Source organism: Mus musculus, chromosome 8 (genome assembly GCF_000001635.26).
Source record: "Mus musculus strain C57BL/6J chromosome 8, GRCm38.p6 C57BL/6J".
Lineage (NCBI taxonomy): Eukaryota > Metazoa > Chordata > Mammalia > Rodentia > Muridae > Mus > Mus musculus.
Window position 1 is genome coordinate 47,653,658 of NC_000074.6, and position 67,061 is coordinate 47,720,718.

The 67,061-nt window shown below is 44.0% G+C and overlaps 2 protein-coding genes and 3 long non-coding RNA genes across 6 annotated transcripts; 2 read left to right on the plus strand and 3 right to left on the minus strand.

Moving 5' to 3' along the window:
• Positions 1 to 13,520: 13,520 nt before the first annotated feature.
• Positions 13,521 to 21,502, minus strand: Ing2 (inhibitor of growth family, member 2). Its single transcript, NM_023503.3, has 2 exons — positions 20,849 to 21,502; positions 13,521 to 15,679 (listed from the first exon to the last, which is right to left on the minus strand). The coding sequence occupies exons 1-2, from the start codon at positions 21,021 to 21,023 to the stop codon at positions 15,009 to 15,011; spliced, it is 846 nt and encodes a 281-aa protein (NP_075992.2). The 5' UTR covers positions 21,024 to 21,502; the 3' UTR covers positions 13,521 to 15,008.
• Positions 21,503 to 21,733: 231 nt separating this feature from the next.
• AA386476 (expressed sequence AA386476) lies at positions 21,734 to 29,782 on the plus strand. Its single transcript, NR_166692.1, has one exon. It is a non-coding gene; the product is annotated as an expressed sequence AA386476 (long non-coding RNA).
• Positions 27,624 to 41,739, minus strand: Gm31692. Its single transcript, XR_003947547.1, has 6 exons — positions 41,411 to 41,739; positions 34,843 to 36,522; positions 31,973 to 32,045; positions 30,863 to 30,965; positions 28,460 to 28,571; positions 27,624 to 28,337 (listed from the first exon to the last, which is right to left on the minus strand). It is a non-coding gene; the product is annotated as a predicted gene, 31692 (long non-coding RNA).
• Gm31638 lies at positions 30,961 to 46,741 on the plus strand. Its single transcript, XR_378945.3, has 3 exons — positions 30,961 to 32,070; positions 37,083 to 37,176; positions 45,596 to 46,741. It is a non-coding gene; the product is annotated as a predicted gene, 31638 (long non-coding RNA).
• An 8,945-nt stretch (positions 46,742 to 55,686) lies between these two features.
• On the minus strand, positions 55,687 to 60,274 carry Cdkn2aip (CDKN2A interacting protein). 2 transcript variants are annotated; one of them, NM_001359133.1, is made up of 3 exons: positions 59,863 to 60,274; positions 59,262 to 59,361; positions 55,687 to 58,637 (listed from the first exon to the last, which is right to left on the minus strand). In NM_001359133.1, exons 1-3 carry the CDS (start codon positions 60,111 to 60,113, stop codon positions 58,629 to 58,631), a joined length of 360 nt encoding a protein of 119 aa, NP_001346062.1. In that variant the 5' UTR covers positions 60,114 to 60,274; the 3' UTR covers positions 55,687 to 58,628. The 2 variants fall into 2 exon arrangements, with proteins under 2 accessions (NP_001346062.1, NP_765995.1); NM_172407.3 differs by having other exon boundaries at positions 59,231 to 59,361.
• Between the last annotated feature and the right edge of the window lie 6,787 nt (positions 60,275 to 67,061).

Below are 67,061 nucleotides of genomic sequence, written 5' to 3' on the forward strand. Positions count from 1 at the left end.
GCCAGAGGAGAGAAAAGGGGGCCTGTCTTTTTTTTTTTTTTTTTTTTTTTTTGGTTTTTGGAGACAGGGTTTCTCTCATAGCCCCAGCTGCCCTGGAACTCACTCTGTAGACCAGGCTGGCCTCGAACTCAGAAATCCACCTGCCTCTGCCTCCCGAGTGCTGGGATTAAAGGCATTCACCACCACACCCAGCTCAAGGGTGTCCTTTCAACCAAAGCAATCAGGCAGTTTAGGGAAATGACAACACAGTCAGGCCTCACAAAACCCAAGAGGAACAAGAAAGCCTTTTGGAAGTTAATAAGATGCTGTCCAGCCACCACACCAGGCTCTCAGACACCAGCTTTTGATGAGAGCAAATAGGACCTAGAGATAGCTTGGACTTCTCTCCTGCTGCTGTTTGCCCGTCAACAATGTTTGTTGCACATATATTCTGTACGCTCTACTTTCCCAACTCAAAATAACTGCAAGGACTTCATTATAGACAAAGAAAGAAAACAAACAAACAAACAAATCTAGCACTGAAACCCAATAAGCAAAAAAGCAAACGTGGTAAATTCTCGTTGCAGATCCTGTCCGACCCAGCTGAGTGACCAACGATAATTTGTTTTACATTTGTCAAATGTATGTTCATAGAATCACACTCAGAGAGCAGGACTATGGCCAGTAGAGAAAAATATCTAACCTTCACTGATTTATCTTGTGTGTGTTTGTGCTGGGGTGTTGGTGTGTCTGTCTGTCTGTCTGTCTGTGTCTGTGTCTGTGTCTGTGCATGCATGTGTCTGTGTACAGAGGCTGGAGATAAGCCTTAGGTGTTGTTCCTTAAGAGAAATTCACCTCGGTTGTTTGAATCAGTCTCCCACTGGCCTGGGCTTTGTCCCGCAGGCTAGGCCGGCTGACCAGTGAGCTCCAGGTCTCACTGTAGGTCTTATCTCCCAGCCCTGGGATTACAAACTTGTGTCACCACATCTAGCTCCTCCCACAGTGCAGGGGATCAACCTCAGGTGCTCATGCCTGTCACATTACTGACTGAGTATAGCTCTTCTGCTACTTTGGGAATTCTTTTTTCTTTAGCCTCCTCTACTCTTCTCTATCCTTTCAACTCCCTAACACCAAAGAGGAGAAAAGAAAGAAGAGGAAGGACAGGAGGTGATGGTGTTGTTAAATTACTTCCTGCTGGTTAGGGGTACCGAGTTCTGTGAGGCAAGTTTGATCTTTGCCATCAGGATATCTAATTTCTTCTTTGTGCATACCTACTTAACAAACCCTGACCAACAAGCACCAACAGCAACCAATCAACAACCAACAACCCACCCTGACTCTCTCGGAGCCCTAGCACTTATACATCCTCTGAAAGATCCCCAGAATCCCCAGTGTCACATCATCACAGAAACTATCTGCTGGTGGCAAAATCATGCCTCTGCTACGCCCTGAGGCAAAATCTTAGTCAGCTGCTCTGGACAGTCTGAAGGATTAAAATGAAAACATATTCTTATTTCTGTGTTTTTTAAAAGAAATTTTAAAGAAAATCATCACTATAACTGAGCTCCTGTAAAGAATTTGTAATGTATTTTTAAAATTTAATTTGTATATTTAATTTTATTAAATGTGTTTATTTTATTTTATTTTGGTGTATTTTTTTTAATTTAATTTTTAGTGGTACTGGGGATTTAAACCCCGAGCCTCGTGCATGCGAGGCAAACATACTACCATTGGCCACACCCCCAAGGATCTTCCAAGCTCCATTAGAATAGCAACAGGAAGAGATTTTGATGTTCAGTGTTAAAGCTAACCAACCAATAATGGCTAAAGGCATGTGCTGACGAAGACCATTTGAGGCTATTGAAGGTTACCAGCACAGACTGCTTTGATGAAAATTCACTTCATCTGGCATGGGTACCCAGCTAGCAACACTTAGCTATTTTTACATCTCCCTTTCCCTGAATCATACCAGGCTGTGGCCCATCCTTATCTTTGGGGGATGCAGTATTTTCAGTGCTTCTTTGAAGCCATCTTTGCTTGGGTATCCTCAGCCTCTTTGGATGGAAAACAACACTCTGAGACAGCATCTGTCCCTTGGTGGAGACAGTACTGGGAAATACCCTCTTAAAGCTGTGCTGTCTTAATTTCGGAAGAGGAGATAATCGTTGTCTACAATTTAACACAGAAACAGTAGCAAATCGGTCCTTCATCTTGCCATCTGTTAGTGACAATCCCTAGATATATGGTGGCCAGTGTTATAGCATGTGACAATTTTGTTTTTAGGTCAAGGGTTCACGTAGAATTTCAGAGAGCCCTGTCTTCCTGCATTTTAACTGAGCTGTCCACTAAGCAGTTTGGTATTTTGTGATGGTTTATCATCCTTCTAGTGCATTCATCATGGGATGTTTACATAATCTTCCTTTAACATTAATTTCTCATTTCCTTGACTTAGCAACAAAGCTCTTTGTTTTGGAACCAAATTAATGAATCACTTTTTAAAAAATTAATATTTCTTTTTATTTCTGTCCATGAGTGTGTATAGTATGTATGTGTACCGCACACATGTCTGGTGCTTGTGGAGGCCAGAAGAGAGCATTGGATTCCCTGGAGATACAAACCAGTTATGAGCTGCCATGTGGGCACTGGTAATTGAGCCTGAGTCTTCTTTAAGAACAGCCTGTGCTCTTAACCACTGCACCATCTCTCCTTTTAAAGAGGGAACATCATATGGAGTAGCCTAAGTGTCCATTAACAGACGAATACATAAGGAGACTGTGACACACATGCACAATAAAATGTTATGCAGTAAAGTGACTAGAACTGTCAATTATGTTGTAAAATATCCCAGACTAAGAAAGACAAATATGTTTTCTCTCCTATGCAGATCCTAGATCTAATTAATATATATATGTATATGTGTGTAGGAGAGTGTATGTCATGAGTCAGAAATGGGACCGTAAGAAAGGGAAAGAGGTCTTAAGGGTGGGTGTATCAGAGTACACATGACAGGAAAGCAGAAGTGGAGGAGAGAGGAAGGGGACACAGAGAGGTGGGAAATGGGGGAGAGAAAGAGGAAAGAAGATCAATAGAAAGTATGCACAAAAGGCTGCATGAGACTCATTAAGTTGAAGAAGAAAAAAAAAGGAGTGTAGCTAATGTGCACTTGGGGGTGGGGGGGTTGTCAGCGTGATGGTCTAAAATCATCTGGGAATGGAGGTTCCATGAGGACTTGTCTAGATTAGGCTGGTCTGTGGTGATGCCTGTGGGGAATCTTGGTTGGACTGAGGGAAAACATCAGGACATTCCCTGGACCACGGCAGAGGGAGCTCCTTCACTGTGTGAGTGGGGAGAGAGCTGGACACTGGCATGCAGACATTACTTCATGGCTCTCTGCTCTTGACTGTGGTTGCATTGTGACTCCCGCTTCAAGTCCCTGCTGCCCTGACTTCCCTGCAATGATGGACTGTACCTGGAATCGTGAGCCAAGCCAACCCTTTCTCCTCTCTGTTGCCTTTGTCAGGATACTTTATCACAGCAACAGGAAACAAACTAAGCCAAGCGTCACAGCTAATTGCTCCCAGGATGCCCTGACAGGTGGCTCTCCTATCTGAAGCATTCAGTTCTACTGAGTAGTATGTACAAGGACATGGGCCAGCTAGCTTCTCTAGCCTAAGGAACCAGACACTGGACTCGATTAATAAATGTATCATGACACTTATTTAAAAAAATATTTATTAGGAACAGACCGTGTGTCACTGAAAGTACAGCTGTTGGGGGGGGCACACACGGTTCCTGCTCTCAAGGAGCTTACATCTTAGTGGGAGGAGACATTCAAATAACTTACCTGAGACGTGAGGAAGAGGCGGAGACAGATAGAGTGGATAACACATCTTAGGGACGCTTCCTCTCATTCTGGCGCTTTCTCTTAAGTCTTTATACACGCTATCAAACTTACAGAAACTAAAGACGCGTCCTTTTAGCTCAACTGAAAACATGACATTCTCTGAGCAGGTAAACTTCAAATAGCCGTCCTCTGATTAGAGGATGTTACAATCTTTCTTCAATCACAAGCGAGGCTGGCTAAGGTTTTGTGGGTAGGAGAAGAGGGTATTTAGAGCCTGAATGTTTGTTGGGTGGCCTCAGAAAAAGAAAAAAGCAAAATAGAAATCAAAGATAATGGGCTTGAAGCATAGGGAAGTACACACCGGTGGCTGGAGAACCCTGGAAATGCACAGGGTGGGGCACAGGTTGGCCAGTGTGGCTGGAATCGAGTGGGGAAAGGAGAGTACTCGAAGTTGAGGCTTGAGGCCTAACTAAGAGAGTCCTGTTTAGGCCATCACAAGACCTGTAGGTTTTACATAAGAAGCCACTGCAGGAAATTAAAAAGAGGAAAGACTGATTTGGCTGAATCTGTTTAGCCAGTTTGGAGGCAATAATCATACAAAATTAAGTGAACGTAGAAAAGATTGGTCAGCAGGCTCTTTTGACAGTCGTCCCAGAGGTGGCTGGTGGTGGCCTTGATGAGGGGAGGAGAGAATGGCAGGCTGCTGGATATATTTTGATGAGCTCACAGAGCAAGATGGTTTGGGACCCTAAAAGGGAAGAGTCGAAGATGACGTCATAAATTTTAGCCTGAGAAACAAAAGGTGGAATTGTCATTCTCCATAAAGGAGAAGACAGGAAAAGCGCAGGGGTCTGACTAAGGAGGGTATAAAAACCTGTGTTAGGTGTGAAATGTCCCGTTGCCATAAGGAAGGACCAAGGCGGGAAGGCAGCTGACCGTGTGAACCTAGATGTGAGAGCTAGGCTGCTGCTAGGCCTCTGGCAGTCATCAGAGCCATCAGAAAGTGTGTCATTTCCTAGGATCCTAGACTGTTCTGAAGGCTTAGCCTAGTACACCTCAGTCCTTGGGACAGAAGGAAGACTTGGCAGAGCAGGAGGACAGAGCCATGTGACGAACACGGGTATTCCAACTCTGGAGACGGAGAAAGCATCTTTGGAAGAGGGGACTCCTCTAAAGGCAAGTGCCAGCAGGGAAAGATCATGGCAGGCCAGTCAAAGCTGACCGTGGGAATCGCTTCATGTGGCACACCAAAGTCACTCGAGAGAGGGAGAGAGGAAAACAAAACTCAAAAAAAAGGGTTTTGTTTGCATATATATATATATATATATATATATATATATGCATTTAAGGCTGTGTGAGTGTTGGCATCAGATGCCCTGGAACTGGAATTACAGACAGCTGTGAGCAGCCATGTTGGTACTGGGAATAAACCCAGAGCCTCTGGAAGACCATCAAAGGCTGCTCTTAACCCCCTGAATATCTCTTGAGCTACCTCAGATTTAAGGAACACACACACATACACACGCACACACATACACACGAATAGTAGTTAGCATGACATGTGGTCTATTATCTTCGCTATTTTGTTCTTTCTGGTTTTTAAAATTAGAAACATAGCAATACAAAGGAAAAATCCAATAGGAGTGGAAACCTAGAAAATGTAGAAAGGAACTATTTTTAGGAACAAAGTTCCTGTGCATAAGTAGAGTCTGGTAGAGTCTGAACCTGAGAACAGCCACCATCCCAGGGAAGAGAGGTGGGTAGCTCTGCTGGATGCCGCAGGTGTGGGGGGCCAAGTGGCTAAATGGTTTGCTGTGCATGAGGGTCAGAATAAGTACTCCCAGCACCCACATAAAAACCAGGCAGCTCTGCAGCCCATCTATGTAATCCCAGCACTCTGGAGGTAGAGACAAGGGACCCGGGACAAGCTAGCTAACTGGATTAGGCAAAAATGGCAGGTTACAGGTTCAGTGAGAGACCCTGCCTCAATAAACAAAATAGAGAGCAAAAGAAGACATGACATCAACTTCAGGCTTCCACAAGTACTCACACACACACACACACATACACGGAGGGGTGGGGGGGAGGGGAAGGAGAGAGGGAGTGGGGAGCAATAGAGAACTCTGATGAACTTTGTTCTTGTTTGAGTCAAATAGTTGAGTTAATCATCTTCTGGAAGAACTGGAGGTCTGAAGAGAGGCAGGAGTACCACCGTGGCCACAGACACTGGCCGCTGTACTGTCAACACCATGGAAGAGGGTGGTGGCAGTGGAAAGGCAGTGTAAGGCAAGCAAGTAAAGGCCAAGAGCGATGGGTGGACTGTTCATGTCAACAGTTTCTAATAAAAATTTGCTCTCGTATCCTCTAAGATGAAAAGAAAAACAAAAGACAAAAACAAAACTATAGACCTTCTCACACATATAAATTGACTTCTAAAACGGTTAATTATAAGTTTATATGACTGTAAAGATGTAATTTCTGATGTTTTATAGTATTATTTTAAAATAAAGCAAACCACTTAAAATTGCGTGAGTCGGTGAGATAGAAATGCTATACCATAGATCTTTAATGTACCTGTAAATTAACCTTTAATATTGCTTCCTCCTGATACTTTCCCCAACTCCTCTCAATTTCCTAATGATGCATTTCTATTCTTGAGTCCGACTATACCACTCTGTAACCAAACTATAGTTTCCTCTGAAGTGAGCTAATATTAGTATCATTAGTTAGCAGTTAAAAGACATCATAAATATTGCTAATTATTTCTTTAACTCATTCTGTTGAACCATTATAAGAAGAATTCAGGGTGAATTCTGAAGTTCCTTGAGAAAATAGCTTTCACTCTCTTTCCATTGTTCCCTAAGATTTTTAAAGCTTAAAGCAAGAGCAAAGGGCACAGAATACACGATGGCGATGGCATGTATTCTGTTCCCAGAACCCTGTAAACGCCATCCCTCCGGGAAAAGAGCTAGGGTTGTAAGGAGGGTGCTCTAGAATCTAGCACGGCATTGAAGGCTATCATGAAGCAACGACAGTACAAAGCTGGCTTCCCCAGCCCAGCAGACTGCAAGTCTTGAGCTGACACACCAGGGAGAGCGGGGTGGAAGCTTCGTCATCTTCTTTCTTTAAAAAGATGATTCTGAAAAGGGAAGGCCTCCCTTTGCATATCATCTCTGTTCCCATTTGACACTCAGCCTCTTCTGAATAAGCACTAGCTATTTTCAAAAGCGGCTTTAACAAGCTATCTATGGGATGGACAGAGAAGCTTGCTGCTTCTAGAATCTAGCATGGTACTTAAGGCTATAACAAAGCAATAACTGCCCTAAGTTAAACTTAGATCCCACCGCTGGAAAGATGGCTAATCTGCCAAAAAAGCATGGGCCACACTTCCAGAGAACTTAGGTTTAGTTCCCAGCAGCTACATGGTGGCTAACAACCATTTGTAACTCCAGTTCCAGAGGATCTGACTCCCTCATCTGACCTCACTGGTCTCTGCCTTCCACAGGCATATACATTGTGTATATCTGACTGTGCCATTGGCTTAGCCATCCAGACATTCCATTACATTCAGGTAACACCCCCCCCCGACACACCCCTACAATCTTTAACAATCAGTATATAAAGCCTGGTGGTAGTAAAAGTAGTACACACCTTTCATTAATCCCAGGCCTCACGAAGCATTAGCAGGCCTTCTTTGAGTCGCAGACCAGCCTGGTCTACAGAGTGAGTTCTAAGTCATCCAAGGGCTACACAGAGAAACCTTGTCTCGAAATGCAAAAGACAAAAACAAAAAACCCCACCCAACACATACATACGTTCCAGGAAATTTTTGATTATTTTCCTGAAATACCAACTAAAGAGGTGAAAAAAACCTAAAAGACAAATGTTCCACTCTCTCAGTAACCAGTGACCTGTATTAGAAATGGCGTATTTGGAACTCTGACAGTCACTCCAGGAATTAAATCCCAGGCGACCAGCTAGCCCCTGTCTCTGCAGATTGGTAAAAATGTGGGCTAAATTAAGATTCTCATTATCACCCATCTCTTGTCATGCTTATTTTCCTAGAAATGAGTTCAAGGCTAGCAGGAGTCCCTTTTGGAGTTTGTCCGATCAGAAATGAAGGCTACCATCCTCAATTTAAGGTTATAAAATCTAGGCCTCTTTAACTCATCAAGAAGCTAAGCTAATTCAATTGGTTGTAAAGTGAGAAGGTCGCTTATACCCTCTTACTGAACATTATGACCATCAGCTGTATCCAATCTGTTCAGGGAGGCTTCAAACACAGACATTCCCATTAACATCCACATACAGTTATGATTAATCAGAAAGACTGAAGTCTTAAGCAACAGTTCAAATGACATCAAGACTCCAATATGAGGATACAGGAAAAGGTGAGTTGGTGGATGGGTCAAAAATCGGGCTCACCCAATCCAGGCAGTGGTGATGCATGCCTTTAATCCTAGGACTCAGGAGGCAGAGGCAGGCAGACCTCTGAGTTCAAGGCCAGCCTGGTCTACCCAGTTCCAGGTCAGCCAGGACTACACAGAAAAACCAGGTCTCAAAAAAACAAAAAAAACCTCAACCAACCAATTAAAAAAACCATCATCGGGCTGGTGAGATGGCTCAGTGGGTAAGAGCACTGACTGCTCTTCCGAAGGTCAGGAGTTCAAATCCCAGCAACCACATGGTGGCTCACAACCATCCATAACGAGATCTGACTCCCTCTTCTGGAGTGTCTGAGGACAGCTACAGTGTACTTACATATAATAAATAAATAAATATTAAAAAAAAAGAAAATAACTTTAAAAAAAAATCATCAGCCAGGCGGTGGTGGCACATGCCTTTAATCCCAGCACTTGGGAGGCAGAGGCAGGCAGATTTCTGAGTTCAAGGCTAGCCTAGTCTACAAAGTGAGTTCCAGGACAGCCTGGACAGAGAAACCCTTTCTCAAAAAAAAAAAAAAAAAAAAAAAAAAAAAAGAAAGAGACACCCTCTTTTCTTTAATCTGTGAGAACTTGCCCTTTCAAATTGATAGGAAATGACGCTTAGTAACAAAAAACTAAAATGTACTCTAAAAATTGTTGAAGGACGTTTTTGCTATTTGGGGCATGCCACACACTCACACACAAACATCCCCTCCCCCCCCCCCCCCCCGCCAAAAAAAAAAAAAACAATTCAAGTCCATCTTTCAAGCTTGGAAATGTTATGTGCTACCATTTTACATTCTTGATAAGGTAAATTCTTTTGGAACCAACATTATTACTTGTCACTGATGGCGGGATTCCACATTGCTAGGCTAATACCTGAACGCCTGGAGAGGAAACCAGCCAGTTGGACCACATTCTGTTTCATGTAGACTGTTTCTAATGTTAACACACTATATAAATAAGTTAAAGGCTGCGGTAAAACAAAGTAATCAGATTCTGATCTTCAGAGTAAGAACACAGTAAAACACTGCTCTAGGAGACACAGCTGAGGGGGAGCGTAAAACTACACATTTGTCTGCTAAGGGTGGTGCACGCTTTTAATCCTAGAGCTAGAATTAAAGGCAGAGGCAAGTGGATCACTGAGTTCAAAGCCAGCCTGGTCTACACACTAAGTTCCATGCTAGCCAAGAATACAAGAAAACCCTGTCTCATAAAAAGATAGAACATTAAAACAAAACACTTTCAAACCTAACTTAAAATCCACATATTCAAAACCTAAGCCTTTTGGGCACCCCAGTTTCTCAGAGCCTATTTATTAAGCTAGATATAAATCTAACCAAATGCTTTTTCAAGATATAACCAAGGCAAAGCTGCTAAGCAGTTTTTGAAAAACTGAAAAAAAGAAAAACGTTCTTCAAGCCAGCCTGAGGCAAAGTTCAGAAGCAAATGGCCCTCCTGACTGGAATGAGGTCTGAGGACCAGGTGTTGTCACGTGCTGAGTCACAAGGGTCAGCGCTTACTTAAGTCCCATCAAAGGCCAAGGGGACTAAGGACCTACTTAAGAAAGCAGGCCAATTGTTTTTCCAATACTCTCAAAATCTGTGAAGAATACTTTTGTGTTTATAGGCATGTAGCTACCCAAAAGCCACAATACTCCATCTTACGGAAATCTCACTCCGTCAGTGTTTATGGTGACCACCAACATGCTGATGTCCGATCTGTAAGGAACTGGGAATTTTACTTTTGGATGAAGACCCCCCCCTAGACTGGGGATGAATAACCAAGGAAGTCATGTAGATAGCTTTCACAATTCTTTTTTTCCAACTCTGTCAACAGTTGGCCCAAAAGCAATGGTATAAGGCTGGCCCAAGAAATCTGCTTTCCAGACAGAGCTACACAGAGAAACCCTGTCTCAAAAAACAAACAACTCTGTTTCAAAAAAAAAAAGGAAAGAAAAAGGAAGGAAGGAAGGAAGGAAGGAAGGAAGGAAGAAAGAAAGAAAGAAAGAAAGAAAGAAAGAAAGAAAGAAAGAAAGAAAGAAAGAAAGCAACTAAGCAAGCAAGCAATGGGATGTAAATGAGGCACTGGAATGGGTGTGGGGGACTTCTCAGATAAAAAAACAGACCACACTAAAATCTCTATGGGTCAGCATACTGACTTTTGATCAGTCTATATAATGTTTATATGGATAATGTTGATTAGCATCTTGTAGGCAGGCTTTATAGAAACCTTGTGACTTTTAGCTTTAAGAATTTTTTTTTAATGCAAGGCATCCGTCTTGTGTCCTGAGACACTACATAATCCAGGCTGGCCTTGAACTCTCATTCTTCGGCTTCCACCAACCACATACATGAATTAAAAGCTGGTATTTTAGAAACCCTAAATAGTTAGCTTGAGATCAGGAACACTCATCCTTCAGACCTCCCCAGAGACGTGAATGATGGCAGCTTTTCCAATAACCATTCTACACTGCTCACTTCTCACTTACACAAACTGCAGGCCAAGGACAGGGACCTGACCAGGCTCACAGATAAAAGCCTTTGGAGCCCTGACTCAGAGCACAGCCCTCACACTCGAACAGGAAAGGTTAGGAGCCAGTTTCCCGGCTTGTGCACCACGGTCAAGCAATCACAATTAAGCTAAGTCCAAACTGACACACATTACTGAAACCATCCCTGGCTCTCCACCAAAGCACCAGCGCTTGACTGAGAAAGTGCAGCAGAGCCCACCTGCTCCATCCACTGCTGCGCCTCTCAGCACTCTCCACAGGGCAGCGAGGCTGGATGCTGCAGAGGATGAGTGGGCACACATAAAGGGGAGGAGAAATGCCATTTTCCTGGCTCTGAGAGTTAGAGGGGCTATTTTGTATTTTTTTTTTTATTTTTATTTTTCCATACTTTGACCCAGGCAGTTTGCAAACAGCTCATCAGAAGGTAGGACCCAACCCCTTGGCATAGCAATAGCTCAGACTGACTTTTCCTGAACTATTCTTGTTCCAACTTTCCTCGGCAACATTTCACACACTTATCTTTAATTCCTACAGATTTCCAGCATCCTCTCCATCCTCGGCTCTTCACCAGGAACGTACAATCTCATGGTCCCCAAACCATCTTTAGCTACCTATCTGCCTTTACCCTATGCATCCTGGAATCTAAACATCTCAAAACTCAGACTGTTGTCTTCACTCACTGTCTTACCCCACCACTACCCAAAACATTTCTTGCAAACAAGTACATAGTACATATTTAAGTCAGGAGACCAGCCTTGCTCAACCCTTTGCATCAAAGCTTGAGCTACAGTCCTGTCGACTACCTCAGTCCCCCTGTGGTCCATGTTGGGTTCTTCACCCACCATACCTGCAACTTATTCAACCAATTAACCTGATGGTTCTCTGTGCTCGTCTTACTTGAAAGCACCTGAGATGCTGATGCTCTTCTCAGAACATTTCTATTCAGAAATAAAAGAGTGGACCACTTTTCTGGGTTATTGAGGGTCGAGAAGGCACTTCTGCTGCTTCCTATTTCAAATGTCAGAATCGCTCCCAGCCAACTCCCTCCTCTTCTGGAATAACTTATTTTGGTCGCTCCTCACATTGTGGATCTCTGAACAACAGCATCAGCACCAGCTAGTCTCACTTACAATGCAGACTCTCAGCCCCTACAAGCAATCTACTGATCAGACTCTGCACTGTAACAAGTGGAGATGAGGCAGACAGTGGGGCAACACTACCTCAATCACACTGACTCTCCAAATGCTCATCCCATCTCTTCCCATAGCCTGTCAAACCCAGGACTCCATATTGGGTTGCCCTAGAAACCTGTGAGTCATTTCAAACCCAAGTGCAAACTCCTTTCTCTTTCAGAACCACTTGGTTGCCATCCCAAATGTGGGGAGCCTCCGTCCTTACCCTCAGACCAAAGATCTAAGAGTCACCCTTGTTACCGAATTGCTTTCCAATCCCTAGATCAAATCAACTATGCCATTTAAACCAAAGGTCTCAGTGGCTAATATTTCTTGTTCTTCCAGAGGACCTGAGTCCAGTTCCCAGCACTCATGAGGCAGTCTATAACCCAGCCCTGAGGACTGGATGTCCTCTTAGCTTCTCTGAGTATCGCACACACTTAGTGTATAAACACACTTTTTGGCTTTAAGATCATCTTTAACATTCTTTTTTTTAGATATGCACCATTAGACAGCCTTTCCATAACTAACCTCACAAATCTAAACTGCCATTTAAGAGGCAAATATTTCTGAGTTGTCTAATCCCCCTCCCCTCACTTCCATGGGGGGAGGGGTGGCTACAGATTCTATTCACAATAACCAAACTGATCTTTAAATATGAGTCAGGCACTCAGTCTTTCAATGCTCTTCCAGACTGCCCACCATGATTTCCAAAGCCTTTATTCTCCAGGTTTTTCCTCAGTATTCTAATGCTGTGTCGGTTACCCTGCCCCACCCCCACCCTCACTGTTGTGAGGTCTGACTGCTTCCTCAGAGGCCCTTCCTAACCCACTGTGTCTGATACATACTCACCCCTCTTTCACTTTCCACCTTTATTGTGCTTCACTTTCATTTAACCATGGAAACAGTTACTTAATGTTCTGGACATCGGACTTTCTGCTAGAATGTGTGGTCCTCAAGAGGGAACTTCTCTTTGCATATCACAACAGGGTAGAGCAAATCCCTGGTGCTAAGGCAGCAGTGCTCAACTACAGATGGTGGGAGCTATGGAGCCACAAATGTCTGATGCTGACAATCTCCCAAAGGTTTTCGATAGGCTGAAAATTTCAAAACAGGGCAGTGGTTTCAAAACTTTTCTATATATTAGAATGGGGACCTTTTAAAAAAGTCTAATGCTTAAGTCATATTCCAAATGAATTCTGTATCTCAATTGCTGGGTTGGGGCCCACGTACCAATGCTTTCAAACTAAGGTAATTCCATTATGAGGTAAGTTTGGGGATCTCTGTCACACAGTATGAATTAAGTTCTCCATAGTCAGACCTCAAAGCTTTGGAGAGCTTTGATGCTACTGACTACATTATAAATGGCATCAGTAAAAGAGCTACATTCAAGAGGGAAATGGGTTTCTTTACAACACAACAAAGTTATAGTAAAAATAAATACCATACTACCTAATATTTCTTACTAAGAAGAAAGATGATAGTCACCAAGCACAATACCCTGGAATGGAAATAAAACAATGTTCATTTACCCGCCTCTAAGCTCGCCCTTAAAACTGTCATCATACCTCAGGATGGAGGACATTAATGAAAGAGAAAAGCAAGCCATTTCATTGTTAAAATCGTTCACCACGGCACAACACTGAAATTTCAAAAGGCCCTTGCAGATGGTTAAGCCAACTCATTTTCTAGGTTGATCCATCACCCAACATTCAGGTAAGGTGAAATGACAGGGCCTAAGTCACACAGAGAGCTTGAAGAGGAAAAAAACATCTTTCTTTTTTTTTTTTTCCAAACAAGCAGATAGGATTTTTCACATGTTAATCAACAAGAACCAAGATTATCAGATTAGGAAGAAAAGATGACAACTAAGACAGAAGCTGCATGAGAGGTTAAAGGACTAGTCCGTCTGCTGCTCTCCATAACCAAAAACTGCTCCCACACATGGTCACAGCTCCACCAAGATGCTTAACCTTAAAATATCAAAATCTTGGAAAATTCAATTTACAAATACATTATTAATCGTATTATTATAATGAAATTAGTTCAATAAACATGAAAACATCAAACAGCACCAATACCAGGAGGTTAAGGTAAATATACTATTATTTAAAATAATGTATAATTACTCATTGGGGGGTAAAAATAAACTCTAGCCCCCAGAAAAGAACTATTTAAAATAACTGTTTGACAGAAAAGGCATTATTTAAAGACTAATCTATGCCCTTTTCCCACTGACGGGTCTGTGGCTAAACATCCCAGCAGTGGGTCACATAGAAAATATTAAGACACACCTTTAAATTGTTCAACCTTGAACCATGATGCTGAATAATCCACATCTTGCCAATATGAGGCAGCGGCAACATTATTTGGTATTTCTAACTAGTCTTACGTGTCCTGATCAAAATGAGTCCCTTATTAAACACTAGATGAGGTGTGTCTGTTCTGAAGAAGCAGGGGCTTTTACAGACGCTACAACTGACAGGTAACAAAAGCTACCAAGAAAATACGCAGTGGACACTCCAGGAAGAGCGCACTAGTCCATGTGGGAGCATGGGTACTGTTGTCTCTAGTTCCTGGAATTTCTGGGAGACTAGAGATTTAACAAGTGTCTGAAGACATGGAGGCAATAAGAATCTCTAAACAGAATAGTGTTCATGTTTGAAATCACCAAGAGAATTTGACACAGAAATCCAACAATACATAAAATTCTTAAGCACACAGAACTAAAATAAAATGTTAGCAAAACTTTTTGGGTTTACCCCCCACCCCCAAACAGCATGAGAGTTGAAGGTGGGGGTGGAATAGGCGTGGCTTGGGAAGCTGCTTGCAGTTCGTTCATACGCCTCTCTGCCTGCTCCTTTCATTAGGTCCTCACAGAGACTACCTGGCTGAAAATATTTGGTAATTCAGTGCAGAAAATTAAGGTCACAGACAAAGTACAACAACTTTTAATACACCATCAATACTAATGATTAAAAATTATTGCATAGTCTTATGCAGTTACCCTAAAACATTTTCTGAAAGTAAAGCAATTCTATAAAAGACAAAGAACCCTTTAAAACCGATGGCCTTCACTACCTCGCTCTTCTCTCCTTTTTTGTCTTTTCGGTACTTTTGTCCATGGTTTTCTCATTGTCTCCCCTACACTTTGGGCAATACCATTTCCCCTTGGGTTTATAGGTGAGTGAAACACATGAAAAGTGAAACCATTCAATGGGACACTGTTCATTGTCACAGCCTATCATCTCCCCGTAGGACACTTGGTTACACAAGCAGTAGGTGGGCTCATTGGGATCGATGGCAAACTCGACAGGGGATGCCTCCCTCTCCTGCTTGGCCTTGGAGCGCTTCTTCTTCTTGGCGGACTTGGATCTCTTTTCTTTCGGTGGTTGATCATCACAGTCGTCAATCCCGTTTGTCATGTGACATAAGTCACGGCTCTCACTGGTCCTCTGTCTTCGAGGTCTTCTAGAAGATCTTTCCGGTTGACTGGAATCCATCTTCGACTTGTCTGAGGCTCGCTCACTTTCAGCAGGATCCTGGAAACACTGTGAATGCAGCTCCATTTGTCTCGCTCGGTTCTCCACCAATTCGAGCATCTGGGTGACAATCTGAATTTTTTCATCTCCCAATTCTTGGCTATTGATTAACGCTCTCTGGAGATGCTGCTGTAGGCGTTTTTTCTGGTTGGAATCATCTTCTTTCTTATATTTTTCATAGACATCATCAATTTCCTTTAACGTTTCTAAAAAGGGGGGAAAAAGAAGAATATTATGCCATATTAGCACATACATCATTTTCAAGTTAGAATTAAAGCAGGAAAGCACATTTATGTATACGCTGAACACGTTATTCTCATACAAACTCTACATCATCCGATATGAAAGTATACTCGGAGGCAAATGAATAACAAGTACAGGCGCTTGCTACCAACCTGGCGATCTCAATTTGATCCTGGAGACCAACACTGTAGAAATACAGAACTGGCTCCTGCAAATTGTCCTCCGACCTCCATATATGCTCACATGCTCGCACGCACAATAAGTAAAAGTCATTTTTAAAAACTTTAAAGGTTGTTCTGGTTAATTTTTTGTCAACTTGACAGAAGCTAGAGTTATTGAAGAGAAACTCTCAGCTGTGAAAATATCTCAAAACCCTGGGCAGTAGCTCTGAGATGTGTAAGAAAGCAAGACTGAGGAGCTTCAAGGAGCAAGCAAGGAAGCAGCACGGTTTGTTTATGTTTTAGTTCCTGCCTCCCGGTTCCTGCCTTGATGTCCTGCCCCGACTTTCCCCAGATCTAGACTGGGACCTGATTGTAAGCTGAAATAAACTTCTTTCTCTCCGACAGAAACCGAAAGACAAAGCCAATTAAAAGAAACGAACAGGATCAACATAAACCTTAGGGTCATTCACCTGTAGTTTTAAAAAGTAAAGGGAAAATAGGGAAATGGCTTAGTCTCCATCTAAAGTGTTTGCCACATAGTCATGAGGACCTAAGCTGACTCCTGGCACCCACAGAAAACATGGTGTGGCTGTGTCCTGTAAGCTCGGTGCTGCAGGACCCTGGGATTGCTGCTCTGAGGCAGTCTAGCTTCAGTGAGAGGCCCGCCTCCAAAACAAAATAAAACCAAAACCCCAAGGTGGAGAGTGATAGAGGAAGACATAAGACATCAATCCCTCACCTTCACAGAACACACACACACACACACACACACACACACACACACACACATATACAAATGTACCAAACTAACAATCAAAAGTATTTCACAAGACTTGTATGACAAAAGTTAAGACAAATGGATTACATAAGACATGCTAATGTAGAATTTGCTGAGTTCCTTATTGTCGATTCTTTATTTGAACATCAAAACAACTCTATACACAAAATTTACATGCTGAACTCCAGCCATAAAACCTGAGGTGGGTCTCTTGGATGCAGCCACAGATTGATACTAAATTATGTGTTTACAGAAATTATAGCTCAATCAGTGACTTGTTACATGACTCCAGAGAGACACATTACCTTAATTTTCATATCCTTACCTTAGACACCCTTTAAAAAGGGCAGCTGTCAGCATTTCTTAGCTTCCTGACAACTTAGTTTTAAATGGCTCTTTTATTTGGGCATCACATGGGAAATTCTGAAAACCAAAACTACTTCCAGAGTAGATCTGCTGTTGCTGGCATCCAGTGACCAAGCCACTACAGAATTAAGTCAAGTCAGCACTGGACCATTCTCCCTTTGTATCTAACTCAGCAGTTGAGTCAATGCTTGCTGACGCTGCTGATGCAATGGTATTAAAAGTTGAACACTTTTAAATCAAGCAATGGCTGAGTCACCAGAATGTACAATTTCACAAGTCAAAGATCTAATTTAGTTTAGTTTCATTCAAATCTATAATTCTACATGAAAAAGGTCTGTTTTCCTGAGGGTTAAAAAAATAAATAAATGAACAGTAGCTCTTAGATTTCAATATTCCATTACCACCCCATGTTTTAGCTTCAATGGTATTACTATTGCATCCCTCATCACTGCTTCATATTCCAATATAAAGAGCAGAACTGTTAAATAAGTGCATGATGCTGGCTATCTGACAGCAGGGAACAAACGTGAATAAGTAGAACAACATTGCTAGACTCCCTTCTTCCTGGAAATCGCAGGTAGTAATACTTGATGGTCAATTTTGCCACAAGAGCTGAGGGTAAAGAAGACTCACACCATAGCTTTACATTTTTAAGCACTCTGTGTGTGTGTGTGTGTGTGTGTGCACATGTGTGTGTAAGCTATCGGGCAATGCCACCGCACTCCTCATGGAGGCCAGAGGACAATCTATGGGAATCGGTTCTATCCTTCCACCATGTGAGTTCCAGGGTTGAACTCAGGTTGTCAGGCTTGGCTGGAAACCTTTTTTACCAACTGAGCCATCTTGTTGGCCTGTGCATTTCACGTTTGAAACAAACAAACAAATATATCCAAAACTTTGCTGAAGTAGGCATATAAGTGCATTTCCTACGAGCCTAATTTTCTTATGGGAAAAATAAAGACATTAGCTATTTCCTTGTTAGACACAAAATAAAGATTATAAAAAACATAAACTTCATTTCAAGTATTTTAGATCTCATAATTGGAGTTAAATATTCCTTGTGTCATACTTGCACACTAACACTGTGATGAGATAAAAATTTATAAAGACACCTTAACTATACAGTGAGGGGAAAAAAAAGCAAATTTTAAAGAAGTACTCAGCCCATATTGTGGGCTAGAGATTTTTTCCTTTCATCTTGCTGGCCTAGTGCCACAAGCTGCTAGTGGCAGCTACTTGAGAAAGTGAGGCAGGAGGATCCCAACTTCAAAAGCTGTCTGGGCTACACAGTGGGTTCAAGGCTCTTCTGGGTAACTCAATGACCTCCTATATTAAAATAAAGAGTGAAAAGAGGGTTTGGGAACAATTCAGTGGTAGGCTGCTATTGCTTGCTACACATGCGTGAGACCCTAGGTTCAATGTTCAGCACTTAAAAAAATGCCTCCAGAGTAAACCTGTGAGAATGCAATCACTGCTACCTGAAGTGGGAAACAATGATCAAGACCTTCAGACTTTGAACTGCCAAACGTGCACATCTGATCATGCAACACTTTCCATACACTGTACAAACGGCATCGGAAATCCCACATTACATTCTAGCTCAAAGGCTAAGATTTCTCTAGAAAATTATGAATGAAATGCTGAGGAGACAATGAAGGCTTCCTATAGCCATATCCTGCAATAAATATTTAAACCAGTTGTGCTTTTTCTTTGTTTCTCTACTTAATGAACCATGCAATAATTTCTGAAAGGCACAGTAACATTAGACCCCCATACTAGAAAATACTTAAGAATCAGTGAATATAAAATCTGGACCAAGAAAACAAAAATATATAAAGCTTCTAACAAAAATAAAACTGTGAAGTTGAGCTTAGCAACTCTGTGCCTATGCAGAAGCTAGACCACGATTTGTGTATTAATCTTGGAATTAATCTCAATCATAATGGAGCTGGTTTGCATTAACCTCTCAGTCTTGTAAGATCTACTATTCATGTTACCTGAACAGTTTATGACAATTACAGGTAACTGGTATCACAGATTTCCCTGTCAAAAAATTATGTCACTACCAATCTAAAAGTCTAAGCTTTGCGCTTTTAAAGAAAAAAAACTACATATTTTGGCACAGAATTCTCATGCTAGGTTGCCATTCATGTATGTTCCCTATGTCTGCAGAAAATACCACAGAATGATTTTCATTTTTTGAAAGGGTGAACTTGTAGGGCCTTTACCTATCCTGTGTGAGTCCTAACTTCAATCTCTTGGGATTGAGAGGAGTCACAGTTTTAAAACGGTTTTAAAAGCAGACAGCTTTGAAATAAAATATTCTCCACCAATTAACTGAATTCATTATACCATCCCTATAAATTTTGTCTATAAAAGTAGATTTTTACCTCATAAGTCTTTGAATCTGGTGAAAACACTGTTATACTATAAACAGTGAGAGACTTAGAAAACAAGTTTGTCGATTGAAAACACCTAAGTGCTCTTACATGCTAAGTCACCATGGGGTGTATTACAGGATTAAGTTACAGGACTGGGGATGGTCTGGGGAAACAGAATGACTCCAAGTTGTTTTTATGGTCCATATTAGGTCTACACAGTTTCTTGACTAGGGGTTACTAAAGGCTGAACGTATCCCCATTTAAATTTCTCCTGTCCTAGCAGGAGAAAGGTATGACAATCCCTGAAGATATTCCCTGTCCTAGTTTCTTTGATGACAAGAAAAAGCTTTTCTCCTCATTTAAACTTGGTGGAGGAGGAACCCAAGGGTGCAAAGACGCCAGGTGGTTGCCCAGCCAACGAACCCACTTCCTCCAGAAGTCCGGAAGTGACACATGGCCCGGAACCTACGCTGAGCCAGGGTCAGAGACAGTCCCCCACGGCGGTGTCCGCGTCTTGATTCACTAACCGGGGTGGGGGGGGGGGCTAGGGAGAGATTTGAAATATCTCTCCCAACACCCAACACTGACTCCGCCCAGGCCCACCGACCGTCCCGCCCAGCAATGGGTTCAGTCCACCCCAGGACCCTTCCGAGCAGCCCGCCGTGGCCGACTCCCGCGGGAGCGCGCGCCCCGCCCATACGACGTCACACCTGCAGGCCCCGCCCCTAGGCCGGACCCTCCCCGCCACACACTCACACACACACGCACACACACACACGGACGCACACACATACACAACACACACACCCCTTCTCCGTCTCGCCCTGCGGGGGAACCCCTCCCCCTTTAACCATTTGGCAGTAGCCGAAGAAGGGCTGAGTGAGACACCGGGCGGCCCGGAACTTTCCCCGGGGCGAGAGGGAAGCACAGACCGTCCCAGTCCCGCGCCACGCCGGGAGCTGGAGGGGGGTGGGGGTGGGGGGAGAGGCATCTCCCGAGTCCACCTCCGCCGTCCTCTCGCCCCCTCCCCCCCATACGTTCCAATGCATCTGCTCGCAGACGGAGGGAGCCCCAGCAGGCAAGGGGCTAAGCAGGCCCAGCACCCCGGTCCAGCCCCGCAACCCTGCTCGTTGCACACTCTCCAGCCCCGGGCAGGACAGTGTGCGGCACCCAACCGGCAGGCACCGGAACAAATGCTCGCTTAAAAATGGCTGATTCCCGTCCGCGGCAGCTGCAGCCAGCCGCCGGAGCTGCAACGGGGGCTGACGGACGGGCGGTCCTCGGAAGTCCTCGTCAGCCGCAGCCGGGACAGGGAGGGCCGCGAGTGTGCTGTGCCGTCCCCCCACCCAGACACACACACACACACACACAACCGCTTCCCGGCCCCACACACCAGATCGCTCGGTGCACTCGGCGCACACTGTCACCCGAAAGAAGGGAAAGTACCTTGGTATTTGTTGTCCAGCTCCCGCAGCACCGACACGTTCCTCTGCATGTCGTGGGGCAGCGACTCCACACACTCCAGGTAGTCCTGCACGTAGCAGGAGAGCAGCCGGCTCCGCTCTCCGGTCAGGAGCGCGGCCGACGAGTACAGCTGCTGCTGCTGCTGCTGCCCTAACATCCTGCCGCCGCCACCACCACCACCGCCGCCGCCGCCGCTGCTGCTGCTCCTCGCCGCCGCCGCCGCCGCCGCCTCCGCATCCAGCAGCCACACATGCAACAGCCACGACCGCCGCTCCTCCGCTCGGCAGCCCGGCGCCGCGGGGACACGGCCGCCGCTCGAGAGGGCACCGCCGAGTCCCCCGATCTCCACTCCCCCAAGAAGAAGCCCTTACTCCCCGCCCCCGCGGTAACAAGCCCAGGGGCGGGGCGAGACCGGGGCTCCCTCCGGCCCCCTCCCTCTCTAGGAGAGCGAGCAGCGGGGTTCCCCGCGGCCGATGGCGCCGGGGCTCCCAGGCAGCGACGCTGGCTGTCCCCCCCGGGGACTCCCCAGACACTACCGGGGCTGCCCGGTCGCCCGGATCCCCGTGACAAGCCCCTCGCTACCCTCTCGCCTCTCTATCAGCCTCCGTGCCTGTCGGAGTCTCACAGGACTAGTCCCCGCCCCTTGGCCAGCGACCGCATCTGCGCCTGCGCAGCACTCACTCCTAATAAGGCTGGGGCCCCGCCCCTATCGTCCTACCGAAGAGTTCGCATTCTCCCGCCTTCCCTGCGCCACCCGGGCGATTGGTCTGTCAGCTCTCGCCTGGGGGCGGGGGGAGGGTGCGGAGGCCGGCCAAACGGCAGGCCGCGCCCCGCCCCCTCTTAAAGGGACCGCATGGCTGAGCCTGCCCCCTTCGACCGAAGTCCTGACGGTTGCCCCCGAGAGGCCGGGCGACCGCTCTCTTCGTTTCTGTTCCCCTACAGGGATAGGAAGCGCCGGCTCGGCTCGCTCGGCCCCGAGTTACCGACCTTGCCTCCATCTGGCGGATCCAGCGCCTCCCTCGCGAGCCTCCAAGACAGCAGCGAGCGGCCCCTGGGCGCCGCTGGCCGAGTGAGGCCTGAGGGGGAACTAAGGCGACCCAGGGTGCAGCGGGCGCGGCTCCGGGCATGCGCGGCGACTTCCCGCCGAGCGCCCCGCGGCCACGGTCCCGGAGCACCGGGGCGGACCGCGGAGGTAGGCGGTGCGCCCTCTGCCCTTTTAAATGCGGACTCCCCGCCTTGCGTGCGGCCCCTCCACCCCCCAGCGCCGGGGTGGCTCTCAGGGTCTGCTCCCCCTCCTCGCGCTTAAGAGTTTGGTTTAGGGAGGTGGCAAGGCTGCACGCCGCCCCGGTCCCCAGTCCCAAACCATCTTAAGGAAACTGTTGTCAGATGTCGAATCGCCTAGGCATCACCCGCCAGCGAGGACACACAGTCCTCACTGTCTTTTCACTCGGCTTCACCACTAGCCAGCAGGGGATCAGTGCAGATGGGATTAGAAATCGGATCAACCACCGAGTGCGGTGCTTTCCGTGTGAGGGATTATCCGCCTTACTCCCCCAGTACCATCAGTGAAATGCCGGTAGGAGGAGCTCACTGTAATTACGGATAGACTTCCGGAATGTATATAAATATGTGAGCTGTTTTGGTTTTGGTTCTCCCCCCCCCCCCCAACCGAAATAGGTATAAGAAAGAGTAGTCGCTTAATTCAGATGAGATGCCCAATGGGAGCGGCGTCTTTGAATGAGAAGAGAGAAAACGCCAGAGTGCTAAGTTTGGGTGCTCTTGCCCGGTTTGCAGCGCTATACCTGTTGCCCGGCCTGTTCAGCACACTTTCATACAGTGGGGTATATTAAGCAGCTGTTGGGATGCCAAGGGAAACCTAGGTCCTGGTCTAGATGAAAATTTGGATTTCGACAAAACACAACGCGGAATTCGGCGTCCTGAGGACAAGGGCTATATTGGAAGGCCTGGGAACTAATGTGTTAATGTACTTTAACGCTGAGATTTTGATCAGTGGAGTATTAAGCCAACCGAGGCAAGCACAGTATTTATTGAATTTCTGAGAACGTGGGACGAATTTTCTTTCCATTATTTAATATTAAAGAGCCAGGTCTTGTTGAAAATAACCATTGTTAAGGTTATTGACTTGATTTTGTTGTTATTTTGTTTTTGGTTTGGTTTGGTTTGGTTTGGTTTTGATTTCGAGACAGGGTTTCTCTGTGTAGCCCTGGCTGTCCTGGAGCTCACTCTCTAGACCAGACTGGCCTCAAACTCAGAAATCCTTCTGCCTCTGCCCCCCAAGTGCTGAGTTAAAGGCGTGTGCCACCACTGCCCAGCTTGTTCCCTTTTTTTAAAACCTGAATTAATTTTTGTATTTACTCACAAACTTGGTTCAGCCAATTCTAGCTAAAAGGTGGAATTACTGCAAGCTGCCCTGTTTCTTACTGATTGGAGTTAGACACTGTATGGGCCCATGGATTTTATACAGCCTGCTTTACTGAGCTGCAGGCTGACTGGTTGTGACTTACCAAGAGCAAAAAAAAAAAAAAAACAAGTTGAGAAGCAAGGAAGGATTTTGGAAAGCATTCTTGGTACCTCAAATAATTCTGACAGACTGAAGGACGAGAAAGAACTCCAGATCCCTGTTTTCCACTGGCACTGATAGAAACTTTGTGAACTTAAAACATGATAATGTGTATGGATTAGTGCAGGTGTGCTTTTCTTGCTGCATTTATTCATACAGGTTAATCTAATTCTGGCATCCTTCTGGAAGCAGCCTGTGTGGGGAAAATGTTTACTCGAGGATGGGAAGTAGGCATTGCATTCTTTAGTCCTTGCAATTCCAGCTCTTGACCCAAGCTATTTATCAGTGTCCTTCTCTTAAAGTAGCTACTCATATGGCCTCTTCAGAGTGGGTCTCCTAACTCCTGAACGCAAAATTTAAAAATCTCCCACTCTACACTCTAGAAATTGATGCTATTCTGGGGTGGGATGGGCAGGGTTGTTCTTTAGTATTTTGTCCTGCTCTTAAACTGACCTGGAAAAAGATAAGTAGCTGATGCCCCCCCCCCAATAGTGTGCAATTGGCTTCAAATTACTGGACTAAGTCTATTATGTGCCTTTTATTAGGTGCCTAATGGGAAATGTCCTCAAGCCTATTTCTTTTATACTAAAATGTTTATGTCCATAGTTAATATGGTATGAGATGAGAGAAACAGTCTCAACTGATTAAAAGCAAACTAGCAGGAACTGAGGGAAAACAGTTTCTGCCTGAATTAAGCTGATTACATTAGAAAATCTTTTCTTCTGTTTAATATTTCATTTTTTTCCCTTTTTTCTTTTCTTTGATTGGTGGCTGTGTACCATGTACATGCCTGGTGCTCAAGGATCTTGTATCTTTTGCACTGAAAAGGGTGTCAAATCCTGTGGACCTAGAATTGCACACAGCTGTGAGCCACCGTGTGAGCGCTACAGACCAAACCCAGATCCTTTGCAAGAACAGCCCGTGTTCTGAAACTTAGAGCCATCTCTCCAGCTCGGAATTTTTCTTTTTTTTAACTTTTTGAATTTTGCCTTTTAATTATTTTTTTTTTTTAGGTTAGCTTACAAAGTAATGGGTTTTATCGTGACATCTTAATACAAATATGTCATAGGCCAGGTTGGCCTCAGACCTGAGATCTTTCTTTGTCTACCTCTCAAGTGCTGGGAATACTCGTATGTGCTGCCATACCCAGCTTAATATACATTTAAAAAAATTTTAGGATGTAAACTTCCAAACACAAAAGTATACTTATATATACCATTTGCTCAGGATCCCCATTATCAGCATGTGACTATATTTAATGGATGACCTTTGTTTTTCATCCTCAGTGGAGTAGTAAAATCTTATTTGATGGGGCTGTAGATATGGCCCAGTGGTTAAGAGCACTTGCCGCTCTTGGACCTGGGTTCAATTCCCAGCATCTACAGTGCAGTTTATAACCATTCCTAATTCCAGTTCTCTGACTTCTGTAGGCACCAGGCATAGATGTGGTGCACCTACATACATGCAGGCCAACACTTACACACATAAAATTATCTAAACACTTTTTTTAAAAAAAAGGGCGGGGCATGGTGGCGCATGCCTTTAATCCCAGCACTCAGGAGGCAGAGGCAGGGGGATTTCTGAGTTGGAGGCCAACCTGGGGTGGGAGGGGGGCGGGCAGGACTTCTCCAAGGTCACTGAAAAGCCACCCAAACGATCTCTGCTGGTGACACTGCTTCTTAAAATATTCACTGAAGAGGAGCGTCTGTGCTACTTAGCAGTGTAGGGTCTCTTGTCTGACCCTACTTCTATTTTCTGTTCAAATTCCTCTCAGCAAAGTCTTGTATAAATGGGGTGTGTGTGTGTGTGTGTAGAATTTTTTATTACAGGAATTTTGGTTATTCTACCTCATGGATGTATATTTCCCAGCAACCACCTGGTGGCTCACAGTTATCTGTAACTCCAGTTCCAGGGGATCCGATCAATGCCCTCTACTGACCTCCATGGCACCATACACACAGGTGCACATACATACAAGCAAATGCAACACTCACTCATACATGTGTAAATACAAATCTTATGTGAAAGTGCTTTACCTATAAACAGATAAAATACAATAAGAGTTTAGACATACATTGCCATTACTCTAACCCATAAATTTTTCATAATAAGAGTTTCTGTGTTTGTCCACTGTCTCATTTAATCTTTTCACATTTGTATTAACAGAATCCAATCAAGTCTCAAACATTTCATTTGGTTAGTGAGGGTTTTCCTAAACCAGTAAGACCAGTTAAGTCCCTCTTCAATTTAATGAGACTGCAATGATTATCTGATATTTGGATGGTTGAAAAGCACTGTTAAAAATATTAGGAGATTCAGAAAAATTATGTATTTGAGTACACTGTTCCTCTCTTCAGATACACCAGAAGAGGGCATCGGATCCCATTACAGATGGTTGTGAGCCACCATGTGGTTGCTGGGAATTGAACTCAGGACCTCTGGAAGAGCAGTCAGTGCTCTTAACCACTGAGCCATCTCTCCAGTCCCAGAAAAATTATGGTAAATGAAATTTTTACATAAAAAGGGCATCAGCCTGGTGTGATGGCATACTACTTCAATCCCAACACTCTAGACACACAGGAGGGCAAAGATTTTGTGAGTTTGGAGCTGGAGAGATGGCTCACCAGGTAAGAACATTAGCTGCTCTTGCAGAGGTCCTGAGTTAAATTCCTAGCAATCACATGGTGGCTCACAACCATCTGTAATGAGATCTGACGCCCTCTGCTGGTGTATCTGAAGACAGCTATATATGTAATCATATACATAGCATAAATAATTTTTAAAAAAAGAAATAGAAACTACTTTGGTTAGGACAAAGTTAAGGAAATATCAGATTCTCTATCAAGAAAGAGTGTTATATGCAAAAAGAAAAAAAAAGGTAAATAAAAAAAAAGTGTGGGGGCTGGTGAGATGGCTCAGTGGGTAAGAGCACCCGACTGCTCTTCCGAAGGTCAGGAGTTCAAATCCCAGCAACCACATGGTGGCTCACAACCATCCGTAACGAAATCTGACTCCCTCTTTTGGAGTGTCTGAGGACAGCTACAGTGTACTTACATATAGTAAATAAATAAATAAATAAACAAATCTTTTAAAAAAAGTGTTATATGCAATCTATGTACTTTAGGTTTGGGTTCTGTAGTGGTACTGTTCAGCATTTAGGATAACTAACTACTAATAGCAAAAAGTTATCCTAAAACACTTAAATTAAGGAGAGAGAAACTACTTGAACTATCATTGATATGCTCGGTACACTAGTCCCATAACTGATGAAAAGGCAAACATTTTTGTCTCCTTGTTTATCACAGAGAGAAAAAAATAACACATATGTTATACTTTGCATAATGCTGACCAGAAAAACATTCGTTTTCCCTAGATGGTTACCATAGTTACGTGAGCCATTTATAACATCAAGAGGGAACTAGGTCACAGTATTGAAGGAGTTTGAATTATGCAATTATGTTTCCTAAAAGCAGGGGAAAGGATTGAAATTTAGAAAAAGGAGCTTAGTGCTGTGTGTTCAAATTGAAATTAAAGTCTAATTTTGTCTGTGAAACTTTAAAATGTCCAAGATTAAATTATCAATAGATACGTTGTTCAACATAGTAGTAGGTAGATCCATACATGTTTTTGAAAAGATACCCTAACATTCTGTCCTTGTTGATAAACCCTTTATCCTAGTAGACTGTCTTTCTTGAGGTGTTTCTGCAAGTAATCTGTGTACCAGCGATTGCCTGTAATCCGTGAGTAGTCAGATATGCGGGAAATGAAGCTTTCACCACCTTCCCTCCTTGAGGACCTGAGAAAAACTGTGGTCCATGTCTGTGAGATACCATCCTTCTTTGAGAATGGAGATGCTGCCCTGAAATTGTTACTCTGTGACACTTGTGATTTGCGATAGATAACATCAAGTAGAAATAAGAGCATTCGGAGAGGAAATACGGTGAAGGGTATGTTTGACTGATTTGTTTGTTTTGAGATAGGCTGGCATGGAACTCATAGAGCTCTGCCTGCTTCTTCCCAAGTGCTGACGATAAGTGTATATGACATCATATCCGTAGAGAGGAACTGTATTTTTTAAATATACTTTTATTAATTTTTGAAAACTTCATGTACCCATATAGTATATCTTGATCATATTCATACCCACTTATAATTCTATTTTCTCCTTCCCTTTCCTCCAAACCTATATAACCCCTTCCTCTCTTCCAAAGTCGTGGCTACTTTTAGCATAAATTGTTGTCCCATACAATATGTATAAGCATATTTCTAAAGACATTAATATAAGCTGCTCAGTCTGCACAGTGTTTCTCATATGCTTTCTGGGCTGACCATTTGGTACTAGATAAGCAACTGGTTTGCTCTTCCTGGGCATTAGCTGCCTCACTCTTGGTGTTGCTCAGGTCTGTAGTTCTCTGTGTAAGGTCGAGGCCTCTTGGGCTTTTCCCTGTCCAGCGTGGCTTGTCTGTTGGTGTCATCCTTGCTCCATTCATGTTTTAGGCAGTCTTCTTGGTGAGACTTGTGGGTGTATCCTCTGACATCCCAAGGAGACACGATCTTATAACAAACTGCTGATCCTCTGGATGCTGAAGTCCTTCTGCCCTCTCTTCTACAATGATCCCTACGTAGGAGTGTCTCCATACAACTCCATCCTTTCTTTAGTTAGGGATAGATGTTCTGTTTTGTTGTGGGTTTTTTTTTTTCTTATTACCAAGACCCTCAAGAGAAGATGTTTTTCTCCAGAGACCGTGTCTGTGGTTTGTACAGTGCTTAATAAGTAGAGATTGAAGAACAGGAAAGAAAGGCTTTGTCTTGCAGTTTCAGAAGGCTCATCTCAAGTTCAAGGTCACTGTGAAGATTCTTCATGTAAAAAGAAGCCCTGGGTCACTGGTTCTGCAACGGAAAGGAGTGCAGAGAAACAGGCAGCCTCACCAAGGACCTGTCAGAGCTCACAGCCCTCCCTCTCTTGGAGCCGTGCAGAAGAGTTTGAAGATCAGTATTATAAAATTACCTACCTGAGCTGATGTCTTGGCTCAGCAGTGAGTTCCCTCCCCAGCTCCCATAGGTGACAGGAGAGAAGTGACTCCTGAGAACTGTTTGCTGACCTCTACGCTGTGGCGTGGACTCCTGTGCTCACACACAAAAGAAATGAGTAATATTTTAAAATAATAAATTGTGTACAGATTTTTTTTTTTTTTTACAGATGACAGTGTTGGGACAGAGAGCATTAACTTGCTCGGGGACACACAGCAATGTGTAAATCCGTACACACCACACAGTACAAAAGTGAGACAAAGGTACTCTGACTTTCTCACTGAGAATCATCATTGGAGAGAAAAAGCCATAGAAAGAAATTTAAAGACGGGATTATAAGTTTGTTTGTTTTTTTTTTCCTGTAGAGTCTTACAGCAAATTTAACAGAAGCATCCAGAGAGGAAAATTAGCATATTCTCTTCAAACTATCACAAACTTGAAAGTAGCAGAAGCCACGTGTCCCTTAGACTGTTATTTCTAGCCCTAGCTGAGTTCTTCAGCCGCCGCTGAGTATTTGTCTTTTAAAAATGAAGCTAATACTATTAGCCAGGTGCTGTCTGCTAAACTCTTGTTCCTTTTAAATGATCTAACTGGTCTGGAGGTAGAGAGCACACTCAGTATAACGTGGGCCTTTCTCTAGCCCCTAAAAATGAAATTAGAATCAATTATTTAATGAGGCTTTATTGGAGCTATTGCTATGTTAACTGCTTTTGGCATGATTAATTTAATCCAGGATGTTGATAAATAATGATTTATCTTTAATGGGAAATGGATTTTTCTAAACTGCTTATTAAGTTTATTTCCATAAATAGACATTTTCCAACAACTTCCATACCTGAAAGTAGTTTATGTTACTTATACAACAGCATATGTAGGAAATGTTCCTAGAAAGTCATGTTTAAGCCTTATTTTGTTATATCAAGTGACTCATTAAATCCATGTGTATATGTGAGGTGTTCTTGTGTGAATGCATGTGAATGTATAAAGAGCAAAGGACAACCTAAGATGTTGATCCTTGCCGTCTACTTGTTTTGATTCAGGATCTCGTGTTCCTGGCTGTGTACGCCAGGCTAACTGAGCCCAGAGCTGGAAGATTTTCTCCCACCTCTTGCCATAGGAGTTCTGAGATTATACACATGTATATATATTTCAGAGACCCAAACTCATGCCCTGATGCTTGCACAAGCACTTAACCCACTGAGCCTTCTTAGCAAGTAATTTTAAAGGTACTGGTTCTATAAAAATAAATTTTATAAGACCACAATTGAGAATCATCTTTTTAAATAAAAATTTATTTTCAGCTACGTGTACGTGTATATATCTGTGTGTCTGCATGTGGGTTATGTGTGTGTATGAATGCACTGCCTTCAGAGTACACAAGAGGGTCTCAGATCCCCTGGGGCTGGAGTTACAGGCACTTGTGAGTGACCCAGTGTGGGTGCTTACAGTCCTCTGCAGATCAGCACATGCCGAGTCATCTCTCCAGCCCGAGAAACATGAGTCTCTTTGAAAGAAATCTTTTGTAAAATTTCAATGTTTTCCTAAAAGCATGTCCTTTTTCCATCCTTTTATCCTTATGTTTTATGGAAGTCACATAAAGCAATTACAGCTTTTACCACAATTTCATCCCATACTGTGGTCAAAATCTACCATCCTGCCAAACAGTGTTCCAACCGTGCTTTGACGCGCATCTGATAAAGCCAGCTCATTCCTTGCAAGACAGCTCTCGTTGCATCTGTTAAAGCCAAATTATTACTTGCAAAAACAAATCTCATTTTAGGCATGAACTAAGTTTCAAGCTGCTGGGCTCCACAGAGGATATATAGGCTTGTGTTACATGCAGTGGCCACCACTGTCAGCAATCATTCTGCTGGACTCTGTTGCCTTTTATGCAGCGGTTCCTACATTTAAGTAATGAGATCAATAGGAAATAATGCTGTCTGTTCCCACTAACTGCTTATATCCGAACATTTTCCTGACACTAATGTATTCCGACTTAGTACAACTACTCAGGGACAAAAATCTACAATTGTGTACAGCGAGGAACAGATTGCTCGGTTGAATCCACATTGTGTTTTAGCAGGTTGAGAGCGGCTTTATGTAATCTTTGACTCAGAGTAGCTCCCAACTGGTGGTTAAGAACTTTTTAAATATTTGTGGGGTCTCATGTCAGTATTTCAAATCAAGACAGAAAAGGTTTGTTATTTTTAACGTCTTAACGTCTTTAAATTGCTATCTAGGTTGATGTTACACGTTAATGCTCTCTGTAACTTCCCACAATCTCAGAAGAAACCGAGGAAACAGAACTACCCACAAGAGAACTTTTTCCCTGAAGTCTTTCCCTGAACTGTTGTATTTATAGGAGTGAAACTTAGCAGCCATACCTAATAAAGAGGAATCCGAGGAAGGCAACTGGGACTGGAAACTGCTGCTGAACGATGTCAGCTGAAGGAGATGCTGCTGCTGAACGATGTCAGCAGAAGGCGACTGGGAAAGGAAACAGACAGAAGATCCCAATACCGCAGAGCAAAGAGGCACAGGAAACAGCTTTTATTTGTTACATGACTCAGAACTCCAAGAAACTGAGGTTCCCATAGGACATTGTTTTCCATGTGATATAGAAATTAATTTATTTTCTAAGAAAATAAGTACTGGTAAACACTGGTGAAGATGTAGCTCAGGGCTGGAGCTACAAACCTAACATTCTGGATTTAGTCTTCAACACTGGGGGTGGGGGAGGTATGGGGTGTCTTAGGGTTGCCGTTGCTTGGATAGACCAACAGCTCGGGGAGGAAAGGGCTTAACTGGTTTAATCAGCTCAGGCTTCCACATCACAGTTCATCACTGAAGGCTACTGACCAGCCCTCAAAGAGGACAGGAGCTGATGTGGAGGTCATGGAGGAATGCTGCTCACTGGCTCATTCCTCAGGCTTGCTCAGTCTGGCCTCTTACAGAACCCAGGACCCCAGCCCAGGGATGGCACCACCCACACTGGACTGAGCCCTCCTCCATCAATCACTAATCAAGAAAATGCCCTACAGGCTTGTGTCATGTTGCCTGAAAACTAGCCAGCGCAGGAGGGGAGGGCGTAGTTATGCAGAAACATAAGAAAGAAAGAAATGACTTAGGCGGTTCTAAAACCCAGAATGTGAAAAGGTGGTTTTCAGTATTGTGGAAAGGCCAAGACCCCAACTCTGCTGTGTTCCTTGGAGAGAAGGGAAATGGAATGAAGGAGAGACTATCAGGTCAGGTTGGGAGGGGAATGGGTTCAGCTCCTTTATAGGAAGTAACATCTGTGGCTTTGACAGTTGTGGCTAAGAGAGGAGAAAAGAAAAGAAAACTCGAGGTTTTTAGCTTGAGGCAAAGGTAATGACAAAGGTAAAGAAAATAGAAAATCTAGGCAGCCAAGCAGATTTGCAGGGAAAAAAAAATAAAGAAATGAAATTATATAAAGATGAAGAGCCCTGTAGGTTTTTCATCTGAGCTCTACCCACCTTTGGCGTCCTCCTCCAAATAGTTCAGACTGCTCCCTAGACGTGTCCTGTCTGGGAAGAAGACTCGGAGAAACTGAAATCGAGACCATGTTGAGCTGGTAAGAATACTAGAGCTCTTGACTCTAGCTGCATATGTATCAAAAGATGGCCTAGTCGGCCATCACTGGAAAGAGAGGCCCATTGGACACGCAAACTTTATATGCCCCAATACAGGGGAATGCCAGGGCCAAAAAGGGGGAGTGGGGAGGGGTATGGGAGTGGGGGTGGGTGGCTACGGGGGCCTTTTGGTATAGCATTGGAAATGTAAATGAGCTAAATACCTAATAAAAAATGGAAAAAAAAAAGAATACTAGAGGAAATGAGCTCAAGAGCAAGTGCTGTGAAGACGACCTTCTGGGTGCCGACTTCATCAGCTTTATGTTACTCCCCTTAGGAAGCTGGGTAGTAAGAGACACTCAGCCAGCCCCTGGGGGATCTGATATAGTCTGTTTAGGTTTGGTTTTTGGTTTTTGTTTTTTCCAGACAGGATTTCTCTGTGTAGCCCTGGCTGCCCTGAAACTTGTTTTGTAGACCAAGCTGTCCTCAAACACAGAGATCTACCTGCCTCTGCCTCCTAAGTGCTGGGATTAAAGCCTGCACTCCTAACTGCTATGCCTGACTGAGGTTGAAGTGTTCTTCATATTACTAATATAGATGGATGGATGGATGGATGGACAGACATAGATATGGATATAAATATGCCCCACTCCGTATTGGCTTGCCAAGTAGTTTCACACACATACATTAATCTTAACTTCATAAGATGCCACTGGTTTTATTATTGAGCTCCTGGGTTTTGGTTGCTATTGCTTATTGCACACTGAAAATGCAGAAGAGTAGGCTCCTAAGCCTCAAGAGAGCCGTGGCCAGTGGTCTTTATAAAGCTATAGTTTGCTGAGAGACAGCCAGAGAAAGAGAGGGAGAGGAGAGTCCTAAATGGCTTCAGATAAAGGAATCCTATGTTGGTTCCCTTTGAATTTCATTGATATATCTTTTTCCTGGTTTTTGCTCTGTAATGTGTGTGTGTGTGTGTGTGTGTGTGTGTGTGTGATATGTGCTGTAACATATGTGCAAATATGTGTAGGAGCACCTACACATGTTTATAGATGTTCAACATCCAGTGCCTTCCACAGTCACACCCCACAGTATTTTTTTGAACAGCATCTTTCACCCAAACTGGAACTCACCAATTTGGCCAGGCTTGCTAGCCAATGAGCTCTAAGGATCTGTCTGTGTCCACCTACCGTCAGCCCCACCCTGGAGTTAGAGACAAAGGCTGCCGTGCCTGCCTTTTATGTGGATTCCCAGGGATCCACACGCAGATCTTCATGCTTGCTTAGCAAGCACTTGGCTGTCTGAACCATCTCTCTAGCACTGCTCATAACTTTTGCTATAATACATCTTAGCCATGCATACAATGAACTATTGATTTAGCCATGCATACAGTGAACTGCTGAGCCCTTTGAGCCCTGGAATCACCAAAGAAAACAGCCATATTCATAAAATGGAATAAATTAAAAATCGATTTGTCCATCTGCATCTTGGTGCAAGCACTGAGGGGAAAAAAAAAATCACCATGTGTGAGAATTTACTGTGTGTGGGTTTAAATTCAATGTTTGATCTCTATCCAGGAGACAGCGTATTTATAAGGATAGGTAACTCATTGGGAAAATGCTTATTGTATAAGTATAAATAAAAGCAAATTGGCAGTAAGTGTAGAAGGATCAAAGTGTAGGATCAAAGACAGGCTAGATTACTGGAGTTAAGAGATAGACCCAAGATATAGATAGAACCAAGCCTGCATTTCTTCCCTGTATGCATTTCAGCACTATGTAAAAAGATGTAAATGAAAAATTCATGAATTTTAACATGCCTGAGTCTAATGTAAGTTTGAATGAATTTCCTGTAACCAAAATTCATACTATATTCAAATGTAAGTGTCTCATATAACTATTTGAACTCTCGAGATATGAATTCTAGGTGCAGATTAATACAGTTCCAAAGGAACGTATGTATTATAATCATATAATCAGCAGCCATATGTATTATAATCAGTCAACAGATTCTATTTGGTCATTTCTCCAGCAGTTTAAATTGCTTGCTTGCTTCTAAAGAAAGCAGTTTGTCTAGTTACACACAGTTCTAACACTTGAAGGGAGACTCCCAAAACCCAGATTAGGAATGAATTTTGAGCTGCTTAGTGGCAGCACACATCTTTTATCCCAGTACTTGAGAAGCAGAGTTAGGCTGATCTCTGAGTTAGAGGCCAGCTTGGTCTACAGAGTGAGTTCCAGGATAGCCAGAGCTATACAGAGAAACCCTGTCTCCAAAAAAAAAAAGAAAGAAAGAGAGAGAGAGAGAGAGAGAGAGAGAGAGAGAGAGAAAGAGAAGAAAAGAATAAAGAAAAGAAGCAATCAGTCCTGTAGCTGCTCAAAGAGGGATGGGAGTTGGGCTGGTGAGATGGTTCAGTGAGTAAGAGCACCCGACTGTTCTTCCGAAGGTCAGGAGTTCAATTCCCAGCAACCACATGGTGGCTCACAACCATCCGTAATGAGATCTGACTCCCTCTTCTGGAGTGTCTGAGGACAGCTACAGTATACTTACATATAATAAATAAATACTTACATATATACTTACATATAATACATATAAATACATATAAAATATACTTACATATAATAAATAAATAAATTTTAAAAGAAAAGAAAATTCTGAGACCTAGTTTAATAAGTAAATAAATCAAAACTTGGAAGTTCTAGTAATTGCCAAGTAGATCCTAGCAAGTCAATGTTTGGCTCAATAAAATTCTTTACAAAAATATTTAAAATTACCAAAAGGCACTGGAGAGCAAGACAAGAGGGAAGAGAGCAGTGGTTCTCAGCCTTCCTAACCCTTTAACACAGTTCCTCATGCTGTGGTGACCTCCAGCCATACAGTACTTCATTGTTACTTCATAACCATGTCTTTGCTACTATTATTAGTTGTAAATATCCGTGTTTTCCAGTGGTCTTGGGCAACCCCTAGGAGGGGGTCATTTGACCCACTCAGGGGTCAGGACTCACATGTTGAGAACCACTGGTCTCCCTTGGAGGAAGGAAAGGGCCGTTCTCCAGCTTCCTATAAAACTGTCATGTAGTCTGAGGGAACATTCCAGTGTCATATGAGACTATTAAAATTTAAATAGAGAAGTCGGGAGCCGGCTCAGTGGGTGAACCCCTAGTGAGGCCCTGAGTTTGGATCCCTAGAGTCCATGTGAAGCCCACAGGCTCACATCTGCAATTCTGGAGCTCCTAGGTCAACAAGAGGGCCTGTCTCAAACAAGGTGAACGGCTAGAGCCCACAGCCCAGTCCGTGCTCTGACCTCCAAACACGCACTGTGACACACATGTGCACACATACTGTTATGTATTTTCTGATGGACATAGAAAAGTGAATGGTGGTGCACGCCTCTCATCCCAGCACTCTGGGCAGATTCAGGTGGACCTCTGGGAGTTCAAGCGCAGCTTGGTCTGTACAGAAAACTGTAGGCCAGCCAAGACAACATAGGGAGACCCTGTGCCTTAGGATTTCAGTTGCTGCAATGAAACACCGTGACTAAAAACTAGTTGGGGAGGAAAGGGTGTATTTGGCTTACACCTGCACATCGGTAGTCAATCACTGAAGAAAGTCAGGCCAGTAACTCCCACAGGGCAGGAACCTGGAGGGCAGGGCTGGAGCTGATGCAGAGGCCGTGGAGGGGTGCTGGCTTCCTTCCCAGACAGCTTTCTAATAGGACTTAGGACCATCAGCCCAGGGATAACACCATCCACAATGGGCTGGGCCCTCCCCCATCAATCACTAAATAAGACAATGCCCTCCAGACTGATCTTTTGAAGGCATTTTCTCAACAGAGGCTCCCTCCTAACTGACGACTCTAGCTTGTGTCAAGTTGATATCAAACTAGCCAGTATCAAACTAGCATGGCATGGCATCCACATCCGTACCCAGTAGGGACTGAAGGATGCTGAAAGGACCTGGAGGCCAGATATGCTTTGATATGTTAAATAGGCGCCTCAGCCTTGGCCCTGATTTGAAACTTAGCAGGAAGGGACAGGGCACAGTCACAATTTGAACGGAGCAAAACCAAACTTCAACTGTGTAACTGCAGTGTCCAGTGTCTGGGAGTCACTCAAGATCTTCTGGGCTCCTCCAGGGCTTGGGCCACTTCTCTGGATCCACCCTCTGCAGCTCACGCAGCCCGTCTCCTAGGCTTTGGATAGCTCCCCTCCACTGCTGCTGCTGTTCTCGGTGGTCATCCCATGGTACTGGCATCTCCAAAACGCTGGGATCTGGTGCTGTAGTCAGACATCGACTGAACACTGAAGGCGGGTCTTCACTTCCTAATAAAAGTCTATTTTCCTGTGCTAGAAAGATGACTCAGCGGTTAAGGGCACTTATGACTCTCGCAGAGGGGCCTCTGTTTGATTCCCAGTACCCACAAGGTGGCGCACAACCATCTGCAGTATGAATACCTGAAAGAAAAAGAAATCTAAAAAACCTCTTGAAAGGTCAACTATCTTGGTGTAAGTGAAAACTATTTTGATATTACAAATAGCATTGATTGGGGGTAGACGTTGTTTTACATAAACAGAAATAAGTTTGAGGCCAACCTGGATTACTTGAGAACATATGTCAAAACAAATAAAGTACTTATACTACTGTCATATTTCTGCCCAACACTTTTTCTACTGTGTATCTTTTTATAATTAAATTTACAACGTATATATTAATTTGCATTTAAATGATGGGTAAATAAAATTCCATCATTTGAAAACAGTCCTGTCCTTGGTTATTCGGATTGGTTTTAGACTTTTTCTTAAATATAAGGGTTAAATGGCCATCTCATGCTTATCAATTTTTCTCTAGTTTTAAAAAATATTTCCTTAGTAGACGACCCTTGGGAGAAGACAACTAGGTAGGCGCTCTAATCGCCGGTGGGCTCTTCTCTTCTGCATTCCAGTTTGCACCAAAACCGATTGCTTCCCTTAGCGCCTTTTGTTTTCTCACTGTGGGATTTCCTATTTTTCTGCAGTGGCACTGACAGTCAGCACAATGGCCCCTGCGGTTCTAAGCCACAGTTCTACTTAAAAGAGAAACCCTAAATTTGCATCTGGACTTCTGCTGCGGTAAGTTACCGAAAGCTAAGTAAAGGAAACCCAGGAAAAGTGAGAGTCAGGACGCTAGCTTGTCGGAACACCTTCCCCACCTTCGGTCGAGACTGGGTCTCTTCCTGGCAAGAGGGGATACTTTGACAAAGGGAACAAAGGACAGGCTGGGCGCTTGCCCGGTCCTGTGACGAAATAGCAGGTTTCAGTCCGGCACCTTCCCGTCCCCTTCCTTTCCCATTATTACTTCGCGTGGTTTTATAAATACCCACACCCAGCTTCGTTTTCCTCAAGCACAGGACGTACACTCTTGAAGTTTTTCCTTTAGCTTTGACTCCATCGCCATGAGATTTAAACTCTGAGAAAAGTTTATAACTAGGTGGCTTAACGGGGCGCTGCGCAGGCCTTTAATCCCAGCGCTTGGGAGGGTAGAATTCAAATGGGATCTCTGAATTCAAGTGACAGCCAGGGGTACATAGAGAAACCCTGCCTCGAGAAAAAAAAAAAAAAAGACAGACTTGCCACACAAGGATGAGGGTGTCAGTTCTAGGCCCCAAAATCCACTTAAAATGTTGGACCTGACCAACACTTTATCGGATGGAAAACTGAGGCTGCCGGTCTTGCTGGCCTCACCTAGCTCCGGGCTCAGTGAAAGACCCTGTCTCACAGAGGTCTATATGGTGGAGTGTGGCAAAGCAGACCACCCAATGTCCTCTAGACACGTGCAACAGCACACATACATACACATACACCGCACATATTCATACACACACACACTGTTGAGGCAAACTGCATCTTGTGTTCTGATTTAGCAACAGATATCACGTGATATAATGTGGAGAGATAACAGTGGATATATTGTACTTGTGTTTTATAAAAAGATAAGGCAAGAAGAAATGTGTTTGGTGGCTGTGCGGTGGGGTGCCTCTGCGGGCCCATGCTGAGCCATCCCTTCCCCGTGAGGGACTAGCCACACGACAAGGGCGTTATAGTATAGAATAGAGTTTATTCAGGGCAATGGGGAAGGGAGTTGAGGAAGTAGAGTTAGAGAAAGGCAGAGAGAGAGAGAAAGGAGTAGAGGCGGGCCATGAGCACGTGGGGAGAGAGTGGAGAGGGTAATGGGGGGGGGGGGCGAGCAGGAGCAAGAGGACAGAGCAAGAAAGAGCAGCCCCTTTTATAATGAGCCAGGCACACGCAGCTGTTGCCAGGTAACTGTGGGGCGGAGCCTAGACTACACGCCCACAGTTCTTCCAAAGGACCTGAGTTTAGTTGCCAGCACCCATGTTGGGCAGCTCCACAAGCACCTGTAACTCCAGCTTCAGAGAGATCTGATGCCTGTAGACTCTGAGGGCCCCTGCTCTCATGCGCACACGCGCACACGCACACATCCACACATAATACAGATAAGAGAACCAGAGAACTGACGATACTAACACCTTTACTTTTATTCTCGCTCTGGGTACTACTTCGAGAGCACTTGTACTATAAAGTACTATATATTTTTTTGGCTTGTAGAAACCAATCAAGTAGTCAGAATTTACAGACAACGAAAACTAATAAAAGAGTAAAAGAGGGCATCATTGACTTATGGTGCATTTATTTAGTCGGCACATCAAAAATGTCACTGAAGAATTCAGAATTTCCATCAAAAGGTCATATGTTGTATAATTGTGCAGATAAAAGTTCTCAACACGAGAGCTAAAGGATGAAAATGAATCTCTAAAGATTCATATAAATCTGGATGAAGAACGTGTCAAGGATGTGTGCTCTGAAGGAAGGAAGAGAAGGCACAGAAAACCGGAGTGTCTACAGAAAGAATGGCTAATGGTGACAGTAATCAGAACCTCTGTGAACTGTCATCCACCCAAAAGTGAGACTATCAAGTGTGGTAGGGAACAACCCTTACTCCAAGCACTTAGGAGGGAAAGAAAATGGATCTCTACAGGTTCAAGGCCCACCTGCTCTTCATGCTGATCTCCAGGCCAGCCAAGGTTAACATTAGAAAGACAAGGAAGGAAGGAAGGAAGGAAGGAAGGAAGGAAGGAAGGAAGGAAGGAAGGGAGGGAGGGAGGGAGGGAGGGAGGGAGAGGGGAGGGAAGGAGGGAGGGAGGGAGGGAGGGAGAGGAAAGAAACAGGAGGGAGGGAAAGAAAGAAAGAAAGAAAGAAAGAAAGAAAGAAAGAAAGAAAGAAAGAAAGAAAGAAAGAAAGAAAGAAAGGAAGGAAGGAAGGAAGGAAGGAAGGAAGGGAGAAAAAGAAAGAAACAAATATGACTAATAGCAGAAATGTAGGTTAGAAAAAAGATGAAAAACTGTGTGTTCAAAAGGAAAAAGCTAACCTATTAGTAAATTTGGAAGCAAAATGTTAAAGTAATCCTAATGTATTTGACACATTAAATGCCCAATATTTGTTTGTTTGTTTGTTTGTTTGTTTGTTTTCCCAAATAAGCCGCCTTCTTTTTCCTTGCTTTTGAAGTTTATTTCTTAGGCAATCGTGCCTGTATGCTGCCCCCTGGTGGCCAAAGGATCTCCTCTTTGGACATTCCACTTATGCCTGAACTTTCTGGGGCAGGATGTTGTAACCCAGGGAACCAAGGGTCTGTTTGTTTGTGCTTTTACCCTAGAAAGAACACTAAAAAGTGAGAGGGTAAAGGAATTTGTTTCTAAGCCTGACAATGTGAGTTTAATTACCTGAAGGGTCCAAAGGGTACCCCATTTCCCTCTAAAAGGGCAGGCCCCACAGACTTGGTCCAACATTGAGACTAGGCTCAGTGCAAACTGGACTTCAGAAACCAAGAAGGATTTCTGATGGTTAGATTAAAGCCAACCTTCCTTGGGAATTTATGAAATAGGCTCCCACCAAAAGGAGTCATTTCCCTTGCCTCTGGCAGAAGAAATGTGGCTCTTCATTGGTTTATACCTGTGACAGCTGTCAGCATATCCAAGTCCATATTGGCTTCCCGGCCCCTTCAGTGCCTATTCACAAGCACCCATTACACATTTCCAAGCCCCATGCTAGCTAGCATCCTGGCCATTCTCACCCCAGATGTCCATTCGTTGTAAGGACAAGCTTTATCTCCCACAACCCCCACCACTACCCTCCATTTCCCCCACTCCAGTTGCCCCCCTCCCGTCTGTCCATGCACACACACACACACACACACACACACACCCAAACACACAAAAAACACACGGAAAAACTGCCATGAAATAAAAAATGATGAGTAAGTTCTGGGTTCAGTCTCCAACAGTGGAGGAGAAAAAGAAAAAATAGCAGAGTCTGGTTTAAAACTTATTTTAGCATGGTGGTGGTGGTACACGGTTTTAATCCCAGCACTTAGGAGGCAGAGGCAGGTAGATCTCTGAGTTCATGGCCAGCCTGGTCTACAGAGCCTGGTCACAGAGATACCTTGTCTCAAACAAACAAACAAACAAACAAATGTAATATAACTCCTCATTATAGTTTTAAATATGGAAGAAAATTACTTTTATTCATAACACATGTTATATACAGTATATCATTCTTTATTACCCCTAAGCATGTTGGTGGTCTTTTAGGGGAACTTGGATGAAAGTTAGAACTCAGTTTTTTCATCTACACTATTGGCATCCTTTAACATATTTAATGCTATTTTTATACTTTTTACTTATTAGCATTTTATTTATTTATTTATTTATTTATTTATACTCTTCCAGAGAATTTAGGTTGAATGGTAGTTCACAAGCATCTGAAACCCCAGTTCCAGGAGAATCTACTCCCCTTTTCTGGCCTCCCCAGTTACCATCATACACATGGTGTGCAAACATGCATGCAGGCAAAACACCCATACACATAAAATTATGTAGATAAATAAATAATAGTTTATAACTAAATAAAATCCTTAAAATTCAAGTTCTCGGGCGGAGCAGAAGATACAAAGCATCGTTCTAGCCATGAAGAGGTGTTGAAAGGTATTTTAACAAATGCTGGTGAGGATGTGGGGGAAGGGGAGTCCTTTCCCTGATGGTGAGTGTGTAAATTAGTGTGACCATTATAAAGATGAGTGTGGACATTTCTCATAAAACCTAAAGAAGACTGTATGTCATCCCTGGACATGAACCCAAAGGGGTCTGTATCCTACAGAGCCGCTTGCACATCTGTGGTCATTCAATAGCTAGGAAATTCAAAATCAGGGATGCATGATCGGAATTATTCCCAGGAAAGTGGGTGGAGCTAGATCACTACCGAGATAACTGGGGCTCAGAAGGACAGAACCTACCCGTTCTCTTTCATACGCAGATCCCAGCTTTGCATGCGTAGATTTGTTTAATTCTGAAGTGTCTATAGAGAACAAGAAACTAGAAAGAGCTCCGGAGAGGGAGGGACGAGCAGAACACACAAGATATGAAATCAGAAGAGCAGGGGATACTGGGAAAGGAAAGGCTTAAGCCAGGACAGGGATGAAGAGACAGGAGGAAGGAGGAGGTGGATGGAAAGATTTAAGCAGGAGATCAGGGGCAAGATGGCTCAGTGGGAAAAAGCCCCTGCCACGCAACCCTGACAACCTGACTCCACAAAGTTGTCTTCTGACCTCCACATGTGTGCTGTGGAACATGCGTGACCACAGACACACACACACATACACACACTAATGTCGTTTATGTAAAACTAAGACTTTTGGATCCTCATATATCCTGTGGTTACTTAATTCTAAAATGTACTTTTTAAAAAAGGAATTTTGAGCTGAGGCATTGAGGATAACGCCACGCCCACAAGCCCTGGGATTATTCAACAAAAACCCTAGTGAGTCTAGGTTCTGACAAGCTGGTATTTAAAACTAGCCATCTGTAGTGGATTTTTTTTTTCAACTTGACTAAGCTGAAGTTATTTGGGAATCAGGATTCTCAGTTAAGAAAACACCTCCATCAGATTGGCCTCTGGTAAGTCTATGGTGCGTTTTCTTGATAAAGGATTGTTGTGGGAGGGCTGAGAGCCCAGAGCACTGAGGCTAGTGTTATTCTGGGCTGGTGATCCTGGGTTATATAAGAAAGCAAGCAGAGCAAGCCATGAGGAGCAAGCCAGTAATCAGCATTCCTCCATGTCCTCTGCATCAGCTCCTGCCTCCAGCATCCTGCACGAGTTCCCACCTTGATTTCCCTCAATGATGGACTGTGGTATGGAGGTGTAAAGCAAATTAACTCTTTCTTTTCTGAGATGCTTTGGCCCAAAGGTCAGAAGGGTTTATCAGATCAACAGAAAGCACACTAAGACACCATCACTGCACCAAAATGCAGAGCATAACAAAACAGAGACCAACTTGGGAAGGGTTATTGCATGGCCCTGTTCTAGGTAGCAAAGTATGCAACTGAGGTTGGAGTATTTGTGTAATTGAACGTGACCGTCCTGAACAAGCTCAACATGATGGTGTGCCTTCTTGCTACCATGGTGGTGGCATGACTGTTGCTGTAGATAGTAAGACATTCAACCGAAATGGCTAAGCCATGTTGGAGTGTCACGGAGAGCATCCCACGGTGAGTAGCATCCACCATGTGAGTGTAAGGATGCCCTGAAATTGACTGAATGACAGGAGAATACATTGCCATCCCTGAGAGCATCGTATATGGGACAAGACTGCTGACAAGCAGTCATGTTGATGTGGCTACTCCTGGGCATAAAGGGACTTGCAACCGAGGACAAGATGGTCCTGAGGGGAGGTGTGCTCATGTAAGGGAGGCGTCTAAAAGGGAAAGGGACGTATGGACAGCATCCTCCATATTGTCCCCTGATTCAAGTAAATTGTATGGAAGAGATGATGAAATGGAGGGGCTGGCTGCTTCTTACATCTGGATAAGGGCAGGGCAGCAAAAAGAGAGTTCCGCTGGGCAGTGGTGGCACATGCCTTTAATCCCAGCACTTGGGAGGCAGAAGCAGGCAGATTTCTGAGTTCGAGGCCAGAACCCATGGGAAGGTCTGGGTGGTGAAGATGGAGGAAGCAGGAAGAAGTGAGAGAAGATACTCCCTGAGTCGGCTCCTCAATATGGAAGAAGCGAAAATCCGTGATTCAGCATACAGAGGAGGGCTTTGGTAATGGCCTGGGACAGGAAACTCTGATGGCCAAGGACTACTCTACCTCTGAACTGCTTGAACTGGGAAAGACTTTTTAAGCTAGAGGAACTTTTCACAACCTGGTTTGTGAGATTGTGGACACGCAGGCAGATAGAAACAGTCTAAGTATCACAGAAGCAGAGGAACTAAGTTATAGTTCTCATAGAACTCATCCTCCCTTGAAACAAAGACCACTTTAGCTGAGACAATATGAGGGAAACGGGCCTCTGCCGGATTGGCTTATAGGAATCATCAAGGACACTCGGTTATTGCTAGCTAAAGTCCCTGCCGATACTGGGGACTGGAAGATAATAAGGGAGGCTTGAGACAAGCAAGTTTGATGCCCAGTCCTAGTGGGACTGATAGGATTATGGTTACAGGAGAACTAAGAAAATGGCTCAGCAGAGACCTCGGGACTTGTCTTAGCTGTGATAAAATGCCACGACCAAAGGCAACTTATAAAAGAAAGAGTTTAATTGGTCTTACTGTTCCAGAAGATTAGAGTCTCTGGTGGCAAAGCAAGGGCATGGCAGCAGGAGCTGAGAGCTTACATATCAACCCCTAAACAGGGAGAGAGCAGGCACACGGGAAAATAGAGTCTTTTGTAACTCTGTCTCTAGCTCTACTTCCTCCAACAAGGCCACACCTCCAAATCCTTCCTAAACAATTACACTACCCCAAGACTAAGAATTCTAACACATGAGGGCCATTCTCATCCACACCACTACAGAACTAGTTTTGAATTCTAAGTGGTTTTGTTGCACGCCTGGTGGAACATGATCTTTATAAGTAAGTAGAGGCAGTGTACAATCATAATAATTCAAATTGGCATGGAGATTGGGTTGATAAATGCTAAAACAATCTAGTGAAGAGAAGGGAAGGGAGTCTCAGACAAAAGGGTCTGCTAGCCTTGCTCAAAGGCTAACATGACAAGATGTGGGCCAATAGGAGTTCCTAGGAGCAAACATTGACAGAAAGCCAAATACTGTGTTGTGAGCTTCTGGAAGGCTAAGACTTGGGCAACAGTTCATTGAAGGCATAAATAACAGAACAAGGCGAGTTGAAAAGACCATGCTTGTCCCAGAGTTGCACAATTACCACCACAGAGTAAGCTGTACTCATTTCTTCTTGCAAAAAGACTATGCTGGTGGGGTAGCCCACTCAGCTGACAAATATGGCTGAGGGAAAGGTAGTGGAAAAAAGCAGGAGTCGTACCTCAATGCTGGTGCAAAGACCGTCTGCTCCATAGAGCCAGCTCTGGCAGCACATGTGTCCCTAAACACCCTTAGTCCTGGGCCATGTTGAGCAGCTTGTGTCAACCCCAGTGGGCCTTCAGTGTGGGACATGCACACAGCTCCATTGTCGCACCCCAGGATAAGAAAGTGGGACGGTTCAAGGAAAATGATTATGGATTATAAACTGCTAAATAAGTACACTCAATCCATCCATCCATTGTTCCCAATATTATTTTTATAAGACAATTGAGAAGGACTGGAACCTTTTCATGTTCTATTGGTCCTTGCTAACATATTTTAGTATCCTCTTTTTTTTTTTTTTTTTTTTTTTTTTTTTGGTTATTCGAGACAGGGTTTCCCTGTGTAGCCCTGGAATCCTGGAACTCACTCTGTAGACCAGGCTGGCCTCAAACTCAGAAATCTGCCTGCCTCTGCCTCCCAAGTGCTGGGATTAAAGGCATGTGCCACCACGCCCGGCCCTTTAGTATCCTCTTAACTACTGACTATACATTCTTGGAATGGAGGGTGGTGGCCTTCAGTGGTCCTTCTCTGTAAAAGCTTTCATTATACAATCCCAATCTTTGAACATCTTATAGATTTGGAAGGCACTAAGACACCAGTTACAGAGCATGACTGGGGAAAAAAAGGCACCCCCAAAAGCCACATGGTTGTCTAAAGCTCAGTGGGAAGGATGGGGTAGTCGTTGGCCAGGGAAGTTCTTTAGTGCAGAAGTTTTCGAAGAGCCACTGTGCCTGGCATGAACTCCAGAGCGGTGATCATTTAGGCCTTGTAGTAATCTCTTATAAACATTCAGTGATTGTTAGCTGAATTTATGGGATTGTTCTTCCGTGGGAATTTCAGAGCCTTAGCATGACCTCAGTCATGAGATTCCTGGCAAACCTGGAATTCTTATAATGACTGTGTTTGCTTAGGTAATGGTTTCCAAGAGGACTCCTAGATCAGGTAAGAGGTTTTTGGTATTTGGGGATTGACTTGCTAAAAAGGCCTTTTGTGTGACAATCAATAAAAGCGCAGGGTAGTTCAGGTTCAGTCCTTCAGACCGTTCCTCCCCTGCTACTAAGAGACCTCAATACATCCTGTAGTGTCTGTCTCTCTTTGATCAGACCCTGTACCTAAGAACACTGATACCCAAGATGATGCAGACTATTGCCGTGGCCGTTGCTTGCACGCTGGAACTGAATGGTAAGAACCTATTGGTGAAGATGTCACCTGCTTCGGTGACAGGATATGGAGAAATGAGACTGGAACTGGGCTAAAAGTTTCCTCCCTGCTGGCTGATCTACCTGTTGCTGGAAGACATCTCGCAGTTAGCCAGAGTGAAGGGCAGTTACTGCTAACAGTCCTACTCAGCTATGAACGTTGTGTGCTATATCAACGATACAGGGACCCATGGGTAATCGTGATGTGACTATTACAGGTGCAACTAATAATTTTCCATTTGTATTTAAAGTCCACTCCATAGAAGAAAACACTCATCTAGTGCTGCAAGCCAGGGTGGGTCGTAGGCTATTGCTTTGTTAAACTGATGCTTTAATCCTGTTAGTTTAAAAAATACGTTGGAATATATATATTGAGTTCATATGTTCACATGTGTGTGGAGGCCAGAAATTGAGATCAGCCATCTCTATTGCTCACCACCTTATTTTTGAAACAGGTCTGTCAGTGAATGCGTTGCTCACTAAGTCTTCTAGAACGGCTGGCCAGGGAGCTCCAGACACCACCCAAGTCTGTCCCTTGGTGCTGGGGTTACAGGTGTGTGCTGCTGCTACAGATTGGTCAGGAGGGGGGGAGGTAGGGGGATCTTTACGAAGGTCCTCTGGATTGCATGGCAAACATTGTTCTGAGTCATCTGCCCAGGTGACCCCAGGTCACAGTTTCTTAAACCCATAAGGGATCACTGTAACTTAATGTCAGGGTTGTGAAAAATTTGGCAGTAGTGGGTTTCTGAGTATGCAATGATCACAGCCCAATTCAAAAATCAAATGTAATGAATGGTGTTTCTGGCAAGGCTCACCCTGCAGTACCACATAACTTCATAAGCGCCTCGGTTCTGTACATGAAACATGAAAATGCTGTACCGTCCATGGCAGCAGGCCATGTGACACCAACAACTGGGCTCAGATGCAAGATTACTGTATATAATGAAGTGCAGCATGTTTAGTACAAAGCTCTGCTCCATAGAAATTACAGAAACATTGTAATTTCATTTTGGACAGCAAGGAGTTAGTATTTTATCATTGTTACATCAAGGTAGGTTATCTTTGGGTTAATATTAACATTTTATCTTTTTTTTAATTTTTAAAAAAATTTTTATTAGGTATCTTCCTCATTTACATTTCCAATGCTATCCCAAAAGTCCCCCATACCCACCCCCCGACTCCCCTACCTGCCCACTCCCCCTTTTTGGCCTTGGCGTTCCCCTGTACTGGGGCATATAAAGTTTGCGTGTCCAATGGGCCTCTCTTTCCAGTGATGGCCGACTAGGCCATCTTTTGATACATATGCAGCTAGAGACAAGAGCTCCAGGGTACTGGTTAGTTCATATTGTTGTTCCACCTATAGAGTTGCAGTTCCCTTTAGCTCCTTGGGTACTTTCTCTAGCTCCTCCACTGGGGGCATTTTATCATTGTTACGTCAAGTTGGGGTATCTTTGGATTGGATTGAGTTAGAATGCTTGATTTAGTTGCTTACTTGACCTTGAGTTGCAGACTAGATATTCGTAAAACATCAAGTGAAGTTTGACCTGGAATTGTCTTCTAAAAAGTTTTTTAAATGGTCTAAGGCCTTCCACCATCTCATACTACATATTTATGTAAAGTGCTATATTCAGCATTGGCAATTAAAGTCAAAATACTGATCAGGTCTGAGCACTGCTGAAGTGTTAAAGTGCCCTTTACTCGCCTGATGTAATTGTCTGAGGCTCACTGTTTCTAGCTCTTTCTGAGCTCTGGCTGGCTGGTTCAACTCAGCTGTTCTGGCTCAAACTCCTCTCTAAGCTGACTGATTCAATCTGGCTTCTCTCAGCTTCAAGCTGAATTGCTCTGTTTGGCCTCAAACTAACTCTGGTAATTTGTTCCAATCTTCTGGCTCTTTCTCATCCTCTGGCTTCAACTGTCTCTGCTGAGCTGTACTGGACGGCATAAATTCAGGAACAAACTCAACTCCACTTAGCTGCACTCACTGCACTGACTCCCAACTCACTCAGGTGACACTGCAATGACCTCAACTGGACAGAACTGACTTAATGGAACTGGCCTGACTTGCAACTCCCCTCTTTCTGAACTGCTCTTAAATAGCCTCCCTTTCTGGCTTGTTCTTTCCAGAGGCAGGCATATCTTATCTGTCTCATTCTGTCAATTCTTTTTCTAATTTGTCACTTTGTCTCATTAGTATGTTAATAAATAGTAAAAGGTATACATCGTGTTGGTTACTTTTTTGTTGCTGTGATAAAACACCATGACCAGGGAACTTAAGAGACTTTATTGTAGCTCCTGGTTCCGCAGGGAAGAATCCATGGGGCAGGGAAGCAGAGCAGCAGACAGCCGGCATGGCAGCAGGAGCAGGAAGCAGAGAGAACATCCTAGAAGTAGGATGAGGCTTTAAACTTCAAAGCACCTCCCATTCCATACAAGTGATATACTTCCTCCAGCAAAGCTGCACCTCCCTTCTCCAAACAGCATCACTACTTAGGGTCCAAGGGTGCAGGAGTCTGAACCTATGGGGGACATTTCTCAAACACACACACATACACACACACACACACACACACATACACACACAACTTTTAAAAAAATTATAATTATCAGTGTCTGATTTGTATACCTATTTCATACTCCTATATACCCAGATTCTCAGGTGGGGCTTTGGGTAAACAGCTATTGGGTATACAGCTGCTGGGTACAACTCCATAGTTAGAATGCCTTCCTGGTATATGCAAATCCTTGGTTTTGATCCCAGTACCACACATAAACCAGAAGTGGTGGTACATATCTGTAATTCCAGTACTAGGAGGTAGAGTCAGGAATACCACTAGATCCAGGTCACCCTCAGCAATACAGTGTGAGCTAGAAGCTGCTTGTCTTTTAAGGGTGGTTTTTTTTTTTTTCTTCTTTTCTTTATTATAAAGACAAGGCTTGTAAGTGGAAGGCATTTAAGAAGTCCTTACTTAGAGGGATTTTTTGAAGGCCTTGGAGAGATTTGTTCAATTATCACTATCAAGTTCACTGGATAAAGTCATTGCTGAGTAGGCTAGTTTCTGCTGCCCTTATCCTCAGAGCACTCAGAAACGCCCACAAAGTACTCCTCCAGGTCATGGCTCAGTTCACACATTGTGGCTGACATATCTTCTTTTGCTGAATGAGTGATTTCTCTTATATATGGACACTATGTGAACAAAAGGATGTGAAACTAAACATGTAATGGAGTAGGGGGAGGGGAATGGGGCAGATAGGACCAAAACACACTAGCAGTACACATGAAAATGTGACAAGAGCCCTTGCCTTGTACAATTATATGTTAACAAAATGTCATAATCCTAGATAAGTAAGTCTAACTTCTTTTTGTTACAAGTACTTTCTCAAACAGACAAGGTTCAGTAAATTACTACTGTTGATTTTTTAAGTTAACTGTTGGGAGAGCATTCATATAGTATCTAACCAATAATGACTTAGCCTCTGTAGTGGCTATTCCTGGTCGTCAACCTGACTATATCTGGAATGAAGTACAATCCAGAATTGGAACGCTACAATCCAGTGATCCTAATCTGGAGGCTGGGAGATACAGGTTTCTGACCTGGATCTTGGCATGGAGATCTTGAGGCATAGTGGCTATGAATGTCAGAAAAGATTAAGACAGGGAGATCTCTGGGTTCAAGGTGGTACATACCTTTAATCTGGGCCACACCTTCTGCTGGAGACCTACATAAGGACATTGGAAGAAGGAAGATTTACTCTCTCTCTCCTTCACCTGTTTGCCTTGTGGAACTGAGCAGCTGCTAGATCCTTAGACTTCCATTCACAGCTGCTGCTGACCATTGTTGGGAGTTGGACTGTAAGTCATCAATCCCCTTACTGTACAGAGACTACCCATACCCATTAGCTCTGTGACTCTTGAGAACCCTGAGCCTCCTTTTCAGTATTTAACCATATGCTTCTACATTAAACACACGATGTCTCTGTGACTAAGCTCATTGTATCATGCGAGGATGTGTATGCACGCATTCTCTCCCCCCCTCCCTCTCCCTCTCTCTAGTTCATGTCAAGGCTGCAGGATAGTTCAGTGGTTAAGAACACTTGCTGCTCTCACAGAGGACCCTGGTTTGGTTCCTAGCACTTGACGGCCCCTCCTAACCATCCCGAATTCCAATTCCAGGAGATTCTGATACCCACTTCTGGCCTCTGATGTACATTGTGCATATACATCCAGGCAAAACCACTTATATACATAAGAATGCTTCCTTTAAAAAAAACCTTAGAAAATGTCAATGGAGGTGGCTTAGAAATCTTAGAAAATGTTGTGGTGGAGCATACCTTTAATACTATTTATTACCCATGAGACAAAGGCTGGCAAGTCTCTGAGTCTGAGACAATTTCAAAGTCAGCCTGGTCTACACAGCAAGTTCCCAGGCAGTCAGAGCTGCCCAATGAGAACTTGTCTTTTTGTTTGTTTGTTTGTTTGTTTTCGAGACAGGGTTTCTCTGTGTAGCCCTGGCTGTCCTGGAACTCACTTTGTAGACCAGGCTGGTCTTTTTTTAAAAAGGTGTTGATGCTAATGGTGCTACAACAGCTGTAATCCCAGCACTCAGTAGGCACGGACACAACATGAAGTCTGAAGGTCAAGATTATTCTTAGCAATATAGAGAATTTAAGCCACTCTTGGCCAGAGAGCTTTTCTGAAAAAAGAAAAAGAAAAAAAGGGGGGTGGGGTGGGGGAAGCTGGGGTAGTAAAATGGCACAGCTATTAAAATGCTTACTGGGGGAACGTCACAGCCTGAGTGGGCGCCTAGGGGAGAGCCTGAGAGCCTGAGAGCCACTACCCATTCATCTCATGTTCTCCTAAGAGGCTCTCTCTGGATCAATGGTTATTGTCTCTTTTCAGGGAGACTCTGAAATCAGCCATTTGTCTATTCTCCACTTCGTCTTTGATTAGGTTATCTCATGCTTTTGTTTTTGTTTGTTTTCGAGACAGGGTCTATGTTGCCTGGCAGTTCTGGAACTTGCTTTGTAGACAGAGCAGGCTGACGTCAAACTCAGAGATCTGCTGCATCTGCCTAAGAGCCAGGATTAAGGCATGAACCGTTACTGCCCAGCCTAACTCATTATATTACCGTTTAAAAACAAGATTTTTTTAATTCAGTTTTTGATTCTACACATTTGTTTTAAAATGGTTCTTTTTCATCAACTTCCAATTCTATCATGTTTTTCTTTCATTTTTTTTTTCATTTCCCTTTTTAGTTTGACTTTGTATTTAAGCATCACTTGAACTACATCTTATTCATCCAGATGTTTTATTAGCTGGTATGTAGTCTCTGTTTTTAATTCCAGAGTTCTTGAAGATTAAAAAAATTTTTTTAAGATTTATTAATTTAATGTATGAGTTCACTGTAGCTATACAGATACTTGTGAGCCTTCATGTGGTTGTTGGGAGTTGAATTTTGTAGGACCTCACTCACTCCAGCCTGCCCTGCTCACTCCTGTCAACCCCATTCACTCAGCCCCCCAAAGATTTATTATAAGTACACTGTAGCTGTCTTCTGACACACCAGAAGAGGGCGTCACATCTCATTATGGGTGCTTGTGAGCCACCATGTGATTGCTGGGATTTGAACTCAGGACCTTCGAAAGAGCAGACCGTGCTCTTACCCGCTGAGCCATCTCACCAGCCCAGATTTAGGAATTGGATTGGAGCCCATCTGGGCATTTGGTAAGATTCCATCTCTAGATAATTTTCTAAGTTAGCAGCGTTGCAGTAAAACTGTTGTCTGCACAATTATTGGTCATTTAGCAATTGTCTTCTAAGTGCTTATAAAAGTGGATGTCTGGCTTCTTCAGGCATTCATGCGGTATTTGGATTCTACTACTCTTGTTCCATCCCCAGCAGCACTTTTTGTTCAACTAACGTCACTGAGAGATGAGTGGCAATACCTTTAAAACAATGCTTTTTATTTGGCGTGAATTGGTGTTTTCCCTGCATGTGTGTCTGCATGTTGGAGCTCCTGGAGCTGAAGTTACAGTTGTGAGCTGCCATGTGGGTGCTGGGATTGAACCCCGGTCCTCTGGAAGACCAGCTAGTTGCTCTTAATTTCGGGGCCATCTCTCCAGCCCCATGATCAATATACTTATATCTAATCCTTAAGTACCTTCTATAACTTCTTATAAACGTTGAATGTCAGCAATCGAATATTTCAACTATTGGAAATTTTATCTATATTGTTGATTTTTTGTTTTGTTTTGAGACAGGGTTTCTCTGTGTAGCCCTGGCTGTCCTGGAACTCACTTTGTAGACCAGGCTGGCCTCGAACTCAAGAAATCAGCCTGCCTCTGCCTCCCAAGTGCTGGGATTAAAGGAACGTGCCACCACTGCCCGGCTGTTACTGATTTTTTAAAACTTCAATTCAGACATTTCTAATAGTAAGAGTTAGCTTCTTGGTATATTTTCATGTTTGGCCAACATTTTAACAGTAAATATTATGTGCAAGATGATGCAAGCACTTGACATCTGTTTTCACTTTTATTTTTTGTGCTTATTCATTTGCCTTATGAACATCTAGTAAGTGGCAGCTTGCTGCCTGTTTATTCCAGGTAGCTCTTGAAAACAGGCTATTGCCTCAAATATTAAGACTTACTCAGGGAAGGAAACTGAAGGTACATTGCTAACAGACTCTGACTTTGTCTAAGTCAAAGGGGTTGGATAGATGGCTCAGCAGTTAAGAGCACCGACTGCTCTTCCAGAGGTCCTGAGTTCAATTCCCAGCAACCACATGGTGGCTCACAACCATCTGTAATGGGATCTGATGCCTTCTTCTGGTGTGTCTGAAGAAAGCAATGGTGTACTCACATACATAAAATAAATAAATCTTTAAAAAAAAAAAAGACAAAAAAAGAAAACCGAAGGTACACCGCTCCCAGACTCTGACTTTGCTAAGAGAGTGTATCCTGTGTCTCTTACTGGCCAGCAGTTCAGTCACAAGTCATTTTTCAGTAAGGTACAGTAAGAGGACTGACCTGCTCTTTCATAACTACCAGATTTAATGAAGGGAGTGTGCTCTGGATGTGATTGCCATCCAACTACTAGATTCCAAACACAACTTTAGTGGTAACAGTTTCTCCAGAAAGGCAATACCAGGTGAAATTTTAGTGTAAGGAAGGGTCCCATGTAGACTGTCAGGTAAGATTGTTAACGTCTTGTCCACTTACCTATGCTTTAAGCAGCAGGCATCTGACACAAAGGGTGCAGTACAGGCGGCCTGGGTAGCAAAGTATTGGTGTGAGAGCAGCTCAAAACCGAGCAGACGACAGGAAACACAGGAGCAGGGGAAGCTCTGCTGTAGGCTAAGTTTTTGACAAGTTCTATTTTGGGAGCATAACTTGGGGACTTGGGATCAAAAGTTGGGAGTCAGTGGCTGGCTGTAACGGTTCTCCATATGTTCCGACACAGCAATAACTGGGTGGACGTCTCAGCAACCATGCTTTCACTTTTTTTTTTTTAAATCTACTTTGACTTGCTCAACACACCTTTTAGTGGTTAAGGTTTTACGCAGGAGAGCTACCCTGAAGCAATGAGAACTTTGAACTATCCCTACTATTAAACTGATGCAACCTGTTCAAACTGTGGTGAGTACAAAGTCAAAGAGAGTAGGGCGGCTGGGCGTGGTGGCACTCATCTCAAGACCACTGAGCCTGACAGTTAAAGGAGTAAGAGGGAAGTGGGGACCGCCTCTGCGCACAACTTGCATTTTAAAAGTTTTAATTCTTTTTTGTTTTGTTTTGTTTTTCCAAATAGGAAACACTTCAAAAGTACATGAATTTAAAAGACAGAACCAGGCACAGAGGAACACATGTATACACCAAGCATGCAAGAGGCTAAGCCAGGAGGGACATAGGACCAGACCAGGCAGAGCTGACCCTGGCTTAAGAAAATAAACTGTAGCCCCCCCTAAAGGTGCTTGCCTCTCAGCATCTAACACCCTAGCACTATTCTGACCTACTCAATCCAGCCATATGGTCTCAAATGAAATTACTAACTTACAGATAGGCTTTCTGGATACTTTAACTTCAAGTAAAGACCAGATTAAGCCTGGCAGTGCTGGCACACGCCTTTACCCCATACTTGGGAGGCAGAGACAGGCAAATTTCCCAGTTTGAGGCCAGCCTGGTCTACAAAGTGAGTTCCAGGACAGCCAGGGCTATACAGAGAAACCCTGTCTCAAAAAAACAAAAAGAGACCAGATTAACTCACAAATTACTTATCACTACTTTAAAAAAAAAAAAAAGAAAAGAAATGGAAGTTACAAAAATTTCTTAATCCTTAAGAGTCTAGAGTGAAACATGCTATGATCTTAACTCTCTAACCATTTTGGGATCTTTGGAATGTAATTCTAAGTATTTAGTCAGCTTGTCTTGAACGCCTAGTTCTTTCTCAACTTCTTTGGGAGTCGAATGATCCTTACACAGGGGTCACCTGAGACCATCGGAAAACATGTATTTACCAGACGTAACAGCAGCAAATTTAGTATAAAGTAGCAAGAGAAATAGTTTTATGATGGGGGTCAGGACAACATGAGGAGCTGTACGAAAGGGCAGCAGCATTAGGAAGGTGCAGATCCAGTGGCCTAGGATGAAGTTACCTTTCTTATTGCCATGACTCAGCAAACTGGAAGGTTTATGTTGGCTTACAGCTCAAGGGGATATACAGCCCCTAAAAGCATGGAAAGCCGTGACAAGGACATGGGACAGCAGGTCACAGTATCTAACCAGGACAGGAAGAGAAGCCAGGCAAGGCATGGTGTTACTGATTTAAATCCCAGAATGTGTGATGTCTGTCTAGTCTATATAGCTTATTGTTACAGAGTGCAATCCTGTCTCAAAGAGGGGCCAAGCTATTCAACTTTAAGACCCGCCTCCAAGGACTCCTGTCCTCTAGCAGTGAGGCTCCACCTCGTAGAGGTTTCGTAACTCCACAAAACACGGGAGAGCACTGTGTATGTAACTGTTATGGCTACACAAAGTGCACACTAGCACTTGTGCCCTTAGCCATTTGTTCAGCTGTACTTGGAGAGTACATTTACAATTTTACTCAGCACCAAGTATATTTAACATCTATGAAACTAGAATCAAACAACTGAGTTTAGCCACGGAGCAATTACAGCTTTACCATTTACCTGGCGCCTTTAACAGTGATACATGTACTATCTACTATGCTTCCAAAGTCTTGAAAATCCCCAACAACAGATTTCAAAGCTATTTCTTCTTTCACTACACTGTACTAATGAATAACTATAAAATACATATTTGTTTTAAATCAGACAACTTGAGTGTTCCTTTGCTTACTTGTTAAGGTGTATATAGAAGGCTCTTTCCGTAACTCTCCACCTTACAGACTGAGGCTCCCTAGGACTCCCCGTTCTCCCAGTGCTGCAACAGATGGGCCATCACTGTCGCCCAGTGTTTACATGGAAGCAACACGTATTCAACTCACTGAGCCAACTCCTCCCATGGGGATCTTTAAATTCTTATTAAGAGCATGCTGTATAAATGAACACCGTAACTTTAGGAGTCACGCAGCTATAGCCCCAGCACTGAGGAAGCAGAGAGGAATACTACTTTCCAAGTTCAAGACCAGCCAGGACTATATATAATATACTCCGTCTCTCAAGAAAATATATCATCAGTTTTCATTTGCTCTGTTTTATGGAGGTACTGGAAATTCAACTCAGGGCCCTGCACACTAAGTAAGCATTCTACCACCTACCTTTTCCTTGGTGAAGGGGTTTCTCAGAGCCACCTGTCTCTGCCTTCAGAGTGCTGAGATTAAAAGCATGCACCACCAACACTATCACAGGACTCATATCCCAGAGCCTTTTTCTTTTCAGACAGACATCGTCTCAAACTGCTCTAGTGCTCAAAGGCCTTAGCTCTTCTTGACTTAGCCTGTCAAGTAGCTGAAATTATAGGTCTATGAGAGCACACATTCTTCCACATCAAAAGATTATTATTTAAAGGATTTTCAATATAAAATGCCTTTATAAATTTGTTTAAAACAAATCACTTTAGAAAATTACCCAATCATCTAATAAGATGTATTTCAAAAATGTATTTATTATAATTTTTGGCTCACTTTTCTGGTAAGCATTAGTTTACAAAATACACAACAGAAGAAACTTGACAGTGTTTTTTACAACTCACTTATGTTAGTGTTTTCCACACTATATAAGGGCAGTCAGACCATTTACAGAATATAGATTTTGCTCTGGTATCCAATGAGCTATTCTCAAAAAAAAAAAAAAAACAAAAAAAAAAACAAATAATTTAAAAATGTTATCTGGCAAAATACAAACATCCCTGATTATTTCAGTTTAAACTCAGTACATTAAGTGTCTTTATTATTCCTAAACTACAAACTAATTTTTACACACTTAAATTGTGCTTATGTTCAACCTTCCAATACCAATATAACTAGTAAATATGAAAGGTCTTTTTCTACATATATTATCTCCATTATTGTCCAGTGTGCAGTTCCTAGAAAGCCAGAAGGCCAAAAGTCATATACCTTAGACAAGACTTTTAAAATAAACCATGTCAGATTAATAGAATTACCTAAGACACAGAAACAAGATTCTACTATATTACTAACAGATGCAATCCACATGAATACACAGTCATTAAAGAACTGACCATAGCTCTCTAGTCTTCTCCATATTCTTCTGAAATCTACAAATACAAAAACCACCCGGTTCTAGATATAAACTTCCCTATTTATAAGAATATGTTTTATACTATGAAAACTACTTGGTTGTAGTTTGAATAGTAGTGAGGAGCCTTAGTTATGACCAGGGTAGGAGAAAAAAAAACACAACTTCTTGAAAAGGTAAAATAGCTTAAAGCATTTAATATCTAAACAAATCAGTCTGTTCATAGTAGTCACAAAATATGCTTCCTATAGAAACCAACATTATGTCTTAATAAAGTGTAAATTGAAATTTACCTCAAAACATAAATTAACCTGCTTAAGAATCTGCAGCCGTCAAAATCATGGTGAATTTTAAACAACTTTAGAATAAAATAACAATAAGTACTTTATACTGCTTTATATCTAAAAAAAAGTTTACAGCTTTTCATGAAAATAGTTTGAGACAACTCTTCTTGTTCTTTAAGAGCTGTTCAGCATCATGAGCAACATTTTTAAACCTTAGGTTGTATAGTTTCACACATTCAAATACTGTGGTCCCCCTTCTTTTATGTGATTCAATCAAGTTAGGAAAAAAAAAAAAAAAAGGCATGGTAGACAACTTAATACATTTCTACCAAATTGGTAGTAGTAGTACAAAAATTTTAAGATTCTACAGAACTACACATCGTACCTAATATATCATTAAAAATAGAAGATAGTATTTTCTTCAGCAAATAAAACAGCACGCTGGTATGCTGTCAATGTACACCCTTTAATATGCACTGTCATAAATTATTTACAGCTCTACTTTAGTGAAGAGAACGAGAATTTAAATTTTCTGCAAAACTGGAAAAAAGCAATATAAAATCTGTGAAAGCCAGTGTCTTATATAAAAGCCAGTTTTTCTCTTCAAACACCAGATACTGGATTCAGTGCCTACTTGGAGAAGTTACAGTAATTCTTGAGGATGTTTCAGTGCTGGAGGTAAGTTTACGGGTCTTGCTTCTTCATCCAGGAGTACTAGATCCTCGATCTCGCTGCCTCGGTACTTCCTCTTACAGATCTTCACCACCACCTTCTTCTTGAGAAATAACTTCAGTGCTTCTCTCGATGCGACGGCTTTTGCGTTTTCTTTGCTTTTTCCACAGCCAGTGCCCAAATATACCGACTTACACCTCAATTCACAGACAATACTTTCTTGAGAGCTCTTATTTTGAGGCAGATCTGCCAGTTCTTTCAGTGGGACAAAAAACACATCCAGTGTTGCTTTCAGAGCCTCAATAGCCGCGTTCAGCAGCTCTCCGTGATTCACAGTGGGGCTGAAGCCACCAACTGCTACTAACTTCCACGCCACCGTCTTATACAGTCTATTGAAGAAAGGTTGCTTCTGTTTTATGTCTTCATTGGTTAACTTCCGACAAGCAAACTTGACAGAACTCTCACTGGCCTGGGAGGTACTTTTCGAAGGCAACTGTGAAGTGCTACTCTGAGAACCACTCTTGGCAGCTAGCTGAGACACGCTTCCTAAGGAAGCGCCACTTTTGGTCGCTAGCAGTGAAGCAGCTACCTGAGCCGTGCTTTTGGATGTCAGCAGCGATGGATTTGTGGAACTGCTCTGGGGGGTTAGTAAAGAGCTGCCTGACGATGAACTGTTTTTTGAAACTGATGATGAAATGTTTGCCTCTGAACTAGATTTAGATGTTAACCCACTGGAAGCTGTCTCTGAACTAGACTTACAAGACAGTAATGGCAACTCTACTTCTGCACTTCCAGAGGAGCCCAACAAGGGCACCTCAATCTCTGAGCTGCTCTGAGAGGCTGAGCCTGAAGAACCTTCCAGAGCACCCTTTTTAGGTGACCCACTCTGTTGTCTGTTATCAGTGGACTGGGTCATATGACTATTCATACTGGACTTCAACAGGGAAGAAACAAATGACGCTGAACCACGTTTATGTGGAGCTTCTGACTCCAAAGCCTTTCCAGACCCTGCGGTTACCTGAGAGGAATTGCTGCTGCTCTGGCTGCACACAGATCTGTCTCCTTCACTTGTGGCGCTATCCTGATGGGAGCCACTGGAGCTGCTCCGAGCTGAGGTCCCACCACTCTCGGATTTGGTGGACGACCCCCTGGACGGCGAACTGTTTTCTTGCTGAGCTGCTGAACGATCCGTTTTGGCAGATTTTTTCCCATGATCTCGCTCAACTGAAGAATTGTTTTTTCCTTCTACGGCTCGTTTTTTGGATGGCTCCTCTACCCCTTCTAGAAAGAAGAAAAACACAGGTATTTTACTAAGAGTCCTAAAGACATGACAATCAACAAAACATTCATTTAAAAATCACAGAGAGTGGGGTGGCAGCAAAGTGCCTTTCATCCCAGCATTCAGGAAGCAGAGGCAGGCATGACCCCTGAGGTTGAGGTCAGCCTGGTCTATAGAGCAAGTTCCAGGATAGGCTGGGCTACACAGAGAAACCCTATCAAAACAAAACAAAACAAGACAAACAAAAGCACAAAAAAATTCTTTTTTCAGAACCAGTAGTTTCTTTTAAAATATGGAACAACTTCATTAGTATGTTAAAACAGTATCAATTAATATGATTAGTTTTTAATATTAAATTAACAGCATCAGACATTGGACTTGAAAATCTAAAAGTTAATCAAATTCAGCACCAAAACAGACAGACAGACTCAGACAGACACACATACACACACAGTGTAGCTTTAACATTTTAACTAGATTAATACAGCATACACATTCTGGATTGTTAAAAAAAATTAGTAATGACAGCGATTCCTAATTTTATAAAGCATATTTTCTAAACTCCTATGTATGTTCACATCTATGATCTGCTAACCATTGCTACTTGATATCCCTCTTTTCTTCACCTTGGCAACCAGTTCGTCTCGTGTGGTATGGATTGGAGCATCTGTCACTTTGATGCCTTCAGCCATACTAAGAATTTTATCCATAACTTTTTGAGGGTACCTGAAAAAGAAGCAAAAGTCGCTCTCAAGAAGTGGTTTGTTTTTGTTGTTGTTATGCTTTATTTTTTTTTTTCCGAAAGTACTGGCAGCGTGAGGAATGCAGGAGTGCGCAGACTGCATTTCCTGGTCGTGATCAAAGTGTACGAACCGCGCGACAATCGAAGATGGCCCAGACGAATGCCCTAAGGGCTCGGGAGGCGGGTCTGTGCCAGGGAACCTTTAAACTCGGGGTCTCCCGGGCAGATACTGTCAGCTAAGCACCAACAACTCCATCTGCCGGGCGCATACCACCCGGACGCCCGGCAACTGTGAGGTCGGGGACAGCCCCGGACGCCCTTCCTGCTCTCCCTCCGAGGACCCACAGTGTCACACCGATTCCCGCGCTTCCCAAGCGGCCCTCCCCAGCGTCGCCGGTCCCCGCGAAAGCGCTCCCCGGCCAGCGGCAGGGGGCGTGGAGCAAAGCCCGGAAGGCTGGCTGGAGAGCGACGCTCCCTCCACTCACCGGCACCCTAGGAAGACATGGTTCGCCCAGGCCATGGAGAAGGAGACCAGCTGCTGGAGCTGCCGAGTGCGGGCTCCGCTCTCCGCGTCCGCAGTCTCGTCGGTGGCGGGGACCAGGTCCCCGGCATTGCGAAGCAGAAACTCCCGGCGGTGGCGCCAGTGTTTGTCCGTCTCGCCCTCGCAGCGCAGCGTCTCCACCCAGGCGGCTACCCGCGGGTTTTGGCTCAGGTACTCGGACACCTCCTGCGCCATGTTGGGGACCCTGCGGGACGGGGAGAGCGCAAGCGCACGGAGCCCCGGGGGCGAAGCGGCCCTGTGTCAGCGCGGCCTGCACCGGCGGCCCTCCCGAGAACGCCCCTCCAGGAGCCCAAACCCCAAACAACAGAACAAGGCGCCGACGAACCGCCCACTTCCGCCGGCCACCGCCTCGCTCCCTTTTATAACCTCGCCGCCGCCGCTGCCGCCGCGCGCACACGCGACCTTCCGGCGCGAGCGCGTCCTCCCAGGATGCTTTGCAGCGCCCAGTCGCCAGCGACTCGCTCGGCGGTCGCGCCGGCGGAGGCGGGGCCGAGGCGACTTCAGCGGCCAGCGGCCCTCCCCGCCCTCGGCGCCTAGGGGCGGCCGCTGGGGCGTTCCGCCGGCGCTTTGTGACGCCGCGCTCCGGGGGGCCGGGAGAGGGGGGCGGTGGGACAAAGCGGGCGGAGCGCGGAGACCTGGAGGCGTCCGAGTTGCCGCCCCGCCCCTCCTGCGCGTTCCGCCCTCGGACGCTCGCGGTCGCACGCGGCCAAAATAAACAAAAGCTGGCTTCCGCGCCTGCGCCCTGCCGCGAAAGCCGCTGAACCCTTGGGCCCGAGGCTCGGAAGGTCTCCGGGCGTTTGGGGACCTGCGGATGCCTTGTGGGATGGGGACAATAAAAGTACCGAGCACGGTTGTAACTTAACGACGAGCACAAGCGGCTCCTCCAGTTGGATCTAACCGGCTCTTTGAAACCAGGCCTTTGCGCTTGCGCCCCACGATCTGGCTGGGTTTCCGCGGTTTCTTAAGTTCCTGGTTCAACCCGCTTCCTCTCCCTTAACGCTTTTGGTCCCCGAACTATAAATGACCCCGTGCCAACTGGTTTTAACTGTTAATCCCGGTTGGACCAAAATGGAAATGTATCTGCTTATCTCGTCCTGGCCTCAGTCCTCAAGAGCAACTGCTTCTGCATTTGTTTTGTTTTGTTTTATGAGTTCGATTTTTTGCTTGCATGTGTGTCTGTGCTACATGTGTGGGCCTGGTGCCCTTGGAGGCAAGAGAGCAATGGCTCTCCTGGAGTTGAGTTGACCCAGGATTTTGAGCGCCCTGTGGGTGCTGGGAATTGAACCCAGCGCCCTGTGGGTGCTGGAGGTCTTCTCTAAGATCTCGTACTACTGAGCCATCTCTCCAACCCATGGATTTTTTTTTCTGGCGTGTTTATTAACATTTCCAAGTCTAGGTATGTGTCAATAAATCAAAGGATCAATGTAATAATATGAGATAGTGATAAATTATGTAATTGAATTTTCCCTCAATAGATTTTTGCGTTTTGTTGTGAAAATGCTTAAATCAGAATAATCACGCAAAAATTCAGTCATTTGGTTACTAAACTTGATAGCCATGGGCCTGTGCCCCAACACTGTTCAGCTCCAATAAGGCAATTAGAAGGGACACGTTAGTAGTGGAAAGCAGGAAAAGGCTTTCAAAGAGGCCACACTGGCAAGGAGAGACAAAGCACCCCTTTAATTCCAGCACTCTGGAGCAGAGGCAGGGGGATCTCTGTGAGTTGAGGCCAGTCTGGTCTACAGAGCTAGTTTCAGGACTCCACAAAAGAACCCCTTTCTCAACTCTCCCCCTTCTCCTAGCAGAGAGAGAGAGGCAGACAGACAGAGAGACAGAGACACAGAGACTGAGACTCACAGGCATCCATCCCATCTCAAACGAGTCTTTTGGAGCTCTGAAATGAGATTCACGTTTAAATAAAAGGCCAAGGACATGGACATTTAAGATAGGAGCCGTCAAACAGTGGCTTACCCATCAACCAGCTGCTTGCCCACTGGTATCCCGGCCTGAGGCTGCTGGGACAAGGTGGCTTAACAGTGGTTAGAACGTGAAATCTTTCTCAGGAAGACAAAGTCCCCGTTGGCTGGAACCTTTTACTTCTAAGACTTTTGGGGAAATTCTCATTTCTCCGGGGTCCATTGTCTCACTGGTCTACTGAGAGAGTGAGAAGCAAGAGTCTCTTCTAAAATAACCAAGTCAGCCCAGCTTTGTTTGAGGCCAGACTGGGTAACAAAATGAACAAGAACAGCCTGGCTACAGCTAACCTTTCAATGGCAAAGTTTTTTCTCTTTGAAGACATAGTCTTGCTGTCTCTATGATGGCCTGAAACCGGTGGTTCTTCTCAGAGTACAGTTCCGGGCCTCCTCACTTGGATTCACAGTTATATCAAAAGCCAAAAGAGTCTGAAAACAAGTATTTATTTGCAAAAGTTGAGTTCTTGATAGGAAATATATATGTATTTTGGTTTCAGTTTTTTTTTTTAAAGGTTTTTTTGAGAAAGGGTTTCTCTGTGTAGCCCTGGCTGTCCTGGAACTCACTCTGTAGACCAGGCTGGCCTCGAACTCAGAAATCCACCTGCTTCTGCCTCCCAAGTGCTGGGATTAAAGGCGTGTGCCACCACCACCCGGCGGTTTTAGATTCTTAAAAAGTTCAGTTTAAGACCAGTGGGATGTTCAGTCCTCCACGCTCCATCTTTGACCTCCACATGTGCCACATTGCACCTGTGCACCCTCCCACAAATACACATTCACATACATAATGGGTTCTTCATTCAATATAGTCTGATTACAGTCCCCCCCGATGTAATTTTTGTAAATATGAAGATTCAGGGTATAGGCCATAGACCACAAAGTTGAGAATTACATTCAAGAGAAAAGAAATCTCAGGATAGCGTTACGATTTACGTGTGAAATGTATGTCTAAGCATGGCCGCTAGCTGACAACACTATCTGGAGAGGTTGAGGACCCTTTAAAAGGAGGTGAGACTTGGGGGAAATCACTGGACATTGGGCCTTGAGAATTATAGCCTGACTGGGCATCCAGTTGGCCTCCCTGCTTCCTGTTCTACTAGGAGTTAAGCACTCCTGGTGGTACAATTGTGTCTCCACAGAGCTGTCTGCTGCCTTGTTTTCCCACTTTGAGGGACTGTATCCCTTGACTATGAGCTAATGTATATCTGCTATGTTTTCTCCATACTGTCAAAGTGTGGAGAAATGAGCACAGAAGAGAATCCTTATGCCATGACCTACCACAGTACTTTCTTTTCTCTCCCAACAAATGAACACCACACAGACATATATAGCCATATACAGAGAGCAAGAGACTCTGTGTGTGTGTGTGTGTGTGTGTGTGTGTGTGTGTGTGTGTGCACTCCTGCAAGTATCTTAGGACCTAGAGAGAGCCTTGAAACTTTTCTAATAGCTAGTTGAACTAATTAAATGGTGAAGTGCCTGCTCAATGTTGAAGAACAGGCAACAAAATCCAAGGTGATTTATGGCTGGGTTAGTAGCCTAAGTTGGCAAAGGGAATTCTCGATAACACACCTGGCTGCTGAGATCCAGGGAGAGCCAAGCCAACAAGGAGGAGCCCTCAGCTTGTCCTGACCTGAACAGAGATTGTCCTAAATAGGAGGTCAGATGGTGTCACTGTCAACAGGGCATAGGCCTAGGATGTTCAAGCCTGTCTCTACTACAAACCCAAGCACAGCTAACAGGGAGAACCTGTGAAGAGATATTCACAGCCACTCCCCCTAGTAACTGAGTCCCAGCGCTAAAGAGTCTTCCTTGTTTGAGGAGATTAGGCTTTGTGCGATCAGTGGAAGATCCATCCTTGTAACTGCTGTTGGATTCTGTCTCTCTGAAGGAATCTGTGAACAATCCCAGCATGGAGCCAGTTTTTCTTCAGATGGCATTCCACAAAACAACCTAAAGGGAGCCATGGAGATGTGAAGACCCACATCTGGACTGTAGAGCAAATATTCCAGCTGGTGTCTTGGCTGAAGTTCTGGTTTAGTTTGAAAGACACCTCACAATGAGGGAGAATTTTTGACACAAAATATGTGAGGTCACAAGGCATATAGATCCCAGTGATAAGGAGTCCTGAATGTCAAAGCCAAGATTATATAACATAGATTTTATTAATTTAATTTTCTTGAGACAGAGTCTCTCTGCATAACCATGGCATCCCAGAACTCACTATGTAGAGCGAGGTGGACTCAAACTCACAGAGATTCTCCTGCCTCTGCCTTTTCAGTGCTGGGATTAAAGGTGTATGCCACCATGCCTAAGATACATTTTAATTTAATATATAGTTACACCATTATCTCCCTTCCCTTCCTCCAGGCCAACTCCCCTCCTCGTCCCTTCCCAAGACCCCTCTTCTCAACCCTTCCCATTCCCTCCACCATTCTGAAACTGATACACTTTCTCCAACAGGCCACATCTACTCTAAAAAGGCCACAAGTCCTAATCCTCTCAAATAGCACCACTTCCTATGAGCCCCACTCCCTCGGAGGGGGGGGGTGCATTTTCATTCAAACCACCACATTTAGAGATTGCAACCATTGGTGAACTGAGCAACAGAATTTCTGTTGGAGTGAAGGCATACTGGACATTTAATAGAACAAGAAGGAAAGTGTATATTAGAGTATATTAGCCAGACAGCAGAAGGAAATGGAGTTTTAGTTGGGAAAGAGAGAAGAGAGAGGAAGACCCTGAAGCTCATGGGTAGCTGAGTGTTGTGGTGCAAGCCTTTGATTTCAGCACTCAGGAGCCAAAGACAGATCAGCCTGGTCTACATAGAGTTCCCAGCCAGCTTCTGAAATTAAGGTGGGAGTGGTTTGAATGTGATTTGCAAATGCTCTCGTTGGTAGAGCTAAGAGAAGACTGTGAAGACCTTTAAAGGAAAACCAGGTAACAAGTTATTCGTAAGTAGATTGTTTTAGATAGCCCTGCTGCTTCCTCCTCTTCCTCCTCCCCCTCCTCCTCCCTCTCCTCTATTCACTCCTCATCTCCTTCTTCAACCCTCTCCCACCCCCACCCCCTCCCCCTTCCTCTTTCCCTCTTCCCCTCCCCCTTTCCTTTTTGGAACTCAGGTATGCAAGCATACTACTGAGTATATCCCCAGTCCAGTTCTCTAATTTAAAAAGAAAAAAAAAAGTGTTCCAGCTCGCCCTCTGCCACAGCGACAGAGAATGACAACATCAAGTTCAGCGGAGGAAAGGCTGATGTATTCAGACACTGTTTCCTTGGCTCCCGCACTCTCTGCGAGTAATAGCACGGAGTGTCGAGCAGAGAGCACAAGGACGAGAAAGTCTACTTGCTTCGTGGGTGCTGAGAAACAAAGGAAGAGCCTGGGGTCTCCGCACGTTCTTCAAGGACATGCCCTCTCTTATGACCTTCCTTCCTTCAGCTTGGCTTCACCCCCAAGAGATTCTACCACCTACCAGTAACACCACCAGTGGGAGCCCAAGCCTTTAGGGTCCATGAGCCTTCCAGAGACTCCAGATCACACCGTAGCAGAATGCTTTATAAACCTGGAGGTGGGAAGTCGGGATGGAGTGGAGACTGGAGTGTGCGTGCTGGAGCTAAGAATGTTTGAAAAGGACATTCTGGAAAGCAGAAAAGGAAGGTGTTCACATAAACACAGCTTCTCTACGGCCATACCACTCTGACCGTGCCCGATCTCCTCTGATTTCGGAAGCTAAGCAGGGTCGGGCCTGGTTAGTTACTTGGATGGGAGATACACACAGCTTAAGCTCTGGCCACTTTTAAATAAACTGTAAAGCACACATGCGTGGAATAAATGAATGTTTAAGAAAAATGAAAAAGCATAAAAGGAAAGTGAAAATCTGTTGGGGGTTGGTCTGGTGCTGTGTATACAAGTGTTATGCTAAATTCTGAGCAGTTACTCTTTTTTTTTTTCTTTCTTTCTTTCTTTTTCTTTTTTTTTTTTTTTCCAAGTCAGGATTTCTCTGTGTAGCCCTGGCTGTCCTGGAACTCACTCTGTGCACCAGGCTGGCCTCGAACTCAGAAATCCACCTGCCTCTGCCTCCCAAGTGCTGGAATTAAAGGCGTGCGCCACCACTGTCCGACTTCTGCTAAGTTCTGAAATGTGGGATTTGGTTGCCATCTTGTAAGCCTGCCATTATTGTGTAAATCTTGCTTCCCAATTTAATTCCTGATTAGTCAATAAATAGCTGAGGCTTATAACTGGGCAGAAGATAGGGCAGTGGCCCTTAGAATCGGGGGTGGGGTGGGGGAGATGATCTTGAGAGCCACCATGAGGAGGAGGAGAAAGAAGACGGAAAGAGCAGGAGGTGTCCATTAGATGGGACGGACCATCATCAAGGCAGAGACAAGTGCACCCCGAGCACAGCTCATCGGTGGAACAGAAGCATCTCGGGAGACAGCAGACCTGCAAGGGACCGGCATTCCATGGGTTTAACAAGTGGAGGATTAGTATAGCTTGCCCGGCTGAATGCCAACAGCTTTTTAATAAATTATAGCATTTCTGTGCTGTGTAGTTGGGAATATACAAACAAGAAGTGGGGCAGAATCCACATTTAATATTTAATACATATTAAAGAGTAAAAGGGGTCACACTAAACCTCAGGAAAATAAACACGCCAATAGAAATCTCCCTCACTTCTGGGCCCAGTCCACCAGGCCAGGGTTAATGACACTTTCTGTCGCTCTTATTCTTACTTATATGGTTCTCTCTCTCTCTCTCTCTCTCTCTCCCTCCCTCCCAGCACCCACAAGGTGGCTCACAGCTGTAAGTCCCAGTCCAAGGCCATCTGCAATCTTCTGTCCTCCCAGGGCACCAAGCATGTATGTGGTGTACGTGCAGGGAAAGCAGCCATAAGTGAAAAGTTAAAAAAAAACAACTTAAAGCATTATTTTATTTTTGAATGTACAAGATGATGAATCCACAATACTTAACAATGCCTCCTTCTCCTCCCAATTTTGGTCAGTTAAAAGAAGATATCTGAGCTGAGTGTGGAGGTGCATGCCTTTAATCCCAGCACTTGGAAGACAGAGGCAAGCAGGTTCCAGGACAGCCAGAGCTATTTAGAGATTCTGTTTTTATTTGTTTGTTTGTTTGTCTGTTTTTAAAGAAAAC

Coding starts and splice junctions, on each gene's coding strand:
- Ing2 (NM_023503.3), bottom strand. CDS start 21,023: ATGTTAGGGCAGCAGCAGCAGCAGCAGCTGTACTCGTCGGCCGCGCTC. Junction 15,680..20,848: donor GCTGGACAACAAATACCAAG/GTACTTTCCCTT, acceptor CCCCCTTTTTAG/AAACGTTAAAGGAAATTGAT.
- Cdkn2aip (NM_172407.3), bottom strand. CDS start 60,113: ATGGCGCAGGAGGTGTCCGAGTACCTGAGCCAAAACCCGCGGGTAGCC. Junction 59,362..59,862: donor CATGTCTTCCTAGGGTGCCG/GTGAGTGGAGGG, acceptor CTTCTTTTTCAG/GTACCCTCAAAAAGTTATGG. Junction 58,638..59,230: donor AGGGATATCAAGTAGCAATG/GTTAGCAGATCA, acceptor TCTTCTTTCTAG/AAGGGGTAGAGGAGCCATCC.